Genomic DNA, 65,209 nt, shown 5'->3' on the forward strand with positions numbered 1-65,209 from the left:
CCGAAATATCCGCTGGACTAAATCAATCACAAAATCCAAGAATTAATAATTATTCAGTACAGTTATTGGTTCAGATAAATCTTATTTCAGTTAGCAATAAAAAAGATATTACCTGTAATATAATTGATCCGCAATGTATTCCAAAAAAAGCTAAGATAAGAAGTAAAACAAAAGCCTTTGAGGATAACGACTCCTTTGAATAAAAACTGATTACCCGCGCCGAGAACAACATCGAATTTATTAGGAATAGATATTATTTTATCAAAGATCTTGAATATTCGCACATCAAAAAATCCTTTTGAAGTTAATGCTTGAAAGGCGAGACCTTAAGGAATTTTATGTTAGCTGTCCAAGTAGAAAAATAATTTAATAATCTCGTTTAGTGAATGGAGTCGGACGAGGGTAAAATACGGTCGCCACAATAGCGACCGCATCCGGCAGCATAATAGCAACAGGCAGTTGACGAGATCACTGCTAGTTGGTATATACGACGGCAGACGCGAGACTAATCATAGCCCTGACGCGCGTTATGTCAGATAGCAAATACATACTCGATCCAGCATATATTAACGAGCACAGACAGCGGAAACCTAACAAATTGTATCCCGGACGAATCTAGCAACACATTTATAAATCCTACTTCCCAGTTCTATAAGAAGTGGAATCGGATGTTCTTTCTCAATCTAGATTCCGAGGCTGAACGGAAATCTGCGAGACGTCTATAAGTAGAACGTGGTCCTTTATTTATTGAAGAACTAGTAATGCTCTGTAACGCTTTCGTAATTAAAGGGACAGTTAATCGCTTGGTAATTTACTAGTTAAAATGGCAGATTAAAAAATACGTTTTGTTTTAGTAAAAACGAGCCTTGTATTTCATTATTAGGTACCTAAAACAAGTTTTTTCAAACCGTCTATCAAATGTGAGACTGTAAAAGTTATATCACATCAAAGCGAATTAGCGATAACAAGTAAATAAAATAAATATAGAATTTGGCCCCAAATGACCTACAAATCTAGTCTCTTTCATTTCTAAGCTTTCCATTACAACGGTGGTCGCAGATCCCGCAAGAAATTTCATAATCCTTATATACAAAGCCGCACATATTCGAATGAGAAAGATACGAACGAACCCCAGAGAACATAAGGCACGTTCAACATTCTTGATATGACGGAAGTATGAACTGCAAATTGGACACGTGCCATAATAACTTGCAATTTAAATAATTGCAAAAGTGATACGATTTGTACATTTAAATCACATATGGGATTCCGTGACCTTTTATATTTAAATGCCATAACATGACTAACACTCGTATTCCATATTCCATAACTTTGATCCAGTTTCTCATTTGCTGATCGCCGGACCTCATGTAAATCTCAAGCTTACTTCTGTATAACGTACCATTTGAATTGCAAATGTAAATTAAGGCTTCACTTCCTTTACTCTGTGGCCGATTCAATGCCTCAGACCGACTAATAAATTCTATAGAAGTCATGCAAATTACGACGTACCAGACAACTTTTTGTAATGATAGTAAAGACGTATTTAATATATTACCAATAAGCAGTATTTCCACTTCTGTAAGTACTACAACATCTTTCATTTTCCGTTAGCAAGAAGTGTTCAGCAGTGTGTCCCAATCGTACAGATATCGGCCTAAAAGCCTCTGAGCCCCTGTAAACCTCCGTGCGTAGGTGGAAACAACAACGTTGTATTAAATAAGAACATTGTAACAAAATATCGTATTAATATAATAAATCAAGAATTAATTATTAAAACTGGGGCACAGTTTGTTGTATATAATTATTGAAACAAAATATGAACATCAAATCAGCGTAAAGGTTACAGTTTAAACGGCTATGCAAGGTTAACCTTTGACGCTCTCGTCCTAGCGAGCATTTAACGCCCTCGTATATATTCATACATCGTCCATGCTCTCACAGCCTGTATAGCTTCACGTGTATTCAACATAAAATGCTATCTACTATCTACACTCCTGTTTGCATATAAAACATTTTGCTTTTAAAAATCGTGTAGAATAGATACTATCCTACTTTGCGTACTTTTAATTTTCGCTACTTTAACCAAAATGTTTTGAAACATTTATTTCTATATTTATCATCTACTCTATCGACAGGTATTCAGTACAGTCGTCTTGGGTCGAAATTAAAGTTACGAAATTATTTCAGTGATGAAAACCGTACGCCCTTTAAGACGTCGTAACGATTCCCTCGGTCCAAGCACAATGTCAGCGCAAAGCCAAGGCAAATCGAATCGGAAGCAAGGAGTCGGGTTCCCGTAATAAGACTAGTAATCCGTTCATTTCGAGATTCCCTCAAGCTTTAAGAAGATATATTTTTACAAGTCTGCTGATTAAATAAAGATGTACAAACTCTCTCGGGTCATTGCATTAAGAGTTATTTCAGTGCGTGTTTAGCGACTTCAAAAGAAATAATAACGATCACGAAATAAATCCGAGATGCACCTACGTCATTTCCACTGGTAGTGTTTATAACATGTTAATAGGCAAACCGCAGACTCGACGCTCAACCACTTGATTAATTACCGATTTCAATTTACAAGCGAAATCATGTGACTGTTCGTAGATCGCAGCTGTTCTACATTAACAGATTTCAACAGAATTTGTGAACAAAGCAATCGCGATTCATGAGTTTGTAGCCGTCCTACAATATACAAAATGAATTAATTAGCTGCGTATTTTGAAATGTTTATCTTGAAGGATTTTTTTTAAACTACATTTTTAGAACTCACCACTTGCCTTGAATAATCCTGACCTGACCTAATCCTGATCTGTTACAACTGAACGACAACGTGGCTCACTTTTTGTAAAAAGTTATAATGAAATACTTTCTTACATGAATGCCTAATTTCTTGAGACATATACGTAGGCACATACATGCCTTTAAAGATGATTTTAATGAGACGTATATGTAATTAGTTTTGATACAAGATTATTTAATAAAAGTAACTTCCAACCGTGTACACGTTCATTTTACCCAGTTCCCTTAATGAAGCAGCAGTGTTGCAGTGGCTGCAATGTATAATAATACACGGGTAACATTTAACGGATGCCCGCATGGCACCGACAATAGCTGCGTAGGCAGATCATAGGAGAGCATTATACGCCTGTACGTTCGTTTCGAGTAGGTAGCACATTTAGAATACTAAAACACGTTGCGTATTTGATTGAAGAGGTTGTAATAACAACATTTGTCACTTACCGACTCAGTACAGAAACGTTTATAAATATCATGGAGTCGAAAAAGGTTATAAAGAAACTTATGAAGGTGAATTAGAATGCCAAAATATCAATTAGGATCAAAATAGAATTCAAAGCGTTGAACCCGTTAAAGATAAACTTTCACACATACTTTAGTATACAAAAGTTTCTCCTTCGTTACAAATATACGACTGGTGAAATTTAATGTTTCGATGTTTTGCCAAAAAACATTCCACACTGGAGCATTGAGTATGTATCTGATTTTACAATCTAGGCGAAAATGTTGTAATAAATAATAATGCGCATGAGTTTAATTTTGGCGCATGCGTGTATGCGGTGCGCGGGCGCTCGGGTGCGAACAGTGAGAGATCGCGGTCCACTCGCGCCGCCCGCCTAACCCCGACCAAAACGCGAGCACGACGCATGCGCCCGCGCCGCACTCCACAAACGATAACACACTGCAGTTACTATCTATTCTTTACCAACGTACGTGAGCTATTCCACTACCGTTATAAGTTTAAGTGTGTATGCAAAGTCAGTTATCGTGGGTTTTTAAAACATGTATGTATAAAGTGATATTGGTTTGCCAATTTGTGTTCTTATCTAGTGGAGATTTCATTAGTGTGCCTGCGTAGCAACAAAAATAAAAAGTATTTCTAAAATAAGTAGGTATATTAGACATTTTTAAAAGAATTAATACATATTTATGAGTATAAGAATGATAACATTCTTTATTATTTCTTCTGAAACGTCTTTTGCGTAGGATTGTTTCGTTTTACCATCTGTTGCTGTTTCTTGTCTGCGACTCAGTGAATATAATGTGAGTTTATTTAATAGTTAACGCACATTCATAAGTGAATATTTTTCTCGTCGTTTTCAATTATTTTGCGATAAACTTAAAAATCCAAATTCAATAAAGTAAATACTTCATTTAAGTCTTTTATGAAACAGTTGGAAAGTTTCCGATTCTTATAAAGTCTTTTCAAGTCGACGCTTAACGAAGTACACTTTGCAAAGAAACGTTTTTAATACAATTTGTGAGAAACAGAACAAAGGTGGCAAGAAAGCATTCGAAGTTTTTTTATTGACGGTTGGAGGCCGATAACAAGAGTTTTGCTGAAACAATGAGCAAGGCCTTTCAAGTGAATTCCATTCAGAGTATCAACCTTCGTTTTTAGACAAACAAACTGGATTCTAGATCTTTATGTAGGACGAAGTATCATTAATCCCAAAGGTATGAACAGTTACTATGCATTTGATGTAATAAACTTGGCCTGTAATACATTTATAGAACTCTAAAATCTTCTACGATTCTTATTGGTATTTGGCTAGAAATCTGTTATAGACTCACTATTATGGACACACATACAGACAGAGCATAGTAAACCCCCTTTAAATAACAGGATGACTAATTTCTGGCATCAATAATTTTGACATCATCAACGATTTTTTTTTTTACTAAAACTTGTCACTCGAATGGAAAAAAAGCCTTTATATCTATCCCGAACTACCTCTTGACTGAAAAAAGCCTTCTTTCAATCTACTCTAGGGAACCTCTCTGGTTCCTCATTTCTTGCAGACATTTTCAAAGCAAAGTATTCAGTTGTCTCTTTGTCCCGATATCTCTTAATGGTCTTTCTATTGTAGAGCGCCAGTCTTGAGCTCTACGAGTCCGTAGGTCATTTGTCGTGCGGTATTTAAAAACAAATAGATTGTTGCACTTCGCGAAACCAAACTAAAAAAGTAACTAAATGAATTCATCGTGGCTCCATTTCAGTTGATGATTTGATTTGATTTGATTAGAAGTAAGAGACTTCTATAATGAAATTCCTGAAAATAAATGTCCTAAAATAGATTGAGACGAGAAAACAAGATAATTTTTAACCATTTAGGTAAAAGCATGAATGAGCCAACCGAGTTCATTCATTACCTATCTCTAAGAAGCTTAACTACAATAAACTGAGTAACTTATTGTGTAGAATCTTCAAAGGGAGCTTGGGAGACAAATAATTGACCTCTTACATACCGGTCGCGACACAATTCAACTGGACGTGACCTCAGTTCTGTCCAAGTTCATGCCGAGACCAGACCGCTGAAAGGTTGCACTTAAGCTACTCGTATGCATTTCAGTCATAACACAAAACACATTCACGAATTCAGTATCTCGTGAGCGGGAGAAGTGACATCAATTTCACTGGTCGCTTATATACCACGTCAGTATAGAGCTTTAAGTCCCAAGACATAGTATTCTGAAAAAAAAAGTGCAAAATTATCGCGGTAAATGTACCCAAATACTTTTTGACTTAAAATAGTTTCCAAAATCAGTTCATGATTTGATATCCGTTCAAGATAAATATTTATGATTTGGATGTGAGCCAATATTTTAGATCGGTTATCGATATTTATTTCTAGTCAATATTGGTATTCAATAAAAAATGTATACCCGTTGTAAATATGTATGTAAAGGCGTTGATCTTATTTTTCCCAGATTGGCGTAGGAAGTTTGATAAACATTTATAAGGTAAAAAATAAAATAGAACACAATAATAATAAAAACATTGCACAGATCAATTCAAGCTGAAATAAATGTTATTTGCAAACTAGGGTATTTTTACATCGTAAATCTTCCTTTCAACAATAAACACATTATAATTATGTTAACTGTATAAACGGTCTTTATTTTTGTTTACAGCTACATTTCGCAGCGTTCCAAAACCAGATTAACGTTCCCATAGCATTAAAAGGAATTGCAAATAAAACCTTTCCGGATTTAGACATCCAGTTTTGTGTTAGCGCAGTAAACGAACTGTTACAATCATGAGAATCACAAATCGTATTTCGGGTCAATCGTAGCGGGATTTAAATTGACGGCTTTCATCCGACGTTTATCAAAAATCATATAAATCTGGCACAGGAACTTTTTAGGTCGGCACAGTGACCGTTCGCTTAAAAATAAACGCGTGTCTGACGGCCCCGGCCGGTCGCTGAGATTCGCGACATTTACATCGCGCTGCACTTTCTATTTATGACACTTCACCGGGGCTTTCGATCTCATTAGGCGTAAATATTGACGAACGCATTATAATCGACCACCTGTAATTAAAAGTCTTGTCAAAACCTATAAGTAACATATCATTAGCGTCCTCCATCATTGTGATTCTGAAACGGGAGGAATACGCGTAGCTCTTCACATAATTTCAAGTATATAACACTTAGTATCATGTAATTCGCTATTACTTGACATATTTTACCTGAAGTTGTTTGTTTGCTACAGCTAGGTGTGCGGTCTAACCATGGTAGCGGGCGACGTAACGCGGCGCGCGTCGATCACCGCGCCATCGATGCACCGCCGGCCGTCGGCTAGACGCGGCTCACTCATCAAAGGCTCACAATCTGCTTCACAGGTAAATACAGATGTCTTAAACCGAAAAAAACAAATGAACTCCCGTCTTTGTAAAGTTTCAAGCTAACTCTACCATTTTAAAAGGTAAAGTAGCGACGATTACGACAAGCTTGTGGTATTATTTAGATTTCAGATCGTGACTTTCAAGCAGCTTAATAAAAAGTCTACAGCCATTTGCGTATTTAGTTAACTAACGCGAAGAGTTCATTGACCACTATTACAATGTATTTCGGGATTAGTATAAATATTTTAATAGAAAGTGAACTTAATTTTCTCAAAAATATTTACGTCTTCGTCTTAAGCTGTGTGAATGTCAGTAGAAGTTATTTTTAAAACCATATGACATTTACAAATAGTGATGTATATTTATATTTTGTCTCAAACCCACACTTGGCAATTCGTCGCGTTATAAGACGGGTATTCAAAACAGTTCCTACATGAGTATAATTTTACATGACGACCTTTACCTAGTAAATAAAACTAACATTTATATTGAGTCCATTATTCATACTCGTCGTTTAAATTTAATAACGTTATTATTAGAAAATGTGTATTTTGAAAATCAGCCTCCAAACAGAAACCTCATTCTTTGATTTATTTAACTTACGCAAAAGCGAAAATAAATAATTGAATTACAAAATTAGCTAAAAACAGATCAAACCCAAATAAATACGATGAGTTTCAACTGTTTATATATTCATGTTCGACTAACTGACCATAAAGTTAATTAAAAAATAAACTAATGCCTATACGACCACATTCAATTAGTTTGGATAAAATGAGTTTAAAGCCACATATAATTTACTAACATATGTTCTCCGATGCTTGTAAAATACTACTAGAAGTATCATTTCTATAATCTTTAATGTTATAAAGAACGCTCAAATATATGGTAATGACATTTAATATCGATAAGATGACTTATCGATAATAAACTGACCCATCACATCCATACATTTAAGTGTTTTTCTATTGACTTTAACGATTATGGTGCACTTTAATACTACAAAACGCATGTCTACATATCGTAGCATCAATATATTAAACAAAATGTAAAATATTTGGTTATTTCTTCCTTACCCGAAATTAAATTACCGAAATTGCATCTGAACATAATTACATTTTTTTAATATTATCATCTTCAAATGATTTTAAGATAAAACATACGCACGTAGGTACACATTTATTTACTAAGACGAAATGGAAGTGTCAACGCATTTAAGATTTAGGTTGATAAATCACAGAGCATTTAGTAAGACGATGATATAAGAAACTGCGAGTTGTATTATGTATGAGAGGTTAATGATTACATTAGTCTTCACTTCTGTGTACCGACGACGTACGCCTACGTAATCACATAATTCGATCTAGAAGAATTATTTATCACCACTCCAGCGGAAATGATCTAACGCGCATCCAATGTAATAAAATATTGTAAAGAGTAACATCTCCATTCATTTCCACACATACAATTAAGTACATAAATTCAGAACTGTTTAATGATTTATATCCTGTTGCTACGGTTATATAGTATTTTATCTATTACGGTTTAAGCACCAATCAAAAGGTTATCACCACTTCAACATAGAATAATAAAACACGTATTTAAGAAACTAAAAATTATTGTTACTAATAAATTTCATTATACTACATCACAGGATGCACGCTCACAGCAAAATTGGAATTTAAAACTCCCAAAATGATTAATGCCCGAACAACAGTCCGCAGTTGAAATAAGACTTTCTATTTTCGTCGCAAGAGGAATCATAAACAAAATCTCACAAAGTACGCAAACAAAAATTGTCTTTTTATTGCTTCTGACGCAAAAATATACTGCACGTAAACATCTATAACGATTATATTGAATGACCTTTGGATGGAGTATGGAAAATAATTGCATTTCGTCTAAATTTAACCGACGTGGGTGGCAGCTTTAAATAAATATTTCAGATTTTTCATGCATACTTTTATTCCACTTTATATCGAAAGTGTCTTTTGCTAATCATCGGAACACCACTCACTTCAAAAGACATCATTGCTTTTGATAAAAACTGTTCTGTTTTACAACGTTTTTTGCTACCCTCTTGACATAATTTCTTCCAACATGAAAGGGCCATGGAATTAATAGAAGCATGGGATAATTGTACTTGACCCGCATCAAAATCGGATGTTCATATAGTTGTTTATAATGGAATCTGTTTCGTTCAGAGTTCATGAATGAAGTACCAAAATAACCCGTGGATGACCTTCTATCCGGGAAGAGCAATTATATTTAAGTACCAAGTAAAACCCTTTCCTTGTCTGTTATTAATCGCAATGGACTAATAAAATATAATGTGTTAAAGCTTTCTTTTAAGATTAGAGTTAAATTTGTTATTTTTTTTCGGATGGTTATAGAAAAATTCGTAAATATTTTTTAAGAGAATGAAAATGGAACTTAGACCTAAACCCATTTTTATCAAACGTAATAACAATAAAGGTCAATGTTTATTAACTCTTTTCTTTCAAACGCCTTGACTATTTTTTATGCAATTTTGTATGGAGTTAGCTTACATACTTGATTAACCCATTCTTTTTAGCCGACTTTGGAGGAACGATAACGTATTTGCAAATATAAGCGACAATATACACTCCCGAACTTCATAAATATTTTTTTAAATAAAATAAAAAGATAATCAATCTATTTTCGTTCAAGTGAATTTCAAAACCCTGTAGAACCTATAAATGTCTAAGGTATAAAAGTTCACTGCCCTAAATATCAAGACCTAATAATAGAATGATAATTATTCAACTGTTTTTGACTTACCTCAATAGGTTACTATTTACGTCGTTTGAAATACAATCTTCTTGTTAGTTACAAAACACATTTACTGCCACCCAAGTACTTGAATTTGTTACTCAGGGTGCTTAACTTTAACTAAGAATGTTCTAACTACTTAATCATATTTCACTCCTTTAAATGCTAATCTTAAATCATCTAAAAACGTATTAAATTATTACTAAAAAAAACTACTTAAAAGCTTTTTACAGACTTTAAATAATAAATTAATCGGAAAAGTGCTCAAACATTCTCTTGAACGTGAAAGTAATTCATTTAGAAATATATTAAAAATAATTTCTTTTCTAAATACTAAAGATTTTTCTCTTTGATATAATTAGGGGAATCATCAATTTTAAATCAATATTCAGAAACAAAACAATCTCTTAATTCGAGGCGGCCTTATATAAAGGCGAATAATAATTGTAATTAGCAAGTCTCTCGCGGTGCTTTGTCCTCTGGGGATAAAGTCGAGAAAAGATTTACAAGTTTTTGCAGAAATATTACTTGAGACTTAATATAATTATAATAAGGTCCTGGCCAATTTTTAAGCGTTTGTCGTAGAACAGACATCAGCGCGGGACATTTTATAATTCACCAATGTGTGCATCTACACACACTCCGTGTTTCCATACTCTCATAGTCCGATAGGACTTGGAGATCAGGCAAAGCCTGGCAAAGGACTCATATTTGTCACGATAGAATATGAGATAGGAAATATGAAAGATACTGTGTTGGGAATAATCACATGTGCCACTAATTACGAGTATACATTCTCAGATATTTCTTCTTCTGCCCTATCGCAAGATATTTTAGAATCAGCTACCAGTCTTACTGAAACACCTTATACTATATCTTTAAATAGCCCTACTGCGTATCTCGCCTCCACAATCTTTCCTTTTCATAAGATAGTGGTCAATAAACTCTTACTCGCCAAATAAAGTTAAATTTGACTTTTGATTGGACAATGACAAATATATTTTCTTGATCAGGCTGCCTAACTCGTTTAATGATACTGATGCAGTTGTAAGCACGATCGGCATCGCTGCGAAGATAGCCATATACTCCATGTTCCTTCTCAGCTATGGCATCTCTATAACGTCTTGTTTTTTCAAGTTCCAGTGTAGTAAAATGTTTTTTTGTTGTAGGAGGTACCATGGGATATAATAGATCGTTGCGCGCTCCCCATCGTTCTGTGCCACGCGCTCGCCGTGGTGCTGTCGACACTACTGAACGCCTTGCACCTCAGCTCGGTGTCGGTCTTCACGCTCTTCCTCTGGTTCTCCATCTCCGTCACCGGCTCTCTTTGGTTCTACCATAACTTACAGGTATGTTATCTTTTATGATTATTTGATAACAGTATACTCGAATGTTAGACATTGAAATGAAACTACTTTTACGGATAGGCGTAGGTCGGACCACAAATAATTAATTAAAATATGAAGGTAGAAAGGGCAACATCTTCTGTCAAGACGAACGCCATCTCAGTCTGCCCGTGACCATGATTCCTGCAAAGGTTTCGAAACGTCGGGAACTAAAATCTAAAATTAAACCGCGAAAAAATCCGTAAAAGTAGTTTCATTTCAACAATATACTCAGTATACTGGAGTCCTTTACTATGTAGAGACGCGGTAGTGGCGATTTTAACGGATGTTGGCGGCGCCCATCTTGAAATCAAGGCTACCTTAAGAAAGTATTCTGTTAACCTACAGATTCTAAGAAAACATATCGATACGATTTTTTAATTATTTGGCAAATCTTTTATACACTCATTGAAGATGGTAATCACGATTCAGCAACATTTGAAATGAATGGAACTTTCAGAAACCGAAACTGAAACATTCGTCTGACATTTAGAGACACATCAGATATATGAATTATTGCATATTTCTTGAAAATTAATTTTTAAAAGCATACAATATTTCTAACAAAATACTATTTAAAAAGTGCTGTCAAGAAGTGTCCGCTACATCCAGCTACAAAAACGGTACATAGAAATTTAAAACAATCATAAATTAACACAAGAACGTGCATTGTGTTAACATTGCTCAGTTTTGAGTGCTTGTTTTACAGTACCCATAAAGTATAAATAAATACATTAAAATCACATAAACTTGCGGTTGTCGTTAGTCTACTCATATATGCCAATCTCTCGCCGCCTACTGCTTTTTAGATTTATTTCTCACTCGTTATCTACGTACCTACCCATTACATAAAGAATGTGTTATTTTTAAATCCAGTTTGAGGCAATTGTGTATTGTTGAGAATATTTTAGACTCAACACTACGTGATAGGGTAATCTAAAGAAACGTTAATTCGTCTCTCAAATTATTCATTTGAATGTAGCTCTGAAACATTACTACATACGAGTAATATACACTAATTAATAAGGTAATTCATACAAAGCTATGGCTACTTGTATTGCATTAGGTGGTTGGTTACACATTCTGATGTTGCGAAAATTTAAGAATTACGTGTAACTAGAAAACATCGAATATTGAGCATTTCTCTGTGACACACATGTGATATTTTAATGCAAAACCTTCTTAAGATACAAATTATTAGAATTGTATAGAATAGTCTGACAACTTGTCTGATAATTTCTGTCAAGCCAGCTATAAAACCATAATATACCCCAGAAAGTGGTGAAACATTAAAAAATAACTCAAAAAGTTATTAACTCAGGTATTAAGCTCGAGACATTTTTTTAAAGAAACAACTGGGAAGCTCTACAAGCTCATTTAAAAACAATGAATATTCAAATTGTAGCTCTCAACGTGCACCTATTAAAATGTTCACAATTAACTTTACGCAACATGGTATTTGTTAGTAATAAACAATTGTGTTGTGCTCGTTTCATTGAAACGGAAAAATAAAGTGCTTCGAAGTGTTTCTTTACTTATTGTTGTATTTTAAACAATGTATTCGAGAAAACATGAAGGCACAAAGTTTTGACTTTTTATAAAAGAGAAGTCCCTTAACTTGCATTTGTTTTTCATAACCACGAACACTGGTAAGATTTCTAATTAAAATAAGCGAACAAATTAATTTTCAAATTAGAGACATGGATTATTATTTGCTACAAAACTATTTTGCAATGATTTTTTTAATCTGTTGCTATTTTTAACAATTACTGACGTTGAATCCATCAGCTACCTTGCCAAAAATAGCCTTTTGAATTGTAAAAGAAGCTTAAGTACACATACGACAGTTGCATAACCAAGGGTAACGAACTATTCAGAAACGACTTTCCGTGAGAGTCATAGCAAAACACCCGCATAGGCGAAACCTAAAGAGTTTGTGAAGCACATTCAGAATGGCTACGTGGACCGCCTGCTAAGTTCGATCCGAAGTAAATTAAAATTCATAAAGCATAGGATTAGAGAAATTTTCCCTAAGAAAGTCGTTAACACCCACACCGCGCCTTAGTTGGTATCTTAATCGTCGAACAACTCCCACAAGATAAACATTAAATGCCAAAACAACCTTAATTGGGTACAGATTTCAGGGTGAAGCTCGTGCGTCACTCTCCGGTATCTCGACAAGCAACACAACACGCATTTGTGCATTCTCGGTATTATTAGTCCACGAAATGTGTTCCCACTCGCCGCGACCTATTTCAATTGGAAACGTCTATAACCTTCATTCACCGAATGAATTTCTGATTATATTCTTGAATATATTAATGAAAACTTATTTAAAGCAAAAGTTTGGCTCTGAACAGAATATAATTGATTAAAACTACGAGATCTCAGAACTTTCGCAGTCGCTAACATTTGGAACATGACGATTACTATCGTTTCCGCTCTCGCACTAACTGGCTAAAACCACACCGCTAACGTAGAGATCAACTGTTTGGAGAGTCTATAACTTTAACTAAACTTAGTTTTAGTTTTGGTTTCAAAACTATTAGCTTCAGGTCAGAGCGAGTAGACCCCTGCTTATCTTCCTCATAAATATTCATCTTAGATTTCCATTGATAAATTCAATTTGATCACTAAAAGCTAGTTCTTAAGTAAATTATAGGCATACCTAAACAGAGCAAGATTCGAAGTGCCGCAGATTGGACGTCTTGTCAAGCAAGCTCTTGTATTTTGTCTGTACCTCGGCCAAACGTGGCTAGACTCGCAAATCACTTTCATTCGATTATACTTAGACGGATATTTTATGTTTATTGTTACTTACGACTATAAGTAGAGGGGGAATCCTGATAAAGGAGAGTCGTGGTCTCATAATAAAAATACACATATTGTCTTGGATTTACAAGTACCTAATATAAGAGGGAATGAACATAATGTCACAGTAAAATACATCACGCTTGTTTATATCAAAATTATGATACGAGAGAGCGCGTTTGTTCATTATTATTTTAATTAAAGCGCCTCGTCACCTATAAATATGATGAATCCTATTTATCGTGTGCTAAGAACGGGGCTTAAACACCCACCATTTCCTTTGCCGCCGGTATAAGAGATTTGAGAAGTTATGAAACAACACCGACGTCAGTAGGTGCTTAATAAATTATGATGGTTAAGAAAACTTTAAACCAAGACGCTAAATAAAACGAACAAATATAAGACCAACTGCATACTATCTTGATACTAATCAAGAAAATATACAGTAGTTGTATAACTAGTTAGATTCCAAAACAGAAAAACAACTATTCACAAGAAAAATACAAACTGAATAAAACTACAATAGGTGTATAGTGATCATAAATCTTTTGTTGTAAAGCCGATTTCTTTGGTGTGTGATACCAAGTGAATTAGACTCCAGAATGTTGTGATCAAACACATGAGACAAACATACGCATAATGTGGGAAGTACTGCGGTATCCCAGTCCCATGAGGTTACGCCTTTGCTTCATTTTTACGAATAAACATCTAGGAGATTACCTGAGCCGAACAGAGCATATCGAATCAGGTCGCAGTCTCTCTTGGGGAGGATACAATAACTCAATTACTCGAGAATAAAAGTCAACTGAAATGTTTAACAATAAAGCACTAGTAATTGAAACTTTTGAATCTAAGAGAAAACTATTCATTATAATTGAAAACATTCATTCAAACTGTGCCGTAATTCTAGTGTAAACATCTATTTTAAATGAAAAATATTAAAAACTAAATCCCTAATCAAATTTAAAATTTATTTTACATCTGGACTAAAATCTTAGATGTAACACAGTAAACTAATAAAATCCAATCGCATTAAATGGTTAAATTCAATATATAACATTGTTTTACGGCGTTACGTGTAATTGACGGTGTCAATTGTAATCGGGAGTTTCGTTTACACTTTGAATTTCAATATTGTTTGTTCATTCCCGAAACACACGAACGAATTTGATTTGTTACCTAGCTGTGGCAAGCCGCGGAATTAGAGCACTGTCCCATACAACTCCACGATTAAAAACACGTACATTTTGCACCGTGTTTTATGGCTGTTGCTATAACTAGAAACCCTAAATTTAACATGTGTAGAATTATGTGACTGTGTAAATATAGATTTGGCCATCGTTCCGAATTCACAAACACCTAGTTTTAAGACGTTGTACATGGAGACTAAACAGTGAACATTACATGTCGAACTCTGAAGTATAATGCGAGCTTCACTTGACAGTGTTAATTATTGTGTCACTCAATTTTCTGACCAAAATGTTACGAGTTACGAGTAACACAACAAAAATGTATTAGGGACGTTCACAAAAACATGACGGAAACATATTTTTCTGATTTGGGTTTATTCAATTGGCGTGGTAGTCCTTCGTAATTGAATGAACCCAATTTCGAATGAATGACGAACGTTATAGCTACTTATTTGTCAACGACGAGTTTATTTTTTGTTTACGAAAATATAGTCGGGATTTACTCTAACAAAATAATACGCTAAGGGAAGGGTGATAGTTTAGTTCAGGTAGGTTAGTCTTGTTTGTTTTTAGTTATTGTAATTGTCTAATGGCCTCACACATAAAAGTCAAGGACTTTTACATCGTTGTTAGTCATTTTGTCTGTGTTTTTTAAAGGTTTAAATTAGCGACAGACTTCTAAAAAGGCTTAAAATGAAGCCTCTTTTGAACTCTGTTCATAACTTGTAGCAAATTCTAATGTTATTTTTTACTTTTACTTTATTAGGAAACAAATAATTATACAATGTGTCTTGAAACAAAAAAGTTTCCTCTTTTCAGTTTAAAGTTTTAATTATAATCTTAATTAATTACACCATTTACAAAACTCAATATAAAGTAAAAATAGCCAGTCTTTATTGCATTGTCAAATATTTAATTATTTTAATTTAATTTATTTAATTTATTTTACATTTTCAGAACCTTATTTGTTCAATTTGCACTACGCGCATAACGTTACAACATATACGTGTCTCCGCATAAATTGAAATGAAACTTTTGCATTTTACAATCACCCATGTAAGACGGAAGCTAAGACATGTCATAAAAACAAATATTCACCTTATAAAATAAATATTCTCTGATATTGTGTAATATTACCCCTAAAATGTCAGTGTGAATGTGTCGCATTATAAATTGCCAAGGAGATTGCAACATTTGTACCATTGTGCCAGCCTCCATACTTGCGTCATCAATCCATTCGAAAGTACGATTTAAAATAGGTTAATGTTCGTGTTTTTACTGAATAGACACTACTAAATAAAATATTCATGGTGTTTTCTTACTAACTCCAAATATTTTTATGAGGAAATTTACATTTGGACTTTCGGTTTTATAAACTAAGGAAGAAAGAAAACACCGCCGACCGTTAAGCAATATCTTCTAATTGTACCAACTTTGTATTTTAGTTTAGTATTACACTTGTTAAGGAACTTGAATCATAACTATGATATTAAATTATCAATAGCCTTCTGTAAGGGTGCTTTAAAGAAACAAGTCATAACTAAATTGACCTCAGTCTCTTGTTTAATTTGTGACAGCGCTATTAAAATTATTGAAGTTTATTTAAAACTACGAAACGTAAGTCACTTCGTTTTTAGAATACCATCGACATAGGTTTTATTGTAAGTAGACTATTTCACAGCATTTTTGTCTTGTAGTAATAATTTTAACGGTCTACTATTCCAGGGTTGTGGTCACTGTTTTGTAACTATTTGGCTATTTCAAATACCCAGACTAAACGACATAAAATATAAAAGCGAAATCATGAAAAATTAAAAATAAATAACAATATTGATATTCTCGGTTTTGGTGAATTCTGTAAATTATTTCTTTTTTCGTGACTACTTCGAAATATGATTTTTGTTTGAAGTAATATGAAATAAGCCAAGCTTTTATAAATAGTCCTAAGAGTATAATAGTCCTAGTATAATAGTCCTACGAGTATTAAGAAACATAAAGTAGTGTATGAAAGTATTCCATTTTCTCATTACTGTCACTACCAAATAAATGCAAACACAATAATATATGTGATTGGTGCGTGACTTTGAACAGTGAGAGGACTACAAGATTAAGAATTAACGATCAGGCAACCCTGAAATAGTTAACCTCGAACGTCACTGCGTCACGCATAGGTAGGTACTAACAAATGCCTGAATAAAATATTCACTCAGCTGTTATTATAACGGACATCAATCAAGCTGTCGCCATCTATTTTCGACGAAAACTTAATTTCGTCGCCCGCCCATTATATCAGATATAGCAAAACATTCGTACCGTGATGAGATATAATTATTTCAGGCACAGAAACAATACCACTGTGATTAAAAGGTTCACGCACTCTTTTAAATATTATGTTATGTTTTTCTTGGCCTTTCATTTAGGACGTTTTAATTTGGAGCGAACTTTATCCTTCGTCACCTTGCTTACTGCATTAGCGTAATTAATACCAAGCCCTCGTTTTGTACGGTTACAATTTGTTGTGTAACAGGTAACTGCAGCTGGTAAGGCGGTCCTGGTGACCGGCTGTGACAATGTGTTGGGGAATGCCCTCGCTCGCCGCCTGGACGACCTCGGTTACCACGTGTTTGCCGGGTTCCAGAGCAAAGCTGGCAACATTGACGCCGACATGCTCAAAGAAGACTGCTCAGGAAGATTGCACACACTCCAACTTGATGTCACTTCAGAAACTCAGGTAGCTTATTATCGTAAATAAATAATCATGAATTATATAAATAGAAGCAGAACTAATTATAAGAAGGTATGTAACCTGAAGCACAATGAAGAAATTATTAAGACCCTGTATAAAAATCCTTATGAAATATCGAATCTGGCCTCATAGTCTAAGCCGCTAGTATACAAATACGTAGCTAAAGTCTTTGTAAATTAATTTTGTACGTGTACCGCTCCTAGCAAACCCCAATTTAGGGATGTACTCTGCTCTAAATTAATTCCCGTTGGCAACGAAAAAGAAAATGTTACAATCACGAGGTCGGAATACACCGCCCACGTTTTAACAACATTAAAACGATGTACTGTTCTAATCGTAGTACAAATTTGCTAAATTGGTGCACATTAGTACAAAAAGTCCCTTTGTGCCCCACGCTTCGGCGGCGGCTGATAACGCACGACTTCAGAAGATACCTATTTACGATTCGAGGAACATTTCTAACTTTTATAAGATTAATTGGGTAAATTTTAAAGTAAAACAAACTTCAATTTGTTATCTGGTTTTCGTATTTGGGCTCTGCCTATGTGATGAAAATGTTACTTTTTTTTGATAAATATCAACGTATTTTCATTTGATAAATTTTGTTAAACTGATTGTGTTTTGATAAACTCATGATTTACAAATTATAGAACACATTTTCAGAAAATTTAAGGTTTCGAATCACTGACCTTGCTTGAATAAATACTTAGAATCATACATATAATAAAAAAGTATTATTTCAAAACTACATAGACTAATTTTAATATATTCTCTGGTATATATTACGTAGGAGGCAGGTTTTCAGCAATATTAAAGAAAAATAGTTTTTTTTCTGTTAAGTATTTGTGTTGCTTTATTGTTTCGTAGGATTTTTAGAATTTTTAATACTGATGACAGGTTATGAATTCACAAATTCAACGGCTTAATTTTATCGTCCTTTGATCTACTCATGTATTTATTTACAAAAAAAAAAAACAAAATACCCACACATTTTTTGTTAAATGTCACTTTCAACATTTTGTAATTTTCAGACCTTACAGGTATGAGAATTATATTTTGAATGTTATTTAATATAGAGCCTGTAGGAGATAAGGGCGAGATCTATCGGAGAAAAGTCAGAACTTTTGTGTGACAATAACTTGGTTTCCTTTGATAGATTCTCTCGGCATCACTGTACATCGTAGACCACCTACCAGAGGGCGCGCAAGGACTGTGGGCCATCGTAAACTGCGAATCGTGGTGTGCGCTCGGCGAACTAGAATGGGTGCCTTTCTCCGTCATCAAACGGGCAATGGATGTCAACTTGCTTGGTAAGTAGTTCTACGTGCTACGGGCTACGCGGCGCTACGAGGCTGCTAGCTACCCTTGCGTTGTATTCAATTCTCACTAGATGGCGTTAGTAACGTGATTTGTCAAAATTAAAGTGTTCGGAGACGGTATTGCGTACGTCAATAACAATCAAGGGTATAGAGATGTTTTGTTAGTGATTATGTTCTAATTAAATGTATTCGGGAATGCCAATTTACGTGCGTTTTTGATAATATTAATTGAAATACTATTATGGAGCTTTATTTGCATTATTTCCATTTACTTTAGAACACTATTATTAACTTGATATAGTTGATGATTATAGTAATCAAATTATAGTCAACGTTCTGTATATTTTATTTTAGAAAGCCATTCGCCCTTTAGAAAGTTCATGTTAAATGCGTAAACAATTTTTAATGGGAAACTAATTTAATTCCATAACCGCTTTGGTAATGAAAAAATAATAATATAACACAATAATGGAGAATTTATTATTTGAGATGAAAAAAGGAGATTGCTCGTTAGGGGTAGAAACACGTTTTCGCAGAGTTAATTAAGTCCTGGCATTTATTCTTGGTTGTGTGCTAATTAGAAGACATTTTATGTCTAGGCATCGTCGGATTTCCAAGTACTTTAAAACTTCCAGACACGTGGGTAAATAAGGTTTTATTACTTCGGAAGATAAATAATACGTTGTGTAGGCTGATGCTGTATTGTTTTAGAAGCTTTAATTAAACTTGATATTTGTATAAGGTTTATTAGAATACATCTAAAAATTGAAAAAAATTGGTCTGATTTTATAAAATTATTTTCTCGTCATTTCAATTAAAATTCAAGGCCAAGATCCTCTCCAATTAATTTCCCCTCTCCCGACTAGGTTTTTTATTTATATTTTCTTCTGCCCATAATGGACCACTTATATGCCATTTTTAATTCATTATAATTTAAAAGAAATACTTATTAATGTTTTAATACTCATTCATAATAGGGTAATACTTGAGTAATGATAGTCTGACCTTTATAAAGCAATTAACGGGGTACCCTTGTCCTGAGGTTAGATCCGTTGTCTGACCTTTAGGCTTCTAATTACCTGGTAAGACCAGGCAGGGTAACGAGGTCCGGTTCTTACAGAACTGTTTTCAAACAGAAAAGTACTGCAATAAATATTTCACGACAATTCATTTGCGTCAATTCATTTCGTTTATTATTATTGTTTGGATTATTTTCCCTGAAATAATCCAAAGAGATCCAAGTGACGTATTCTAATGCACAAATATCTATACTTCGTTAATTGGATTCATATCACCGAGGTTGCATCATTCCACAATAATGGACTTCAACTGAGTCTAAATCTAATCGAAAGATAACAACAATGATGGGAGAAAATTCCTAAATATATTGAATTTGCTGCCAGGGGAGGCGCTATTGAGCGATTTGTGATTCGAGAAAAGTTTGGGAGTCAGGAGAAAGATCGCCTATGAGTTGAATGAATTCTCATTACGACAAACTTTGTACCAGTAATAATAGCTATACATACACATATATCTACACTCACAAGCTTACATGAGTAACACAGTACTCACGTATAAATATAACATTGAGTAGGTAGGTGTGTATATGTTTTCACATCCATGGTATGTAGCTGTCTACCAACGTACTTACTAAATTTGTATCTAAGTGATAGATAGTAAGGCTATAAATTCAATAAAAGGTAGATAGATTACATTATCCTCTATCGGGTAAATAAGGTGGGCGAAGAAAACTTCGGAGGATAACTAACGTGAACTATTCTCGCCCTAAATCAAATGAGGAAAGAACATTAGTGAGGTATCCAATTAATTTCGTTTTCCTTAAATTTTACCTACATAATATGTAGATATAATCAACTATACGTCAAAAAATAAAGAGGTCACAGCTGCTTTTGTAAGTTAAACTAACATACAATGTTGAACGAAATTCCATTTCACTGTCTTATCAGTTATTCAATAGTCTCTATTCTCTCAGCATTAAAAAGATTTTCGTTATAATTTCAATATTAATATCATCCCAACCGGATATTAAAAGAGCTCTGTATTAATCTGTCGCTGTTCAATTTTCTTACATATTCTCGTATGTATACCATAACAGATCATCTCTTCCTTCCATATATTTCTATATAAAACAATGTTTTTATAATAACTATCGAAAGAATGAACTAAACGCCCAGAATAATTATCGTAGCGTTTAAAAAGTGCCTGGAAAACGGCCTATTTGACATAAAATCTTTGAATTTTTTGGACTTAATTTTTTACTCCGGTTGGGTCAGGAACTAGTTGAGTAATCCCTATAAATACGCGGCACAACCGTGGCATTATTTAATAATAGACTATTATATAGAACTAATCTATAAACGCACCAGTTTATTTAGACACCTATCTTCTATATTGATGTATATGTGACACAGGTCCAGCCCGGCTGGTGCAGGTGATGCTGCCGCTGGTGCGTCGCGCTCGCGGCCGCGTGGTGCTCGCCTCCTCCATCCTGACGCACGTGGCGGCGCCGGTGCGTGGTGTGCACGCAGCTTCCCTCGCCGCCCTCGACGCTCTCGCCGCTTGTCTTCGTCGTGAACTCAAACCACGAGGAGTTGATGTTGTAAGTTTAACTTTAAATTATAGATCATTTACGTTTCCTACAATCTTTTTCAAAATTTTTATCAAAATCGGGCCAGCATTTTATAGTTTTAAATTGCATTTACTTCGAGTTTAAAGCTACCCTGAAAATTTCAGCCTGCTAGCTTATCGGGAAGTGTCTCAAAATTGAGTTGAAAAATCCAACCGGAACAATACACAAACAAACAAGAAAATAAGTTTATAGGGGGAAAAAATAGAACTTGATCACCTTTTGCTCAGCCTTAAAACAATTAAAGATGTAATAACGAATAAATAATAAAACTGGAATAACAAGTAAGAAAAAAGTGCGGGTTACATGGAGAAAATAACCCTCAAATAATAAAAAACTTCCACATATCTCTTACGAAGGTATTGTTGGTATTTCTTTGTGTTATAAGAGCACTATCGTTCTAATGGTTTGTCAACTTTTTCCAAGAGGTTACAGGCTCGTGTACACAGGTTTATTTATATTCTGTTATGGTTTTAAGCAGCAACACATCTATTTTACATCCCTTTTATTAATAAAAATATAAATGTTAGTACTTAGTCAGTAAAATTGCAAAGCACATTTAAAATACGAAGACCACACAAGTAACCAAGTTATACGAAGACAAATTTCTTTCCTCAAAGTTAATATTTCAAACTAACAATATTAAGTTTGAACGCTAAAGGATTTACATCGAGTCAAACATTGAGTTCCTAATCCTATATTCCTGGCTTCAGAGAAACTCAAAGATAGTTGATACTTTAATAACCCGCTCTGTCTAACTAAACCTCGATATAAATGTTGGCAAACCCGGGATCCACTTTCATCCCTGAACACCGTGCCTAGAAAATAAAACAATTGTCTTGGAAAAGGTTTTGAAAAATAACAAGGGCGTGTGCCTACCCTCTTAAAAATGTCAGCCACGGATCTGTTCGTAGGTCCCTGTTTAGGATTGTTTGCTTATAACTTATTCAACAACCCACTTAATTTATTTAGAAAACCGTTCACCTTGAAATGAAACTACTTTTCACGGAGTTTATTGGGGTACGTTTGAATATTTCACCGTACCTACTTCGCTTGAGGAATGAATAAATCGCAAAAACGAATCCCAATCCAGCGATTCATTTATCTTCCTCATAGCAATTGCATCGTTAATATTTTTCAACCCACTCCAAAAAAGAAGAGGTTCTCAATTCGTCTGTATTCTTTTATATTCTGTCTCTATTTTTCTGTTTTTAAAAACCTCGGACTGGATGAACCAGTTTTGTTAATTTTTTTTCATTTTACTCGAAATAACTATCATTTGGACCCGTAACATTTATCGATTTTGGCACAGAAGCTTTGAAGTCGGTTGTTTGTTTAAGTTTTTCAAATAATATAACATTGTCCTATATTCGTGTACAATAGCAACAATTCATGCTAATTATTACGTTTATGTGTCAAGAGGCAAAGCTCCAGCAAAGATGTTTTAGTAATTCAACTGTGTCAGTATATATCACTGGAACTAGGTGTGTTATAATTCAGATGAGCCCGTAGTGCACTTAAATTAGTTTAATACTCGTTATCCTTCATAACGAGAGTGGGACTAATGAAAATTGGTTTACATTATTCAGAGTACATTCGTATGGTGTGCATGATTCTAAGCAGGAATCTGTATTTACGGTTCTGTATCCTAAAGTAAAAACGGAACCCAATTATATTGATAGCTAGATGGTTGAAATTTTAAACAAATGATGTATTTCTGTTATATCAATAAAAATCGAGGTTAAGGAAACGTTAGTTCGATCATTTTGATGGGTACTTTTTTCTAAATTTGTTATCCTTTGTGCGATTCTGACCCCCACTTGACCTGTTTTTATTTATTTAAGTAAAGTTTTCCGGAATGAGATTTTCCACAAGAATAATTATTGTATTTGTTGGACAGCTTTGAATACTTGGTTTTTGCTACAATTTTAATTATTTTCTCACAAGTGAACTTTCTGCCCCTTGACCGTAGCGTAGAGCAATTTATGATGGTCGTATTTCGTAAATGTATGGATGGCCATTTACCAAACAGCATATAATTGTAAAAAAAAAACTTTTAGTATTATAGTGTCAAAAATAAGGACCTACTTTAACTTACATTATAAAGATTACACTCTATCCTCGATGTACGCGCAATACCAGGAAAGTGGGTCCTTTTATTGTGACAAGCCTGTGTGATACAAGTTACCTTAAACAACCGCTCGCGACAGTTGTGCGGATGACACGAACATACATTGCAGCCGTATTCAAAAGAGACTGCAATTTGTCTGACGTTTCACAGCACTTTAACAAATTGTTTTGTGGTCCTGAAGCTAAGAAAGTTAAAAAGTAGTACAGGTGAAGTAAACTGAGGGCTTTGTTTCAATTTTCACTGTTGTTTAAGATTTAAGAAAATTACTTAAGGTTGACTGGTAGAGAATACCTTGAGGCAACAAATCCGCTTTGTGTAAATAAATAAAGAAAGCTATTTAGACATTATGAAACAAAGTGGTTCGAATTCAATCAAGGATCTTATTTTAATTGAAAAGATTAATAACAAAGGTTTGAAAAAACCTTTTTACTTTCTTTCTCCTTTGTATGGATGTGTACGTACACAAGAATCATGACGTAAGTGCCTACGTCAGCTACCTTTATGAAAGCACCGCTCACACCTACTTAAAAGTTTTTTCAAAAGAGAGCTTCTAAATGCTAGACATTGTGAAATAAACATGAATTACATAAAATACCAAACTTTTATTCAGAAACTTTATTCAATTACATCAAGACTGTTTTATTGTTGCTAGTTCTTGTACAACTAAATAAAATTCGAGAGTTGACGCACTAAAGAAACTTGCTCTTGACGTCAATTGCAATATTTTTATTTCGTCGATTACTGATTCACCACTAGACAGTCTAAAGATATAGTAAGTTCTTAGTAAATGTATGACGTAGCAGACGGTGTTTACTTTTATTAGAAATTCTTTAACATGAGCTTGTAAAATATATTAGATACAAACTCTTTGGTAAGTTCTCTTGTTACTCCGACATGTTTACACAAGGTATGCAATCGCATGATAGTGGAGAATGTAGGTACGTGTTTGTAGAAGATATTAAATAGACCAACCCGTTAAATAAAATCAGATTTTCCAGTATATACCTTCAAATAATAAACAAGGTAAACGTATCTATCTAGTAAAGGTATCTAGCTCTGAAATAATCCAATATTTACTCGTTACACAGTTCTACAGAAACGTATTTAGTATGTTAGATATTCCGTTTGCGCTATCCCAAGTCATTAGTGTTTATTACTACAGCAATACTGGAATCAGATAACATCAATCAAGGTATGTGTTGGTATTGATTACCACTAAACTAATATCTAATTATGCGTAGTTCGATGCCCTTCACATTATGTAACTCACGGACGTATGTGCTAAAGATAATGTATCCGTCATATATACAGATTGTCTGTCAGACGTCGGTACGTAAGCGAACCAATATTGATCGGATGCCAATTAAAACTGGAACGCATGTCCAATACGTACTTGACGATACGCGTGAATTCGGTAAAACAAAACATTAACACTAATGGCTGAACACGTAACACATTTTCATAATAAAATCATGTTCATGAATGTATTATTCTGTAAATGTAGGCTTGTGAATATAGACAATGCTACGTGCTAAAATTACGAAATCAACGAGTTTTCTGATTACACGAAATTGTATTGTAATACTTTAGTACAAAAAATAACAATGTTTCAAACTGTTTAATGATACTCGTTCGTAAAGTTGAACACTGTATGGTTTTGTGACGCAGGTGGTAGTAGCGGCTGGCGAGTACACGACGGGCAGCGCGTGGCTCTCCGAGGAGAAACTTCTGGAACAAGCCCGCGACATGTGGAAGAGGCTTAGCGACGAACAAAAAGGCGCATACGGCGAAGACTACTTCGAAACAGCGCTGCGAAGCCTTGAGAAATACACCAAAAGCGCTGTAAGTACCAAAAACGTGACTACGCTTAATTTCACCATATTTAGATATGGCTTTACTTGTATACTCTCAAACTTGGAGACGACGCCTTAACATTATATTTACAAATTGTTTAAATAAACATCGTATACGGCCCTCCGATCGTTTACATGAGAACGTTTTACGACCGACAATATTTTCCTATTTCCTATATTTCAAAGTCTGTCGAACTAGGTACTAACTTAGGTGTCTCACTCGTTTTAGAGGCGCTGTACTCATTTCACTATAGAATTTCAGTCTATGACGTAAAAGGTTATTTTGATAATAATAAAGTAAAACATTTTTTAGCTATAGTTCACGTACGTTGAATGATCTAAACGAAAAACGACAATATAATTTACTGCAAAGCGTTTTCAAAGAAATGCTTTACCTAATTACAATTACTTTAAGTAGTCAGTAACGATCGAGCAATTTATTTTTATTCGTAATGTTTTCTACAGGACGCTGACCTGACCGCCGTGACACGTGCGCTGAGTGATGGAGTGACACGCACGTTCCCGCTCGCCCGCTACACCCCCGTCTCCCCTCGGGAAAAACTCAAGTCCCTCCTGGCTGAGCACATGCCCCGCTCTCTCTACGAAGGCCTGTACACTGATTAAAAGGAAGCTCAACACACACCACCTAATAAATATCTCGGTTTATGTTTCCTCATAATACTCCGGCCTTTCATACAGCTATCATTTTTAATTTCCCCAGTCAAAGGTCAAACGTGGGGAAAGCGAAGCACGAGTAAAACCGACGGTACTGTTTTTGCACCTACTATGGAAATTAGAATTTGCTTTTTGTTTCGAACTTTAACAAGTTATGATTTGAGCGGCGAATATAACAGTTTTTTAGCAAAGCCTTATTTCAGGTAGGTGCGTTCATTGTTTGAATAAATTGTTAACAAAGGTAAAAGGAAGGCTTAGTAATTAAGATGACATTGCTTTCTAAATTTAGGTCAAAGAAAAAGCTAAATATATAATAGTCAGGTTAAAGAAACTTGCATAGCGCTATCAGCGCGCAATAAACAATAACAATCTACAGAATACGTGGCTAACGTATTCGACGTGTGCCAAATGAAACTCTCGTGCAGTGCTCTTGAGTTACGTAAGCGTATAAGTTAAAGAGAGTTTCTGATCATTTTGCCGAGCTCCAATCCACTTGAACCAGTTTTACTGAGTCTCCTTAAGTCTTCTTGTTCCGCCCCAAGAAATCAAACTAGAAATTTACTAAAATGTATCAGTCACAACTTTTATAACATAACTAGACAGAATCAGCAACTCCTATGATTAAATAAGGAGTATTTTTTAGTCTGTGCCACAGTTATCTTAATGCGACTGTTGGTGACACACTCTAATTAAGACGATTTGCGCAATCTCTGTCTTCAGCTAATCTTTTAGTAAATGAGCCACTTCAGAAGCAAGGTCCAGATAAAATAGTATAGTTCAACACGTATTATGTTACCTTTGTTAAATATAAATAGTTTAATTACCATTGTATTTTTAAACTTGATGAATAGATAAGTGTCTATGTCTTAGCGCTCGGGTCAGCTTGACCCGATTATTTGTTGGCACTCGATCAAATCTGTCAGTCACGTATGTTGCTGATCCATTTTCGCATTTAATGTGTGGTTTTCCATCATCCATTCTAAGATAATGATTAAATAGAACGTTTTAAATATGTACATTATCTAACTCTGAGACTAATCCTGAAACCTTAAGAAATAGGTTTCCGTCTTTCTAATTCAACACTTGTAAGATTTGTATTTAATTTCTTATCTTCTTTAGCGAAGTGAAAACGAGTGAGTTTTTAGATTAGCTTAGTAAATACGATTTATTTTAAGAAAATACGTCTTTTGTAGAAAAAGTAATAATTCGGCATAAACAACGCGCAGTCTAAAGGTATAAGTATAAGCATAGATAAATGTTACTTGTCGTGTACAGTATTTTGAGTAATTGTCCCCATGTGTTTCGTCATCATCATTAGGTCGTATCATCAACTATAATTATCATACTTAAGCCAGCAACTGGTTGGTACAACATAATAGATTCCATTATATCACTTATGTTTGCAATTATTTGCTTTAGGTGTATATTCGTATTTTGTTGAAAACGCAGCTGGGACGTAGAGTGCCATAAATAAATTATAGCTACCTACTGGCTGCATTTTTGAAATGCATTTAAGTGCGGCATGCAGACATAATTCGATACTATTTAGATTAATTTTAGAACTATCGCGTGTGAGATAATTTTATATAATGTGTCTTTTTATGAATTAAAATAATAAACAAATAACTAATGTTTTATTTTAAACCTTGAACACACGAATTCAAATTGAATTGGCAAGAAAAATCTACAACGTTGCATAAGATATTACTTTGTTGAACAATGGCCTCTTACAAAGCAATATCGTTCCGCAATCACAAATACAACAAGTTTATACAGCTCCGAGGTACGAGGTCCATGAAATATGTGACTGAATTCGAATTTACTTCGACGGGTAAATCCATGGTGTTCTACAAAAAAGAACTAGAACTAGCGCTCTCTTCGGCTATGTTATACAGTCGTTGAATGTAGCTGTTGGGTCAGTGGAACTTTCTAGAATTAATTAATCCTTAATTTCAAATTTCTCAGTATCTTATATGGATTATATGAATATTAGAATGTGCTTACAGCTCGTATTCAGACCTCTACAAAACGACTTCGTAGAAACGTAAAGTGCCAATGGAGCTTCGAGATCAAATAATACGGTTTACATCTGTTTCTCACGATGTACTAGTTACATATTCGAATAATGAATAACATATCAACCTGACTACACTTCTGATCTAATATTAGACACAAAACATTTCTCACTTACATTAATAAAAGCCTTAGCTATACGATGAATTGTTTTTCGCACATTTTCTATATGTAATCGATACGACAGAATCAATCATCGACATCATCCGTCACACTACGTCAGAACAATATGGCCAGTTTGCGCTATCGACATTTGCCTTTACAGAAAAATCAACGCTTCGGCAGAATTTATGGACGTATTCTAACAGCTAATTAACTGTGAAGTGAAGAGTGAGTGATCGTACATAAATTAAATCCATTTTTGGTTGCATCTATTTCAAATACAGTTGCTTTAGACAATAATTACTATATGCTTAATATCTTGTATTGCATTATCAAACTAATATGAATTTGGGAGTAGTTATATAACGTTTGGGAGTAGATATATACTCTTCTGTTACTCTCCACGATCAAACAGCTTCGACGTTTGATGAATTGTCGTATGGAGCTGGGTGTCATCCTGCATTAAACAGGTTACCTTTTTTCCATATACCTACAAAGAATGCTAAGTTATTTGCATAGGCGATATCTATACGGGCGAAGCAGAAGAAAGCTAATAAATGTATATAACAACACTAGAAGTCAATAAATGTTTTTCTATGTGCTAAAGAAGAAGGTAAATATCTAAGAAATATACTTACCTCCACAACACCGCGCCCGAACTTCGCATCAAAACATTGAAATAGATGTTTGTCTGTATATTAGCGAAGTTCACATCTACCCGGTATGGGCGAACTTTAGAAGTAACATCATAACACGGAATTGATACAATTTTCCCAAACCTCGGCAGAAGTTGTGGAAAGCGCAGCATCCGCCAACTTATCGCTCCAACGACTCATAGCTTGTTGACCCACTTTTGTAAGCATACTTTAATTATTTAATCGGAACATAAGAAGTCATGTGGGATACCTAATTGGTGTTATTCAAAAATACATACAGTAATGTACTGGTAGGCTGAAAAAAAGTGAAGAGTTATGAAAAAATACTCGGTGAAAATGTTACGGCTAGCTGAGTGCTTGAGGTAACCACGCCAAACCTAATGTGCGCGACGTGTCGCAGGTTTGATCATTTTGATCGTTCGATCACAACACAATGTACCTGGTTTTGATTAATGTGCTTCAATATTCATAATATTTTTTTTCGAAGATAATATCAAGCAACCAGGTCTAAGCAGTCGCTAGTAACCTTATCCTTTTTGTATCGACCAGATAAGGCAGCTGAGCTAAACTATGCTTTAACCCCTTTTCATAGAGCTCTCGATAGCACTCAAAACGTTAACGCTCCGTAGAATACCTTTTTCTCTCCTCTTTTATAAGAGGTACACTTCTAAACGTCTTTTAACGAGCAATAAAAGCGACCCAAGCAGGTAATAAATCGAAATGATCTGTTTTCAAATTAAGAGTACATAATATACATATATTGAGCACGAACCCCTTCAGAAATTGTCTGAACCAACCAAATTATAAGTTGTTGTTCAAATAACATTAAGTATTTTAATAAGTTTACGATACAAAAACCCCAAAATCATTTCACAAAACATACAAAAACAAAGTCTCCCTAAAAAAATCCTGTCACAAAAATATGAGCCATTGTTGGTAATTTTTCAAAATTAATGAACCTTAATTAAATAATTTGTCCCATTTATAAAGGACGCTAATCGGTCGAATACAAACAATAATAACGACCCAAGTTAGATAATCTAGTGTTTAGATAGGCGAAATAAATCGTAAGTTAAAACTTTAATAATCAAATATTTTCTCTCCCAAAGCTATCACGAGCTCGTATAACAAAGATTAATGACGTGATAACGTCCCTCGACTACGTAATTGAAAACTTACTGATCAGCATTAGTTACATTCATTAACAATGTTTCGAGTTACACAGTTTTGTTGCTGTTTACATTAATCTCAATTTAGTTCGTATCGGTTTCCGATGCAATTACTTATGTGGTGGCCGGGCACAAATTGTGCCGCTTTGGTGGCAGGTGTAATGTGCCTGTGGGAACCTGGGGTCAGATGTGCGACCTCGACCTGAATACTGAACTACAAAGGTCATGTGGGCTGCAGCCAAAGGCAAGTACACACAAAAGATGCTTGTAGCTTAACTCTCCACTTTATACTAAAAACTTTTCCCGTTTTCGCAACGGTATTCTATAGCAAGGTTAAACAAACACGAAAACGAAATATTCCGTCATAATGGTAAACAGTGGGTGAAATTCTTAGAATGATCTCCCAAACTGAAAATGTTATTGTTCTTTCTCAACCGAGTAGGTAACAATAATGATAATGATTTTGCTTCACTCGATCAATCTTCTTTAAATTTAACGTAAGATTGACGAGGAACAAGGAAGTTAAGATCAAAGTTCGATTGAGCCAAAATAGCTGTATTCGAATTTAAACAATTTCATTACATCCGGAAAACTCTGGCGTAATTAAACGATTAAATAATCTAACGTACTTATTCTTGTTAACATTGCCAGTAACAAACTACGCAACGGCATCGTTAACAGTCGTTAAACACCCCTAACGTGTTTTCTACACGTGTATAAATTAATGCATTCTAGAGCCACGTAAGACCTTACCTGACCTTTAAAAAGGACATAAAAACAAGGTCAACCAATATCATCCTAAGACCTTCTCTCTTTGCCCTTCAACTTAAATTTGCCGTATAAATCCATCTAACTGTTAGCTTTGATCAATCTCTCGAGTATTATTTAAATGTCTTAAGTGAATTTAAAGTAATGCTTTTAATACGAGGCGTTTAATTAACTTTACAGGGTTTATGAACCGTGGCACACAAAATCGTGTGTTATACTTAGTGAAATGTTTTCATAAAATTTACATAATGTACAGAAGTCGGAGTGAGCACTTTGCTCAGCTGAGAAGCGGCTGTTATCCAGAACGTTTGCGACACACGTGCACGTCAAAGTTTCGAGTTGGAAATTACAACATCCGGACATCGCCGCCATGATGTTCCGTTGATGCAGGTACCGTGTCGACGAGACTTTACATCACGCCGCTGAGACCACCCTCCACCCCCTACCTACAAATAGCTATACGCTGTCATTGAAAAATATGACTCCAGCGAAGTTTTAGTCTGGCTGAATAAAATGTCTCTCTCGTGGATTTACATACATTATAGTTTCATATCGTTTCGTATTGTATTGAGAACTCGTTATGTTGTGTTGGATGGTACCTGTCGTCGATATTTTGTTGATTTATGTGACAAAATAACAAATTTGAAACACAAACTATCTGATATTATGAATGGTCATTGATCTGTATTACTCGGAAATGTTATGACTTTCAAGAATTATTCAAATTTTTCAATGTAAATAAAGGTACCCCGTCAAATATTTAAGAAAACAGTTTTGCAGGTAGGTAGCTCCGTGCATTAGTAATACCAACCAAACAGTCCATTTGGCAAATTGAAATTCTAGGAATTCCGAAGTGACATAACATTTAGGTTAGAGTGAGGTGAGCTCACCATAAAAAATGTAGGCATCCATATTAAATGCCTCCTTGGAATTTTTAATTTAAAAAATAAGAAATTTCCAAGGAAAACTAAAAAGTTTCGCGCATGAAGTTTGCTGTTTCGCATATTTCTGCCGAGATGCCATCCCTGAACCTACTTATTCAACCGTGAAGCACACCGGTGACAACATTTGTGATGTATGTATATTCAATAAATAGGTAACGAAGAAAACGTATGCTTATAAGGAGTTGTTGAATGAATGCTAGTCTTTTATAAATCGATTTGCAAGTAAAAGAGTATTTATATTTTAAATAACGTTTGCGTAAGAAATTTATAATGAGTGAAACCATAACAATACCTGGAAGTGGCGTGAGTTAGAGTGCTTGACTGCGGTCTCATGTGCAATGTTTATTTTAGCATTGCAGATGCGTCGTGTGTTTGGTACTAGCACATCCCAACTCTTTAATAATGCATATGTTAATACAACCCACTTGTTGCTTACTTTGTTCGGAAATAACTACAACAGTTTTACTTTCCACTCAACCACTTACTGCTACGGCGGAAACTAAAAATTTAAACATATTGGCAAAGGTCATAAAACGTGCCTATAAAAACAACTTGTGATTTTCATAATGTTTTTATTTTCCCGGCTTATTCTTGAAGGCCTCAGGGTTCGGTGAAATTGGTCTCGGCCTCGTTCCAATTCTATCAAGCGATTCAGCGTTCGGAAAATCGGGAGTTCGGAAAACCTCAATTACCGCTATTTAACGGGCCAAATAATCTAATGAAAATTTGTTCCCTCGCCGCACCTTTTACGCAGTGTCACCGTGCGGCAAGTAATGTATTCGAAAGGTACCTATTCCAATTTTTAGCCAATAACTGAAATTAATAAACGTAGTTGTTAATAATAAAACGAAATAGTCTCAAAAGAGATGTACCAATTAAACCAATAATTGTATTACCCAACTGTACCAACCCTCTTTGCAAAATCGAGTATCAAATGGTGCCAAAATAAAAAATAAGGGTAAGGTCACCCTTGTAGCCTCGTAGCATTGCGTAGCGTTTTACATAGCAAGCGTAGAACTTAAAACAACTCGTAAAATCGTGACCTAAACAGTATCAAGAACCCATATTATTATATACACACACATCTAAAAAATCATGAGATACAGCATTATATAGCTTTAAACAAAAAACACTTCCAAGTTACTAATTGCAGTTACTAATTGCTTCGACGTTAATGGCAAAAACCAAGGCATTGGCTTAGGTAGGCAACTGAAACATTCCTATTTTTCAAAGCTTCTTATTCATAGATTCCGAACTAAATCTAAAAGAGCTAACCGCGCTCGACTACTTGACCCTCTACATCGCGCTACATTGAGACTAGGCACGTTTAACACCGTTCGGTTTAAGAGCCCCAAGCGAAGAGATAAAGCAGATAGCACTCCAACTTTGAATAAGTGCATAATTTTTAAAATTTTACAGTAAGATGATGTTACTATATTTATGGCACAAAATGTTAACTTAATCAGTTGACTAACTTCCAAATTCTTGTAGGTATATTAATGACAGTCTCAACTATGTTGGGGTCAGCTAAGGGTTGGTAGGCTCTCTCTCTCGTGGGGTGGGGGGTTTCAGCTAAGTACCAGTGATTTACAAGGAGCGACTGCCTATCTGACCTCCTCAAACCAGTTACCTGGGCAACGCGATGCCCCTTGGTTAGACTGGCTGTCAGACTTATCAAGCTTCTGACTACCTGTAACGACTGTCAAAGATGTAGGAATAACAGCCGGGACCCACAATTTAACGAGCCAAGAAGCACCTTCTGTATTATTTAGATTCAACCGCTAACTCTGTAGGTTTTCTGTCAGGTTTTGAGTAGTTCTCATACTAAAACGAAATTTGGTTATCTACCGCAGATGTGCTAAGTATGGATAGGTAGCACTTCATCGTGCACGTGCTCCAAGATTGACATCCGCTCTAAGGACCTTTTACTTTTATAGCGTAGGTGAGCACTGGTGGAAATGAGTTTGACGAAACGGTTTTATCGGTGTGGATAAAACGCTTTCACCTTGAATGCAACATAAGTGGAGTAAACTTGAATCACAATAAAGCATATCACCGGTTTTTGTTGTGACAGCCCATAAGTATTGGCAATGACCTAAGTAGCTAAGTAAAATTATGAGTCCAAAACTGGTGTTATAGAAATGTCTTAGTTTTGAGTTGCTATTAAATAAAGAGAGACCAAAATCAGAAACTACAGATGACCATCGATAGTATAGTTAAGCAGCTGCGGTATCAAGTATATATGTAGTGGTAGAGATAAAGATTGTTACTGGGTTTGTGAACAAGAATTTTTTTTTACTTAGTAATCGATCGTCATACATTGAAAGTACGAAAGTATTAAGCTGTGAGTTGCAAAATGCATTCTAGTACCGAGTTCTAAGGGGGTGAGTTGTGGGGGAGACTATTGATCCTCGCCCGTCGCGCCGCGCTGTGACCGAACGTGACCCCACGACCGCCCTTGTATACCTGGCCCTCGATCTGATCGCTGGTTTGCATTTTTTTATCTATCATAATATCTTGTTTTTTTTTTATTTCAAAACCTCGTCTTAAAAAACAGTCCTTAAATAACTTTATTGTGAATTATATGGCTCATAAATGAAACACAAATATTTATCCGCAAACCAACCAGATCTGTAAGTTATTATGACTGAGGCTAACGTCGTTGTCGTGTATGCCGTACAAACATTTCTATTACACTTCAATCAAATATAATACAATGGTAGATGAAAGTATTTTTAAATGTTTAAAAATGCACTCACTTTTTTATAAAACAAAAACATGAAAATTACAAACAGAGTCCCCTCGACTGTAATTTTCATGAAGGTAGATGATATTTTTACAAAATAATAATAATTTCTACTCATTTAACTTCTTTATAAACTAATATAACATTACCTAAAGTTACACGCCGAATACTTACCTAGCTATCAATATATTTCGCCAGCTACAGACATTGTGGATAGCTAGATATATTCGCGCTGTGGGCGGCAAGCCGGGAGTCATATTCCGAAGCTTGTTGGAGGCAGTCGTCGACATAAATAATAAAAAATATCTAGTAACAGTTAATTTTCGAAAGCAATGGTAATTTCAAATATAAACAAATAAAAGTAAATCAACAAATATTTTTACTGGCAATATTTTTAAACGTCAAATCGACCACTTAACGAACAGCCGAGCCGTGAGCAGCATAGCTAAATTCTTGCTTTGAATCGGAGCAGTTTCGGTTGCTTGAATAAGTAAATACAATATTTTATTTTCATCGAAGTGAGTCTCTCAACAGTGACGAATAAAAATATTATAATATCTACAATGGAACACGATATCAACAAGCCCTACAAAATTTGTGATGTGAATCGAGACAAAAAGAAAGGAATTGTGGCATCGTCTTTAGAAGATCTGCTCACAAAAGTACCAGAAAAGTTAGGTTTACCCTCGGAAAATTTAACAGTAGTCCTGGAATCTGATGGCACTGAAGTCGACGACGAGGAATACTTCTCTACATTAGACCCTGACACTTCTCTTATGATTTTACATGGACTTGAAAAGTGGGCTCCGAATATGCCCAAGTGCCAAGTGTCTTTAGATCAAACTGATGACGTCGCATTGGGAGACAAAGGGCAGGTTGCTAACTTGGTTGGCCGCCTGCAACATAATTTGTGCCATATCTCTCTCCTGGGTGGTCAAGATTTAGAACTCTTGTCAGACATGGACCCTGATAGTCTTGCAGATATTGTGACTGATAGAGACAACAGAATTATTTTGGAGCACATCAAAGAAGCATCTGGGAGGTAAATAAACAAATTCATACTTAATACAAACCAAAAATAATATTCAAATGTTATTACAACAACCAATCTGATTTCAAATATTCAAAAAATAAAAAAAATGATATCAAAAAAAATCCTTTATATTTAAATTTGTGTCTTAAAAATATTTAAAAATTGTCTTTCAGAATATTACTTGAAAAACGACAAGCCCAAGATGCTATGGAACTGTTGAAGCTGTATCATCAAAGCGTAGCCAATGGCACTGAAGACATGTCACCACCAAAGCAAGAGAGAGTTTAGAACACCAAGTTTGCAATGGTAACCAACCATATTTCATTTGTCATGACTTAATTCAGGTTAAATTGAAACAACTTATTAGTCTTATAAATAATTTCGTCTTTTATGTTATACTCTGTAATTATTTTACTATGAACCCACAAATATTTTTAGATATTTTTAGTAACCTTGTATTCAACCTGAATCAAGTGATGATTAAATAATTAAAATCCTCAATTTATTTTTAAGGAATGTTTCACCTCAAAAGTTTACAAAACATGTTTTCTTCTGTGCTTATGACAACATTATATCAGTTATAAATTCTTATAAAAAATTAAGATTTCTAGCATTGTAAATGATCAATCATAATAATTATGTATATAATATTATACCAAATATTGAGGCCTTTTTACAAACATTATGGACTTATTTATTTATTTTTAAGGTGTGTATTATGCTTTTTGTATAAGTCATTGTTCAACTTGGAATAAGAGAATTACAGCACTATTCATTTCATTTTTTTTATTGTATTCTCTGTATTGCAATGTCCTCCATTGTTGTAGTAATAGTGTTGTTATTATAAGAAGTTACAAGGTGTAATAGTAAAAATTAGTGATAATACAACGCTAATCTTATGAATATGAGCTGAAATCAAACAATATGATAATGTTCTTACGAAGCATTGTAAGTAAATATGTTTAGATGTTTATGTATATAGTTAGTCTTAAAAATACTGTAGAAATCAACTGTTAGAAATATTTATGTAATTTGTCTAATTCATATTATTTTGACTGGTAAATTAATAGAGCAATTTCAACTTATACCTTCTGAAATGCTATCAGTCTTGATACCTAGTTGTTAAGATAATACCTTTATAAATATTTGAATACCAAATCTGACAATAGGTATGCTAGTGCTAGGCATATTATATGGTCTTTTAAAATTGTTTTCCATATTTTGTAAACTTTTGAGAGAAGAATTGCCACAAGGTTGATAATCAACATCAATTTAAAAGACTGATAGTTGGTAAATTTATGTTTTTATATAGTTTTACCCCTAGTGTAAGGTTTATTCATTTAATTCCAAATTTGCTCAAAAATTTTACAAGATAATCATTAAGTTTCCCTATCTCATTTCACTATTGAATATTAAGTGAGTAAATATTTAATAATTTGGTTCCCCAGCAAGAAGTAAAGTTGTTGATATTGTGCAGTGATAATGTGACGTTAGTTACTCCCATGGAATTGTTACATCATTTTGTATTGTATTGAAATATAATAATCAAATCATTCCTACATAATGCATTTGGAAAGAATAGACGAAGGGAATTGAGTATGCTATTGATCCTGAGAGTGGTGGTAAACTATAATCCTATTGTAAAAATATACATACAAGTAAATTAATCTTTCTTTCTTAATTTATTTATTCATATTTTACAGTCTTAGTAACTAATATGAATGTTTATGTTAGCATACTGAATTGTGCTATTTAATGTCATATTATGTATTTTATAGTTGTGCACCCATTGAAATTGTTATAGCCGGCAAGTAGGTAAATACCCTGTAATATTGCACATACTAGTCTGATATTATTAAATAACAGGTGATAATACCAGACAGTTTATTAGCAGCAAGTTAGGTCAACTAATAAATAATTGTTTTAAAACTGTCTGATCTTAACCTGATATTGTCCTTCATCTTAATATTTACCAAATACTTGTATACCTAAATAGTGCTTATAACCAAATTCCTTTTACTGTTTGCCTTAAGCCAAGCATATAAAACAGCACATATTGTAACAAACCATATATATATACGGTTAATGTATTTAATGTTAGTAATACTAATGGTCTACCACATATTTGTAATTCTACAAAATAATACATACATTGATATTATTAATCATAGTAAGTAATGCATTTGACAACACCAACTTAGACTTTGTCTTCATTTGTTATATTTTGTATGTTTATAGTTATACAATAACATTAATTACTGTTTTTGATGTCTCAGTCCTGTTTCTGTCAGTTACGTAGATAAAAATTAATTGATCTTAGCTTTGTAGTTTTTGTGTTCTTGATAACAAGCAAGGAAGTTTCGACTAGTGGTTTCTGAGTACTGAAACTATTATGAGCATTGTAATATGTGTTTTTACTTTAGATGTTCTGTGGAATTGGTAGATGTCAACAATAATCCCTAATAGAGGAATTGGAATTTAGTTTTACTGTGCACAAATAAAGACATTGAAAATAATTACACAGATTTATTATTTTTCCAAAAAATAATACATCAAGAAAATTACTCTTAAATAAAAATTAAAAACTTAATTAATTGTGAATAACTTTTTGAAAAATACATTTTACATAAAATGAAATGCACATACATTTAGAGATAAATAATAATTTAGAGAACTACCAAGTTTCTGTTATATCTATCGCATTTTAATCAACAAGAGTCATCAATCAGAGGTAAATTCCTTTCTGAAGCATTTAATTAGGTTTAGATACACATTAATAAACTTAGAGAACAGTGCAGGAGCTTTTCTCACGGAACGGGTTGACTTTCTGACTGGAAAATCCAACAAGTAGACAATCCTCCTGCTCATGTTCATTGATATATTTGACTATGTCTGATACAGCTACAGACACAGGTATGCGTTTTATAGCTGCTTCTCTTCTGAGCTGTTCTGTAACAGCTCGTTGCTGTTGCAATGTTGATACCATCATGTCCATAACGGCAGTGTCTGATAGGCCTATGTTGAAGGTAAATTAAAACTTTGAAAAGAAAAACAGGGCGTAGCCTCGAACCTTAAAAGGTTTAATCTGCAAACAACGATAATTTAACATTAGTATACAACAACACCACAAGAAATAGTTCCACTAATAACGATTTTAACACCCACAGCGAATAAAAACGAGGTAGATTTTGGTGATTTGGATATTTTGTTAGAAATTAGTTCGGCAATAACGCAGCAATTCTTTTTCGTGATTGGTACAGATTACCAAATAATACCAAAGGCAAATAGAGTATTATTTTATCAAACCATGACTGCCACAGACAATTAATACATTAATAGAATAGTATTTTTTAAGAGTTGTACTCTCGCGGTTGTTCTAACGGTTATTTGATAGTTTAATCATTTAATTAAATACTTAATGTTTTTAAGATAACAATTGAATAAATATACTTTTACGATTTCAATAACTATTTACAACTTAAAATTTAACAAGCACTTGTAATACATTATCTTGCGTTTTGTATTCTAACACTACGAGTATTGAGTGTACTACTTTTAATGTAAAGATAAAATTAACTTCTGTTGTCTCAATTAAGTAGGTCTTCTCACACATCTAAACATTTTTAGTTTTAACCCAGCGAGCGTGGCGTAGCGCAAATTTCCCAGTTTTGTGATATAGCCATTTCTTTTAAATATTCTTATTTTCAATGATAGGCCATTGACGTTTTGGTCAAAATCATGAGACATTGCTCAAATCAATATAACGAATTTCTGCTTTTTCTCCAGCAAATATATCAATAACATTATTATCAAAGCCTTTTATAGGCATCAGACTGGATGACTTACGGTAGGTGAAAAATGACAAAATGGCAACACTACTTAAAACTAATTTAATGTTGTGTGGTCCTGCAATTCGCCGTATGTGAAAAATCAAAAGATTTTAAGGTATAATTTGCGCTCAGATGCTGCGTTAATCATTACTTTACATGCAAAACTACAGAATAAATAATTTGATTACATGGTTTTTCAGAAATTCTTTCAAGTTAATTGAACAATAGCAAAAATGGAAGGCGATAGAGGAGACACTTCAAATCCGAAATCATTTTCAGGAATACCAGAGGCTGTTTTTGTGGTATATAAATAACATTTAATCAAGTAAAATAAAATTGCAATAAAGTATTCAAGGTTTACTCGTAATTTACCAAATTTTTCATGAAACTTAATGTAACCAAAAAAAAATTGTGTTCCAAAAACTTAATTTTGTAGAGTACTCCGTTAACTTTTTGCATGTTATTTTTCTTATTTTATTACTAGGTAATTTTATTGTAAGTTATGTACTTACATACCTATGATATTGTTAGATAATTAAAAAGTTAATTTGGTTGTTAAGGTTAGGAATTTAAAACAATTTATTTGTTTTATAGGACAATGTAGACGAATTTATGAACCAGCCTGAAAACTCTGGTGGTGTAGATAAAGTTCTTAGAAATCTTGATGAACAACATGCAAAGTATAAACACATGGAATTGTCACTAGCCACAAAACGCAGACGACTAAGGCAACAAATACCAGACCTTGCCCGATCTTTGGAAATGATTGAGAAGTTAAAAATTCAAAAGGAAGAGGTAGAAACACAGTTTCTACTGAGCGATCAGGTTTTTGTTAAGGTAAGGCATATGTTTTATGTTTTTAACTTTATAATTCAAGAGATTGTAACTAGTAACACTTTTTTCTTTGTTATAAGATTCATAGAACATAATCATTACAATTAATCTGTTTACAGGCAAACATTCCACCAACGGACAATGTTTATTTATGGCTTGGTGCTAATGTTATGTTAGAATACACACTAGATGATGCTGAAAAACTTTTGTCATCCAACATGGCCACTGCAAAGAAGAATTTAGCTTGTGTAGAGCATGATTTAGATTTCTTAAGGTAAATCTAACACAAATATTTCCTTTCCTTAAATTAAAGCTATTTTTTCTGTGATATCTGTCTGAGCACAGTCTTTCTTATTCCAGTAAACATAGTAATAACTTGGGCAAGTACAGACAGGTCCTTTTTCCTCTTATTTCAGGTTTTGTTTGCTTGCATTTGATTTATTAGTTTTTTTGTATAATTGTTTATTCATGCAATTAACACTTTTATTACAGAGATCAGTGGACAACTACTGAAGTAAATATGGCTAGAGTTTACAACTGGGATGTCAAGAGACGCCAGGCTGCTAAAGCATCAAGCTAATAATTATATATGTTTTCATTACTCTTAACCAGCCCAAACACACAAGTTTATAATGCATAATTATTTTCTGAAATATTTTTTCAGAGGAAATAATGAGCTTGGGTTGTCTTCCTGAATTCTAAATGAATGTTTAATGGATTTCCATTGCTCATTCATAGTATCTTACAGAATTTATTGTAACACAAATAATTGTTTATCACAACAAGTTTTCTTTAAAACTGCAGAATTTATCTATTATGAATAGTATTATAATTATACTGTTTTTACTAATTAAAGGAACTTTTGCTTACTTATGTTATTACTTAAAGCATTTAACAGTTCAGTTTTGGTTTATTTATTAGTTTTGATTAACCAAATAGTATGTAAATAAGACCTTTCATATTTTAAAATGTTTACATATTAATAAAACACTGCTTTCAAAAGATTATTTCTTTATTTATACACAAAATAGTAACAGAAAAACCATCAAGGAGAAGAAGCTGTTTACTTCATAAAAGCCTTAAAAATTAACCTGAATCTGATCTTTCTGTGATATGCCTTAGAAGAAGGAATGTGATCAATGTTGCTGATTATGGCAGCTACAGCCAAAAATGTATACACAGCAGTTCAAATATTTTTCTTCCTCTTAGGTTCACTTTTATCTTTATCTTCAAACTGTTATATGAAGCCACAAGGTCATAGGTACGTCCATAAAAAGGCTTTTTCTATAGAGATTGTGATACTTCTTTAAATCTAGGCGCAGAATTGATTGAAGGCACGGCTATACAGCCCTTATTAGATGCCTTCTTCTGCTAATATTGACTAAGTCGACTTTGCACATGAACTTATTAATACGTCAGTACTCTTTCACTGTTATTTTGAAAGGTTTAATGGAACCTGTTATAGTTTAGTGTAATATGAAACTCACTTGGGTTCATTTTATTATTCGACCGCTAAGATACAATGGTTCATCATCACTGCGTTTGAATACAATTAAAATCAAGGAAGTGAATGAAATATTTTAACAATACATAGTACATAAATAATAACCCGCACACATAAAACTTATTTTCAACGAAAAATTAATATTCTTTGCTTATTTTTTTGTTTAGCCATTACTGTCCCTTAGGCTTATTTAAAAGGAAAAAAAACGATAAAGATTATGAACGCATCGTACTTTCTAAAATTTTGACATCTGAATTTGACATTATCATCAATACGTCAATAATCGTGTCGTGTCATTTACTACGTTGATTCATAAATAAATCAATTTAATTGATAACTCAATAAATAAATGCCTACGAAGCATATAGTTTAAGTTTTAAAATATCGGCACAGACATGGCTCCTTCTACAGACTGGGATGAAATAAAAAGATTAGCAGCAGATTTTCAAAAAGCTCAACTAAGTTCTACGGCTCTCAGGTAAATAGCCTTATCTTTTATGATGCGATCGACCAATTTTGTTCGAGACTGGTTATTCTTTTTACTATATCTCCCTCAGTTGACCCTGACCTAACCTATCATAATACTTAAGCCATTTCCCTTGATTACATTTAGACAAACATATGTTTCTCAATTGGATTTATAATGTATCCATAATTTGCTTTACTTATTACATTCCTTTTTTATTTATAGATTATCTGAAAGAAACTGCATTGAGATAGTTACAAAATTAATTGAATTGAAGTTAATTGATGTCATATTTACAACAGATGGTAAAGAGTACCTTACTCCTCAACAGCTTGTTAAAGAAATTAAAGATGAATTGTATGTGCATGGAGGGCGGATCAATACAGTAGACCTTGCTAAAGAGCTCAATGTTGATCTCAGTCAGATCAACAATAGTGTTTCTGAAATTATCAGGGGAAAAGAAGTACAACTTGTGTCTGGCTATTTAATAGCTCATTATTATTTAGAAAAGGTTGCACGAGAAATCAATGAGAAATTGCAACTCCAAGGTCAAATATCTGTTGGGGAACTAACCTTACAATATGATCTACCAGCTGAGTTACTGCAACATAATGTTTTGGAAAAGCATTTAGGCAAAATCATTAATGGAAAACAGGATCCTTCTGAACCCCGGACATTTTACACAGAGGAATTCATCACTAGAACAAAGGCTAAGATTCGTGGAGCATTGATGGGCCTACTTAAGCCTACACCTGTGACTGTTATAGTCAACCATTGTAATTTATCAGACCGCCTGTTCTTGTCATTGTTTGATCAGTTGAATGCTCCTGGTGTACTCACTGGACGTCAAGCTGGAGCACTGTATGTGCCATCATGTTATACCAAATCCCAAAATGATTGGGTGATGAGTTTTTACAAACAAAACAATTACTTAGAATATGATGCTATATCTCGTTTAGGAATTTCTGACCCTAAAGGGTATGTGAAACGAATTTTTACCAATGAGGATTTAACTTTCTTGAGTACCTGTGTGATTGGGTCACAAATTAAGCAACAACTTGAAACTGCATTGGAAGAATGTATTTCTTCTAAAAGTTACTTGGATGTTGTCTCTTTATTGCCATCAGTTTTAACAGACACTGATATTGAGAATGTTCTGGATGGTCTCCTGAAGAAGTCCAAGTCAACAATATTATTTGAAAACACGGGTATGTATCTCTATTCAAATCCTTCTTAAAAATTGACCTTTTAAAAATGTATTACAATATATGTCATTTTAGTTTTCAGTAACCATTACATTGAAAATCTAAAGCAAGCTTGTATGCCTATGACTAAAGAGAAGGCTGAGAAGGTGGTAAAGTCAGGCAAATATCAACAGTTTTATATGGAAAAGCAATTGAACAAAGCTTCTGATTTTGGATCAAGCCATGTTGACCATAAAGCTGAGAGGCGTGAAGAGAGAAGAAGAAAAGCTGCTTCTGGCAAAGGTGGTGGTGGCACCCAGGGCAGAGAAACTAAAACAAAGGCTGTTAAGAAACATGCGAGGTCTAAACAAACTGTTCAGGATTCAGACTCTGATGAAGGACCTAGTAGTGCAACTAAAAAGTCACAAGCCCAATTGGAAATTGTTAGTGTTGATGATGTTGAAAATATCATCAAAGAAACTCTGGAAAATGAAGGCCTGGAAGACCTACTAACTCAAGTAGCAGAATATCTACAAGGGTAAATAAAAATGTTATTTTGTGTATTTTGCTTCAACTACCTTAAATACTATCAAATTAGCTCACTTTATTAGACTAGACTATGTTTTTAATTTGGACTTATTTTCAGGGGACTCAACCAAATTGGTTTGACTATTGCTAAAGAAACAGCTGACAAATTACTCCAAGATGCTAGTCAAAATAGGAAACAAACTCATACATCTGCTCAAGACAAGATAAACATTCTCATAAATGACATTAAATTGTATGAAAAAGGCATTAAGTCTTTGCCATCTGATCAGCAACCGCAATTTGTCAAGTATTTGTTAAAATCATTGGGAGGCGATGTACTAACTGAGTTCTGCAAGTATGCAGCAAATCAATGCAACTTATCTGTACAAGGCGATGTCCTCTCAGTTGAACAAAGAAACAAAATAATTAATGACCTGTCTGACGAGTTCACAAAACCCATAGTGTCACTGAATGGAACACTTTCTGATCAAAACATGGAATCATTCTACCAAGCAGTTGATGTCTGTTTATCAGAATTTGGAATGATTCTAAAGAAAGTTGACAAAAAGAAGGATAAGTAAGTAGCCAAAAATAAACCTCTAACAATTATTATTTACTTAGTTGATTATGATAAAACAAAATCCATTAACGACTATCATGATGTTTTCACATTTGTGACAAGTATAAACTATTTATTTTATATTTTCAGGCTTCTGATTCAAAATCATAGAGAAAAATTAATTTCTGAGTTGGAAAGTTGTGAAGAACCAGCATTAAGTTTACATTTGGCAGTCTTGGCGATTTTTACAATTGTCACCCAAAACATGCTTCATGCATCTGGTAGACAAGTACCAATAGTTATATCGTATTTAAAAACCCAACTCAAGGAAGAGGATTATGAAAGACTCCTCCAATGGCATGGTGAGTGTCATAAGTTGTATAAACTGCACAATAAAAAATATTATTTATTAAAGGAATGGACTATAATTCCTAACTGTTTGTATTTGCAGAATTAGTCACCAAATTCTTGACGTCTTCTGATGAAAATAAGAGCGAGTTTGAAGAAAAACTACTGCAAGAACTCCCTGCATTGAAAGTTATGGTTCAAGAAATAAAAAAATACAAGTAATGATAGAATCATTGGATCGGTTTCATTTCGTATTTTCATACATGTATTGATGGCCATCTTATTGTAATGTTCTGAATACAATTCTATCAAATTAAAAAGCGTAATGCTTATTTAATTTCCTTAATCTATGCACATAATATATCCTTAATATATTGTAGTCTAGTTTGTCGTGCCAGAATTTGGATGGTTTATGAAAATATCCATCAATCATGTTGAAGAAATAAATATTTGCCTCGAAAGACAAATCATTCCTCATCCATGAGGATGAAAGTGATTGTGGAGACAATTCAAATGAGCCCAATTACGATGAGGGCCTATCTCCAGCATCAGTTAAGCCTAATATCATAATAAGCATGTAAACTTTCAGTCTAATCGGTTATCGGAACTTCTTAAACTATTGGACTTTTCTGCATATTCATAATTAAAAAGAACTTAATGTGACGGTAGGAAAATACTGAAAGCAATCTATTCAATTTATTTTTTTGCAGTCAGTGTCCCAGTTTTGTATATTAAAATACTGTTTCGGATGTCTTGTTTTAGGTAACACTTGTTTTAGACAAGCAGAATGATAGCATTACATGTGTGGCTAGCAACACTACATTCATAAAACCCAAAAAATTGCAACACTGTTGTTGTTAACGTCATTGTATTACTGAAACTGTCAAACCTATTCATAACATAATGTCATTGAAATGTCATAACACACGGGTCAGTCAGTCAACGAACGTCTGTTGTTTAGGTTGTAGGATTCAAAACTATATTTTTACGGATATGGATTTTTGATAAGAATTATTAATTAAAGTTAACAAGAATCAATTAGATGTTGACATTTTGTCCACATATTATACAAGAATTATATTTGTGTCGCAGTGGCGAGCTCTTGGTAGACATTAAGCGTAGCACCATGTGCTTGTGAATCAAAATATATTTACAAATCTGTCAATTTATATAACTACAAGATGGAAACAGAGCCTAAGGAAAATTCAGATTTGCTTAGAAAACGAAATAAAATAGAAGCGAATGGCGTCCTCAGTACCGACGAGCCGAAGGGTCCAGCTGATGGGGGCATCAGAGCATACTCGGTCATGATTGCATCGTTCCTGACAAATGGCCTCTTGTTCGGCGTAATAAATTCGTATAGTGTAATCTATACCGTCTTCGAAAAACATCTTAGAGAAGATGGAGTACCTAATGCAGAGAGTCGAGCTGGTAAGTTTCAAAATATGCTTAGTAGTAAGAAACTTGATCAGTCCATACTCATAATATATTTCGTCATCTAAACCACCGTGTCGAATTCCATATCAAATCTGCAATACATGCATAAACTATGTTCATGAACTATGCAATCATTGATCAACAAAAAATAATATGCTTATATTTATTTTTTGTGTCATTATTTTCTCATTTTGTGTTGTAACAATCTTACTTATTGTATGAAAATAGGGTTTTAATTGTGATTGTGTAACTCAATAATAATTAGTGTTTTCTAATTAAGTCAACAATTAAGACTCTTTAAAAAGTAAAAATTTGTATCAACTTTTATTTAGCAAAAAGGGCTACACCTTATTAAATGTAGTGTAGTTGCTCTAAATGTTCCCAAACTAATTATATATTATCTAGAAGTGCCCTTTGATACTCTGTCAATGAAAATTATAATGCACAATATGTTATTATCATAATAGTTATGATTTGATGATGGTTGGAGGATGTAAAGGGTTATCAAGAAATATATGCGTACATTGCTGTGTTATTGTATTTAATGACAACAATACTTGTACAGCATAAAATTAAATTCATTTCAGTTTTATTCATATTGTTTTCTTACAGTTACAAAAGAACATCAGCAATAAAAAAATGGTCTAGTTATTTGAATGTAAACCATATACTATTATATAAATTTAATACCTAAACCTTAAGTATTATAGGGCTTAGCTTTGTTAAATTGTCTAAATTGTGAATTTATTTTTCATCCAAACATTACATTCGTTATTTTACAATATACCTAATGAGTGGCCAATTAATTGATAATTTTTTTTTTAATTATTTTGAGAGTGTGCCTCATATCAGATAATATATGTAATAAAAAATAATTATGGGCACATTCAAAGATTGTGACATAAACAGTTGTTAACAATCAATAAACACATTTTGCATGTGATAAAATATTATCAATGTTTTGTTACATTTAGGTCAAACTGGGAATGGTCCAGTTGAAAGTACAATAACATATGCAAGTCTTGATAATTAACATATAAATTGAAAGCATCCTTATGTTAGTAGAGCCAGTTGTCTGTATTAGGGTTCAATTAGGCGGCGGTCCTTAAAGCCTATTAAATACTTAAATTAATGTTTCATTCTTATTGATTTTGCCGACGATTCGGTTGGTGCAATGGTCTCCATTCGAAATCAAACAATGGTTTTGATTACCTATTAACCAATGCATAATATTTTCTACTTCGCAAATTTTAACTATAGTGGTTTTCTGCTGCGTAAATTGCAGGTGTAGGTATTGCGTAGTTTCGTAGGTATCTACCGTCTCTATCAGCTTGAATTCAACCACAACATACTCAGGTATTTATTTGTTATGAAAATGCTTGTTTCACCTGAAATACGACACTGGGTACCTACTTGATAAATGATACTTAATGGCACAGATTGTCATGTGGCGCCAAGCGGGGCGCACGTGGCGACGCGCCGCTCGTTGGGCGCCCGCGTCGAAGGCCACCACATCATTACGTTCAATTTCATCATGCTTTTAACCGATCGTTATTGCAATAATTTACTTGTTACATTCATCGCCATGGTTATTATCTGTCACTCGCTAGATAGTGACCACAATGTGTGACACGGCCCTTTAATTACGGTCCATATATTTCTTGTTTTTGGAATACCTTTTAAGAATGATGTCTACTATGAATAAGCACACCATAGCATTCTTCTTGAGAGAATTAAACGTGCAAACCATATCTCACACATATAATAAAATTATGCTAATCACCTTTCGCACACAGTTGTACCTTTCGTACTGAAAATTATGTTATCGTCAAGTTATGTCGAAAATGTTTGCTTCATTTAGTATTGCACGCGTACAATTTTAATGAATGCATAGTTGGGAAAAAATGTTTAACATTTGTTAAATTGGTATAAATAGTTGAAAATTAGTGTCTGGAAACTGTTGAAAATGCTGCACATTTGAATAATATGCTCAAGCACTACACGCGTTAAAAGTGGGAAAATCATATAAACGTTTAGCGACCAAAACACATTTAAATATTTGATAAACGATCAAGCGAAATAGTTCCATATCTTCTTAATCATAGACTACAATCAAGTTGTCTCTGTTTCTCTACGTTCATTACATTAATTCTCTACACAACTCTGACACCACAATATTTTGATTCTCTTGAGAAGCTTGATGAAAGTTCTAGCAACTGCGCTTTGTATCAGATCTGTTCTTTAAATAAAATACCTTATTCAATGCTTTTTTTATGTTTTTAAGGGCTTACGCTTGATATCGCCTAGCCCTGAATCAACCTCTTTCAACGCTGTGTATCTAGTTCTTACTGAATAATTTGCTTAGAAGGTGAGTACGATGGCTTAGCATAGATTATACCTTACCAATTAGGCCCCGGCTATAGGGATCCCAGAAGCATTTCGGAGGTTTTAACCGGCAAACCCCTTCGCCTTGCCAAGGGATAAGAAAGTTAATGAGGATTTCAGCAGGTCAAAAAAGGTATCAAACCTATGGTTTCAGAACAGTTAATGTAACCGGAAACTCAAAAAAAGTAAATGAAAAAAATATTTTTATGCTTATCATAAAGCGTACATAGCTTTTTTTAGTCGAAAGTCTTTGTAATAATAAATTATCCATATAATTAATTAGTATTGGAAGCGCATAACAGTCGCGCCTGGTAAAAGAAAGACTCTACATTATCTTAAAATACGGAATACTTACGACTATATTATGTACACTATGTAAATTGTACCGTCATTGTTATAATGTAGACACGCATATTAACTAGACAAAAACTGTATTGTTTTTGATATCATTTATTATGCTTCTCTTAATATCAAAATAAATAAAGAAAAAGACCAAATATTTAATCAGATGGCAGTTTTTCTCAATTAGTCGCAGATTAAACTAGTCATATTTCCTTATACGCATAATTTACCGACGTAAGACTTCAAGCCACAGGTTTATTTTTTTATCGTTAGAAAAAAGTAACAAACACTTGAGTATTGTCGGTTATCGGTGTCAATTAAATGAGAGATAAAAAAATCAAATGTCGACAGGAAAGTACTGTACCCTGTTAACAATTCAGGTGTCCTAATTATAACACACTAGCTGTTGCCCGCGACTTCGTCCCCGTGGGTAGAAGATATAAGTTATAATTTAGGTATACCCGCCCGGTTTTTTTCACATTTTCCATTGTATCTTAGCTCCTATTAGTCGCAGCGTGATGGTTGATAGCCTAAAGCCTTCCTCGATGAATGGTCTATTCAACACAAAAAGAATTTTTCAATTTGGACCAGTAGTTCCTGAGATTAGCGCGTTCAAACAAACAAACAAACAAACTCTTCAGCTTTATATATTAGTATAGATATAGATATTAGTATAGATATGCACGGACTAGGTACCAACTAATAATAAAATTGAGTCTGCATTATGTTCTAGTGCGTAAGCTTTTCATAAATTTCGATAACGTTTTTGCTTCTTTACAGCTTGACCATTGTTTATGAACATAGCTTAGATGTTAGCGTCACTCTAGATTGAAATATAAGTTTCTTTTCTTCTTTTTAAACGACTACATTAAAAGAGGGTTATGTTTATTCAGCTATAAACGACATCCAAGCCGCGGAAAAAGTTTGTTATTTTAATAAACTGCAGAATCATTTTGAAGGCTATATGCATATTTAGTTGTAAGTAAATGAACCAAGAAATACTCAGGTAATGTAAAACTTATACTGAATAAACATGAGACATTGTTAAATAACGGCCGATCGAATAGCCATTATAGTTAATCATGTAATAAATACGTAGCGTCTGTACGGAGCTGTACTGAGATGATAAAGATGATTGTATATGGTCTATAAATAAATGTTAAATATCGATACTTCGGGTCAAAGAGCTATTGCACATCGGAATCTAAAGGTTCATTTTAAAGTCAATGGAACATAATTCCAACATCCCGTGATAATGAAAACTTGCAATAGTAGATATTTAACTAAGAAACTTCTTATGATTGTTCCAAACATTCCTACGTTTAATGAGTATAATTATTTCCCCGTTAAAGGTTATAAGAACTTATTCTTAAATTTGTTTGACTCTTCTTGAACTCTAATTTTAACTCTAGCATAGAATGCCCAATGTTTTTACGTACAAAATTTTGTAGCGCTACAAAATTCAATATTCTGCATTTTTACAATGTATAAACAATTTTAACAATAATGTTAATGTTAAATTTACATTCTTTGTACAAAAGTGAGGCAGACAGAGTGTTGCGTCTCGTGATTTGTACGGCCGTTGGTGAAGTGATGACCCGATTAGATTACGAGACATTGTGTGTCACTTGTCAACTTTAAGAGCTTGTTAAATTTAGATTTTTCGACTTCACACGTTGATTGATGAAATATTTGTAACGTGCACGTTTTTTGTATTAGTATCTATTGAATGAGTCACCTTCATCTTAAATGATGATCTTTGTGAAATTAATTAGAATACTGTAGGTCTCAGGAATTTGTAGAATATTAAATTGATAGCAAGTATATTAAAAGTCTAGTAAGTACTTCGAATTCAAAAGGTTATTTTGACGGTGAACCAACGGGCCAGAATTGCTGGCCATTGTCGACGTATCTCTTTGAAACCGCGTGGGCTGTGATGTTGCTAACAACTGACTTGTTCCTTCATTACGAGATTGGGACGGAAGCTGTTATATGCCCAATAAGTAAAACCTGTAGATAGACACTGAAATTACGGTTTGAACACACTTTACTCGAAAATGACTATTGGTCCTGTAACCACTGAGCTACGTCCTGATTTTCTGAAGGTTTAAAAGTAAAATTAGTTTAACCCAATGTGGCTAATATTATAGTCGTTAGGCGAATAGATAATGCCAAAAAATCGGATGCTTAAATATATTATTTAACAGACGTTTGGTGATTTTTTTGTTGTCGAATTTACAATAAAAAACCCGCAAATTAATTGTGATCGCAATCTAAGTCGAAATAATTGGAGTTCCACATAAGAAGTTGTGTAACATGACATGACACTCAAGTATACTGCGTCCCAGTTTCATGTGATAGGTGAGATCTATTTCGTGGAAATGTGGCTTTGTCCGTTCCTAGATTTCTGATGTGATGTGAATATATGAAGCCTTTGCAAATTGTAGTCAATTGTGTAATCGCGTCAATCAAATAGTTAAAGAAGATCCAACAGAAAAGCTAACAATAGCTACACACAGACCAACAAGTATTTAGTGTAGAGTTATATTTTGCTTGACCTCTTTAATTATTCTTTATATAACTTGATAGGTTTCCATAAAACTAACTGCTAATTGATTGCTAATCTAGCTGTTTTATTATATATCGCTTGTTGCGTAGACTCTTGATCAGCGTGTTTGATTGTTCCTGTGGTTGAACTAGCCATTGTAGAGCTCATACATTGGGTTAATTGCCACATTTATAGAGGTTTCTGATTATAATAATTAAACGAACGAATCACTCACGTTGTCTTCGTAATCGTATAGAATAATCCCGATCGTATAACACCAAATTAATAAAGCTAAAGCTATCATCCTCTTTTTTAAAACTATTTTTTTGTTCGTTGCTTTATTTATATGCCTATTAACATTTATTTTTTTATTTCCAGCTTTGGTGGGGTCGCTATCAATGGGCACTACATTCTTCCTGTCACCTGTATCTGGTGTGCTGGCAGGGATCTTCGGACTTCGTCTGACTGCTGTGATGGGAGGTTTAATAGCCTCCACCGGCTTGCTTATATCCTCATTTGCCGAGTACAATGTCAATGTTCTCTATTTCTCGTATGGTATAATGTACGGGTTAGGAGCATCTTTTGCATATACGCCTTCCTTAGCCATTCTAGGCCATTATTTCAAAAAGCATTTAGGCATGGTGAATGGTATTGTGACTGTAGGAAGTTCTATATTCACGGTAATTATGCCACCACTAATGGAATATATGATTCGTAATCATGGACTCGCTTGGCTCTTCAGGCTTTTGGCCCTATTCACTTTAGGTATAGCATTTTGTGGTTTATTATTTAAACCTATTCCATTGATCATAGTCAAACCTACCAGGGAAGATGATACCTTCAAATCGATGTTAAAAACAATTGTTAATGTAGAAATTTGGAAGATAAAGCAATATAGATATTGGGCATTGTCCATGCCTGTAGCATTATTTGGTTATTTCGTTCCTTATGTCCATATAAAGACATTTATTCAAAGTAATTTTTATAATGTCAATGAAAACTTACCATTGCAATGTATAGCTATCATGTCTGGCGTAGGGAGGTTGACGTTTGGCTTCATAGCCGATAAACCAGGAATAAATAGGATTTTGTTACAGCAGATATCTTTTTACGTTATTGGTTGCCTAACTATAATATTACCCTTCATAAAAATATTTGGGTTAGTGGTATTCATATCTCTTTGTATGGGGTTGTTTGATGGCGCTTTTATCTCGTTAATAGGTCCTATAGCATTTCAGTTATGTGGGCCCTCGTACGCTGCGCAAGCAATTGGTTGTATGCTAGGACTTGCTGCAGCTCCACTGTCTGTAGGCCCTACGGTCGCTGGGTACCTTTACAGTATTCACCAATCTTACACATTGCCCTTCGTCCTCGCTGGTATATCCCCGTTAATTGGAGCAACTCTTATGTTTACAATCCGCCTTAAAAATGTTCCTTCGAGTCATCAATCAGCTAATGCGAATGGCGTTGCCAGACCCCCATCTGCAATTCACGTCGGTAAGTTTCTTGGTAATAAAACTATACCTTTTTTTACTGTAGGCAATACTGAGTTTTTTTTAATGTCTTTGTAATTAGCAAAAAATATATTATAAAAGTTTTCTATTTTGTTGATATGACCAAGTGTCTCATTTTTATTTTGATATGTTTCAGAACAACCTCCAGGCCAGTTACTTAGAAACGGACAAGCAAATCAACAAACAAATTTATAACATAATGTAACGTTCACGATGTGAATAAAAAAAGCAATTGACTGCCATGCCGTCTTAACGATAATAATAAGTGAACAGACTAATAATAGTCTATGGTAAGCTAAAAATCAAACACAAACGCAGCCACCGCGATGCGACGGTTTAATAATTTAGTCGCCAGCAACTTGAGAAGTTGAAGATTTTGTCATGCGTTTGAAGCTTTTTATTTTGTCAAGAAGTTCCACATTTAGTAATACAAAAAGGCATTATAATATTTTTATAGATGTCATTGTAGTATTGGAGTTGAAAAGGAGGGGCAATTTAAAAAATTACCTTCCTAATCGATCATGAGATGGATAATATAATTGTCGTATTTTGTCAATTTTATACACCAAAGTAAAATTAATTGCCGAATCGGCTGTTAATATGTATTGTAGCGTTGACACTGTATGCGCACAATAAGCATTTCCAAACGTTGAAATTTAACACGCTATTATAGACTTATTAGAATACATTATTCAATAATATTAGTCATGTAAGATATACTCTATTTAGATTTTAGTATAAGTTTTACTGTTGAAAAACTATTCAAATGTATGCATTTAAAGTAAATTGAATTGCATAATATACCTACTAATTAAGCTTCCCTTTTATGGTTACCGTTTAAAGTTCCTAGTTTAGTTTAATATAGTTAATTGTATGTTATTTTTTAATTGTTACGTTAGTCATCGAGAGTCTAAGAAGTACGAAGAGAAGTTGTTAATTTAGCTTAGGTATTTAGATTTATGTATGTTTGAGAGCAGCTATTCTTTAATGACGATATCGCCTATTTATTTTATGCGTGCTAAACAAAATAAAGTACATAACTAGACTGATTTGAGCCCTGAAGTTATACATATTATTAATTGACATCAGAACTACGTTAGCGACATTTGACTATAAATTGACCACTTATATTGAATATATTTTATGTTTCTGACCTAAGAAATAAATAAAAAGCCTTTCTATGTATTTAATGCAGATATATTACGAAACAAAGTATTTTGTTAGAAGGGGTAAAATATACCTAATGCTTATTTTATTAAACCAGGGTGAGAAAATGAGTTACATGACGAATACTAAGATGTCTGAAGTCTGAACCTTAGTATAGAATCAGAATCTCGATTATTTATTTATTTATAAGTTGGCTATGTTATTTATTAAATGATTTGATGAAACAAATCCTAATACCTATTGGAAAATTATTCATGAATAATTTTGTGCTGTTGTAAAATGTGGTGTTTTTACGTTACATTTTATTTTTTTTACATTTTACGTTTACATTTTTGTCTTGTTCATTTGACTTAATGGTGTATTTGACTAAAGAAACCTAATTAGTTGATGAAGCGTGTCAGATTTTGAATCATAGCAGTGAGGGCTAGTATCCTTGCTTGCCATTAAAAAGTGAATTGGTAACTTAACTTGGCAACTCTGTATCTACATTTAATATTTAGGCAATAAAAAAATCTAAAGTATTTTATGAATACAATTCAGTTTCTTAAGTCAAATACCCCATTATGAGCTCTTAAAATATCACTGTCGTCTTTGTCTGAATTTATACGCAAGCATGTTTCGACAAAAAATACTTTTCTTTTTTCATTTTATTTACTTTCTATTCCCGTACTCGCAGTGTAGTGTCCATCTTGCATCTATAACGGTACATCATAATGTAAGTTCTCGATTTAATCTAATTTAATTCGATTTTTTTTTCATAACTTTTGTACACACATTATGTATTTTTTTCACTTAAGGTACAATTATAACAGTACTGCAGCTTTATTTCTTATCTTGCAACACCAACAATAAGGTAAAACGTATTGTTGTATTTTTTTTCTATGTTCTGTACGAATGCATTTTAATAAGTTGCAAATTATAAGTGCTAGCTGCGACCCACCGAATTTCAAGTTCTCATTTCTAACGACAAAAAATCTAGCATGCGCACTCTGCTAAAGGATGAAAATGAATGAGGTGTACGCAATAATAAAGTACAATAACTTTTATGAGAGACCTCTACTTGCCAAGTAAGAACCTACTGTAAAACAAAATCGAAAATAAATTGTGAAATTATTTAGAACAACCATTAGGTATCTGAATATATAAAATGACTTAAAAAAACGGTAGGACGCTGCTGTTCCTTTTTTTTTCCAAAATTATCCTTTAAAATATGAAAGTGAGCAGTTCTGCTTTAAAATGCAATAAATTGCTATTTGAATGCTGTAACTGACAGTAATTTTGTAACTAAAAAGTTTTATTTGTAAAGCCATAACATTGTATCGTCATTATAAAAAGCTGTGATATGAAAATCATAATCATTGTTAACTTTTAATAATTGTGTAATATTAGATAGAATATATTTATTTACTTATAACCAACTAAGTACATTTTTGGTGCGACATTTTATGTAATATGACTTACCTTTTATTAAACAACCTTAAAGGTTTTAAAATATTTTATTAAATATATACCTACCTGTCTACTGTTCTCTTAGTAAAATGATAAGTGTATGATATTCACATCATATCTTAATATCCATGTTATTGCCTTCGTTAGAACGAAATTTGTGTAAAAAAGAAATAATAATTTGTTCTTCCTTTATTTAGTGTTTTCTTAAGTCACTCTTCCTCGTCCCAAATTAAAGTTAAAAGAATATTTTAAAAGCTATTTCCTAATGTACTGATCTCCCATTAAAACGTAAAAAAAAAACTAAGTTTTGTAAGCCTTTAAGAGGTAAATGGTAAGGTCTAAAAGGGTTTTTTATTTACAGGACCATCCAACATAGTTAAGTTATCAATATACAAAATATTAATTATAACTTGATTTCGATTTTATCATACAATTTTTAGGTTTAAATATTATAGAACACAACTCTAGAAGAGGACGGATAAGGATATTCCGTAATCCTACTGGCTGTAGTCCGGTAGTCCCCAGGCCCATATATCGTACCCATATACACTGTATACTATTTTTTTTAATATAAGGTACATGAATGATGTAAATGTTGAATACAATGTAATGGTTCCACCAATACATCTCAGGGGAAACGAGATGCCGCCATAAAGTGTTAGTATTATAACTACCACATGCCTAATTTATTTACAACACGTAGATGTACTTTTAATACCTAAGCTAAGTAGGATACTTAGCCAGACGTTATGGAGTAAATTTATAACTGAATTATGGGCAAGACTTGGACAGCGAAGTCCCTGTGGGCGACGGCGACAGACGCTTTAAAATAAAGAGAAATAGGATGTATAGTAGACAAGCTAAACGGGATAATTGCATAAAAAAGGCCTCTGCTTAGCAGTGTCGAATTGTTTAGTGGATAGGTAATGACCTAGAAACATGGGTGCTCTGTAGTTCGACTGAACGAAGCCTGAATCATTATTTCATACTCAGTACAGTTTGAGATACAGAAAACTGCTGATTTCTGGTCTCTTAGAACCATAAATATAGAATGTACTATCGTTATATGCTATGGAATATGTGGTTCAAAGTACTGCGCTTTGAATAGCATTCAGGTATGAATTCTAGACATAATGGTTTTTATCAATTACATTTATAGCGCTGTAACCAACATGCGTGCGGCGATAAGCGCAGATTATTGTTTTTGATATTGAGTGACTGGCAACATCTCGCTCCAAACTCCCAGAAATACGTATTGTAACACTGTGCGATACTGTCAAATAACGTAACGAGTGTTGCTGTCAAACTAAACGCCATTCATCATTGATAAATTGTCATTTAAAAGTCACTACACAAACACGGGTCAGTAAGTCAATGAACGTCAGTCTGTTGTTTAGGGTGTAGAGTTCAGAATAAAATTGCAATTTTACAGCCATATACTTTTGATAAGCGTTATAAAAGTACAAGAAAAGATAACGTAACAGTGTGACCTTATGCTAAACAAGAAAATAGCACAAGATGCTTGTTAATTAAAATATTAGATTACATGGCGGATAAGAAGGTAACTCCTGCGCCTAAGAATTTCGATCCTGAACCGGAGAAGACTCCCCCAGATGGGGGCATCAGGGCCTGGGTGATCGTGGTTGCATCGTTCCTGGTAAATGGCATCCTTTTCGGTGTGATAAATTCGTATAGTGTCATCTATACGGTATTTGAAAAGTATCTTCGAGATCATGGAGTTCCTAACTCAGAGAGCAAAGCTGGTTAGTTATATTAGTCATCTTGACCTATTTCTACATACAGGTAATACGCCCCGCACCGTATCGAAATCTAGTACAGCTACTTAGGTACTTGCATAATCTACATAGGTACAGAAACAAAGCGTCATACGTGAAATACAACTTTTATAACGTGAATCTAAATGATAGTACAAATTACTCAACATTTTTGTTAGATACAGTTCACAGCAAAAGTAGATTACCAAAATCGGAAATTCAATTCTAATAACCTGAGCTATAATCAAAACGATCAATACTCGGGACTAGTTATTTTGAATGCCAAGGCAAATCTCGCAGGTTCGGAATTCATTCGGAATCCCGTCACGCACCAATGCGTGCGTTTATAACTTGCTAACGGCAAAGAAGACCATCGTGAGCACACTAGATATTTGTTCAAAAGTGAATTAAAAGATTAAACTTAAACAAAAGCCAGGTCGTACATCAACCATTCGAAAGGCAGAAGGAGAAGCGTAAGTGTTTAGATAGCGATTTGTGACCGATTTTATGATCTTGTGGTTCATCAAATTATTGTATTACGTTAAATTTATAAATTGCTGTGACGCTGCCGAGAAATGAGGAAAATGAACCTCACGCACGAGATTGTATTATGTTAATAAGCTATTGTAGTATCAGCTCATTATAGGCTTTGCTAGATTTAAATATAATATTGCTAATAATTGTATTTTTTCTGATTTACAGCTTTGGTGGGATCTCTATCCATGGGTTTCACATTTTTCATGTCCATTGCATCTGGGATACTGTCGCGGCTCTTAGGACTTCGCAAGACGGCAGTGTTAGGCGGGGTGATCGCTTGCACCGGTTTGATTATCTCATCATTCAATGAGTACAATTACATCGTTCTCAGTTTTACATACGGTTTGATGTATGGGTCAGGATCGTCCTTGGCTTACACGCCTTCCTTAGCCATTCTAGGTCATTATTTCAAAAAATATTTGGGTTTGGTGAATGGCATTGCAACTGTAGGTAGTTCCGTATTCACCGTTATTATGCCACCACTAATGGAATATATGATTACGCATCATGGACTCAGGTGGCTGTTCAGAGTTTTGGTTCTTTTTAATGTTGTCACATTACTTTGCGGGTTTTTATTTAAACCTTTATTCGGTGAGGAAAAACCAACCACAACGGATCGTTCCTGTAAAACTTTGTTAAGTACTATGGTAAATGTGGATATGTGGAAGATTAGGAAATATAGATTTTGGGCGTTGCCTATGCCCATTTGTTTGTTTGGCTATTTTGTATCATTTGTCCATATAAAAAGGTTTATTGAGATTAATTTTGATGACTCCGTCAGTAAAAATCTACCTTTGCAGTGTATCGCTTTCATGTCTGGTGTAGGAAGGTTATTGTTTGGCTTCCTATCCGATTCACCACGATTAAATAAGATTTATTTACAGCAAATATCATTTTACGTGATTGGTTGCTCAACTATATTTATGCCGTTCATAAAGAAATTTTGGCTATTGGTAGCTACAGCGTTGTTAATTGGCTTGTTTGACGGTTGTTTTATCTCATTGATGGGGCCTATAGCGATAGAGATATGTGGGCCTGCGTATGCCGCGCAAGCTATTGGTTTCATGTTAGGAATTTGTGCACCTATGCTGTCTGTGGGCCCTACATTGGCCGGATACGTTTTCAGTATTACTAAATCCTACACAATCCCTTTTATCTGCGCTGGTATATGCCCGATAGTGGGATCAACTCTAATGTTTTGTATTCATACAAAACCTACCCCGCCCCGAACATCCTGATCTAAAAATGAGGGTAAGTTTAACTGATCAACGATAAATAATATGATTTCAAATGTTTGTAGCTGTACTAATATGAGTAGGTAAAGTTGCAACTGCAACTTTTTAATTTGTTTATTGACCGTTTAAGTATTTTTACCACATATCTTCTAATTTATTAATGATTTCAGAACAACCTCCTGACCAGTTACTTTAAAATGGACAAACAAAACAAATTCACAACTTGAAATCACAAGCCAACAGCAAGCATGGACTCATTACTTGTACAACACATAAAAAACATTTGCCAAATCGTGTGTTGATACATATTACAGCGTTGTCACTGCATGCGCACAATTATATTAAAGAATACAAATATCTGTCTCGGCCCCTTCGCTGTAGGTAAAAATTTTTACTTGTATGTAAAGCCTACTACGCTCACAAATAAAGTGGCTCTCCATTTGTAGAAGAATCGGTTTAGTATATTATGATTCCCCCCGTTTACGGACGTTTTACGTTCCAAACTATACTAGAAGGAAAAGACGAGAGTGATATGAAGATTCGAATGACGTTATTGCGACGCACTCTATTTCGAATTTGTCTGGGGATCGAACTCCAGCGATGATGAAGATTAACTTTATTTTAAATTAATATAAGACATTTTGATTAATAACTTGTGTAAGACGATGTGACTGATAACCTGAATTATATTTTATTTATTGGTACTAAAAAAAAAGTTCGATCCCCAGACAAATTCAAATTCAACACTTCAACAAATTCAACACAAATTCAGATGGGAATATGCTATTCGCAACAATCGGTACGAAGACATTTTTTGACGGTTTCGCCTTCATGTGTTTTTGAACTCTTATTTTTTTTACGAAATAGCGTGTATCGCAATTACGTCATTCGATAAAGCGGTTTTCGACTTAATGTACTTTCGAACTAAGCGTACCACACTAAATATTTTTCGAAATAGCGTGCGTCGCAATAGCGTCATTCGAATCTTCATATCACTCCCGTATCACCTCGGGAAAGACACTAAAGACAGTATTCATTCCGACAATTTTCGTTGTATTACTAATGAGGATAAGCTTCATACAGGTAGATTTTTCCTTATGAGGTCTGAACCCAACATCAATCTGACCTACCATTGGAAAAATTGAGTTATAAATGAACAACACTTTAAATTTACTCTATTCCATATAAAATATAATTGACTTACGTAATAATTATGTCAATACCGACGACGTTGGAATCTGTTCATCTCACAACATTGACAATAAGCTAAAACACATTTTCATGTGCCCATACTATTATGATAGCACTACATTGATAACTTTTTTTCAGTTTTAATTGTCGACATTACATTATCATTGAAAATTATAAAATGATAACCATGGCCTACTGGATTTATCTGGGATTACGTAGGGCTTCTGGCAATCACGTTAAAAGTACCCGAAAAAGACTAAGAAGGTTTGTTACCCCCTGTTGCTGAACCAAGAATAGTATCGTCTTTGTAAAAGCTGTGTTACCATTATTGATAGTGATAGTTATACCGTTAGATAGAATATATTTTTTGAATATTCATAAATTATAGTTGGACTTTTTGATATACCTTCTATTAAAAAAAGGTTAATGGTATTTAAATGTTTTATTAAACTTGCAGCCTTAAGCACGAACGCCTAAGTTCCGCAAGCCTTGCTAAGTTACGCAAAACCATGTATTTTTGTCTCTACATTCCATTTTAACAATGACAAAGTTGGCATGACACATATGCGCGACTTTTTGCTATGCGTCGTTTCAAACTCCTGCGATCCAGTTCAAAGTTGAATGTGTCTTCTAAAAAACGGTGATTTTTTCCATCACGAGATATGAGATAAACTTGGATAATTTCCTAACCAATAATTAAAATTAGCAATCAATATTTTTTTTTATAACTATACCATTCAAACGATGAAGGAAAACATTGTAAGAAAACCTGGATACTTAAATATTGGAATCTGAAATCGTTAACCAGCAGTTAGCTGGCTTTAATCATGCTTAAATCTGTAGGAGAATGTTTGTGCTCTCCAGTGTGACATCAGTACGCACTAGGCCGGTTTTATTACCTTTTTATTAACGGGATAACTTCACGAAAAACACACTACAAAGAGGTCCTTTTATCCAATTAAGCATCGCGCTACCGGTAAGTACCTACGAGGTTTAAAGGTGATTAGTCTTCTCTTGCATATTGGTATACGCTAGCTTCTTTGTAGACCTTGCAGCTCCTGAACGTACCTACTAGTAAGAGTGTCATATCCATTTTACAAGGACTTATACCAATAACCGCAAACAGCGAATCTAATCCTACACGTCTGCGGTCGATGGTGAGAAATTATACAGTTCCGTATGTTTGCTATCTGAAGTGTTAGGAGAAAAACTACTCTTGCATCCGTGGTCGAGTGGCGTACACACCGGTTTCAAGGTGTCGCTAGCTCTGAGGTCCCGGGTTCGATCCCCGGTCCGGTCAATGTAAAAATTCACATTTCCACATTGTCTCGGGTCTGGGTGTTTGTGGTACCTTCGTATCTGAATTCCATAACAATATATTACTTAAAGAATAATTTTATAAGTAGTTCCATGTTCCTTTGTATTTTGTATTTGTATGTTTATTTTGTATTTTGAAACTTTAACCGTGTAATATCTATCGAGCGCTATTCCCGCCGACGAACTGTCACACAGTTTGGTGGGTTTATTATTAAGTGCTTAAGCAACTTACTTTGGGTTCAGAACAATGTATGTATGTTGTCCGCAATTATTAAAAAAAAAAAATTACGGACTTATCTTTCTACATAAATTGTGTTAGTATTGCCCAACTATTTACTTCTACTAATAAATAGAAAAAAAAATTACCTAATGCCAAAGTTGTCGTATAAATTTGCATTTTATTAAGTTGTAAAAACATGTTAAAAACCAAGTAGTTACCATTGACGATACTAGTAATGGTATCTACAATAGGGCCGTTTTCATAGCAAGTCAATTTGTCACGTGCCCTGCTTCTCTGTTTATTAGCATAATAATACAATTTTGCAATTCTTCACGTTATAGTGATCAATAACTTGCCTACAGTAATAAGCAATTTACAAAAGGTTTGGTGGGGTTTTTGTAAATGTTTTTTTTAAATGACTTCCGCACTAAGGAATTTAATCCTTGTTTCGCGGGGGGTTTCACAAACATACAATTCACCTACGCGTATTTATTGGGAGTGGCCGACTGTGGAGTTTCGGATTTCGGTGGAGTCTTTAATCGTAAGCGGTCGCTAATGATTGGGACCACCTCAAAGAACTTAGTACTTAGCCTTCTTTATACGTAATACGAGATAATAACCTAATAGGTTAAAGTTCAAAATAAAACTATATGGTAAAAAGTAATTTTATTTGATACTATAACTTATTTTATATTTAGTAAAACTAAATTCAACATAGACGTAAATTCAAACTACGCTACAAAACCTTTCACGATATGGTATAAAACGATGTCTATGGAAATCGACTCCAACGCCGAGTTATAATACTTGTTGTACATGACATACGTATGCACAGAGGCGGATCTTGAATTTGTGGGGCCCTGGGCTAATACTGCTTAGGGGCCCTACCTAATTACTCAACTAATTGCCATTTTGACAAGAAACTGTTTTCTGTAGTGATGTAGGTATATGTAATGTAATATATGTTAAGTACAGGAAGAAAATAGGAAAACAAAAATTTTATTTATTTATTAAAACATTATTTATTGCAAAATAAATTGACGGGTTATAAATGGTTATGTTAAATAAATTATAAAGCAACCTTTCTGCATTTTTGTGCTGCAAATTCTTTTATTTGGTCATCGCACTGTAGGTCCTTTGTTAAATCGCAATTTATCGAAAGAACTGATAAATGATTTAGTCGATAGTTCGACATTGTTGTCCTGTATTTGTTTTCTATATACGACATCCTGGAGAAAGAACGCTCCGCTTCACAGCTAGTGATCGGCATCGTTAAAAAAATCTTTAAGATAGTATAGCAGTTTGGGAAAACATCAACAAGTTTCTTTTCATAAATTAGCCAAAAAATTTCACTGCAAGAGGTGTAAGACTCTGTCTTAGATTGCAGTAAGTAAGATTTCAACTGAATGCACTCATTCACTAAATGTTCGTCTACGTCATTTGGATAATAATCAATAATATTACGTACACTTTCCATATCTATGTGTTCTTGATTTTTGTCTTGCAAATCCATTAAAAATTTAAATTTTTTGCTATAGGTCTCATAGGCTTGGCTTCTATTATTTAAATCCATAATCATCTTATCCAACGCAACGTTAAGCGTGTCTCTTTTAAATTTTTCTGCGCAGTTCACTGAGACTTTATCTGTAGATTTATCTGAAAATTTCAAAGTAATGCGTCTCTTATTTATGTCACTGTAGTCTGTTCCCACACTAGTACTTAATTTTTTAGCTTTCTTTTCGTATTCCATTAGCTTCTGATCTGATTGTTGCCTTATGTTTTTCACGAACTCTTTTAATGACACAATTAACTTATTGCCTTCACCAATGTCTAAACCAGGGCTCTGTACTTTTTTATTAACTACATTAAATCTCTCCAAAATTTCTTCCCAAAAAACAATCAAAATTGCAGTTTCTAGTTTCGCCAGTTTATTAAATAAATTTCGTGCCTCTTTTCGGAAATCAACTTTTTCATCGTCATTTTCGCCGAAACTATTGAGAATTTTCATAATGCCATCATAATTACTTTTCAAAGCTCTGACAGCATCAAAGTGACAAGACCATCTGGTCTGGCTTAAACTTTTTAACGTAAATTTTAGTTCTGTTTCACGATTTAACAGTTCCCACCTATGGGTCGAAGCAGAGAAGAAAACGTATATTTGTTGCACTATTCCAAAAAAATTTACAATTTCGGTTGCAACCTTCACGGATTCTTGACCAACTAGGTTAAGGGAATGCGCAGCACATGGCACGTAATCCGCGGATTTATTTTTTTCTTTTAGTAGTGCTTGTACACCATTGTAGACTCCGGCCATATTAGCAGCGTTGTCATATGACTGTCCCCTGCAATTATCCAGTAGTAGTCCATTTGTTTCCAAAAAGGCTTGTCGAATATTAAATAAATATAAGCCAGTATGACTACTAATTTTAATGAAAGATACACATCTTTCATACACTTTTCCCCGAAAACAGTATCGTAATACAATAGCAAGTTGGTCATCGTGAGACAGATCTGGGGTTGAATCCATCATAATTGAATAATACTTTGTGTCGTCGTTATTTATTTCAGTTATAATTTGTTTAATTATCTGTTTACCCATAATCTCAATTATTTCCTCATATACTGTTTTTGATAAATATGATATTACAGGGTTTGGTCGCAGCTCTCGTTGTTCAATATGTTCACGTATGAATGGGTCGAATTCTGCCAATAGCTCTAGAGCACCCATAAAATTACCATTATGTGGAGAACCAAATACTTCCTCGGAACCTCTAAGTGCTAAGCCTCTTATACTCAAAAATTTTAGCACTGCAATAACCCGTTTTAGGACATTGTGATAATATTCTGTTTCTTTATTTAATTGCTCCTGAAGCTGCTTGTCTAAAACAGACTTATTTTCTTTTCGTGTCAACCACACTAACATTGAATTCTTATGTTCATTAGAATTTTCGTGATTTTCTAAACAAAATCCTATGTGTTTCCAATCAGAAAATCCGGTTGTGTATTGAGAAGGAGTTTTAGAAAAAAGTTTGCAAGTCAAACAAAAAACAGTACCAACTCTTTTTGAATAACATAACCAAGATCTTTCCAGTAATTGGCCATTTTCCATTTTTCTAGTGAAATACCTATTTGAAAAAGATCTGTTTTGT

General features: G+C 33.9%; 7 protein-coding genes across 10 annotated transcripts; 6 read left to right on the forward strand and 1 right to left on the reverse strand.

The window, feature by feature from the left end:
• The first annotated feature begins 3,590 nt into the window (after positions 1-3,590).
• LOC113497995 (D-beta-hydroxybutyrate dehydrogenase, mitochondrial) lies at positions 3,591-26,494 on the forward strand. Of its 4 annotated transcripts, none has more exons than XM_026877854.1 (8): positions 3,591-3,803; positions 6,517-6,646; positions 10,612-10,791; positions 17,356-17,559; positions 18,731-18,884; positions 21,326-21,513; positions 25,340-25,513; positions 25,990-26,494. In XM_026877854.1, exons 2-8 carry the CDS (start codon positions 6,536-6,538, stop codon positions 26,146-26,148), a joined length of 1,170 nt encoding a protein of 389 aa, XP_026733655.1. In that variant the 5' UTR covers positions 3,591-3,803; positions 6,517-6,535; the 3' UTR covers positions 26,149-26,494. The 4 variants fall into 4 exon arrangements, with proteins under 4 accessions (XP_026733655.1, XP_026733656.1, XP_026733658.1 ...); XM_026877855.1 differs by having other exon boundaries at positions 3,591-3,728; XM_026877857.1 differs by lacking the exon at positions 3,591-3,803 and adding an exon at positions 3,828-3,907.
• Positions 26,495-34,935: 8,441 nt separating this feature from the next.
• LOC113497979 (DNA fragmentation factor subunit alpha) lies at positions 34,936-38,207 on the forward strand. Its single transcript, XM_026877836.1, has 2 exons — positions 34,936-35,699; positions 35,864-38,207. The coding sequence occupies exons 1-2, from the start codon at positions 35,221-35,223 to the stop codon at positions 35,976-35,978; spliced, it is 594 nt and encodes a 197-aa protein (XP_026733637.1). The 5' UTR covers positions 34,936-35,220; the 3' UTR covers positions 35,979-38,207.
• Positions 38,208-38,426: 219 nt separating this feature from the next.
• LOC113497981 (guanine nucleotide-binding protein subunit gamma-1) lies at positions 38,427-38,775 on the reverse strand. Its single transcript, XM_026877838.1, has one exon. The coding sequence runs from the start codon at positions 38,683-38,685 to the stop codon at positions 38,473-38,475; it is 213 nt and encodes a 70-aa protein (XP_026733639.1). The 5' UTR covers positions 38,686-38,775; the 3' UTR covers positions 38,427-38,472.
• Positions 38,776-39,527: 752 nt separating this feature from the next.
• LOC113497980 (prefoldin subunit 3) lies at positions 39,528-41,358 on the forward strand. The gene is made up of 5 exons (XM_026877837.1): positions 39,528-39,635; positions 39,721-39,822; positions 40,115-40,357; positions 40,474-40,628; positions 40,847-41,358. Exons 2-5 carry the CDS (start codon positions 39,754-39,756, stop codon positions 40,932-40,934), a joined length of 555 nt encoding a protein of 184 aa, XP_026733638.1. The 5' UTR covers positions 39,528-39,635; positions 39,721-39,753; the 3' UTR covers positions 40,935-41,358.
• A 768-nt stretch (positions 41,359-42,126) lies between these two features.
• On the forward strand, positions 42,127-45,269 carry LOC113497894 (E3 UFM1-protein ligase 1 homolog). The gene is made up of 6 exons (XM_026877687.1): positions 42,127-42,336; positions 42,550-43,532; positions 43,605-44,046; positions 44,155-44,613; positions 44,746-44,957; positions 45,047-45,269. The coding sequence occupies exons 1-6, from the start codon at positions 42,254-42,256 to the stop codon at positions 45,163-45,165; spliced, it is 2,298 nt and encodes a 765-aa protein (XP_026733488.1). The 5' UTR covers positions 42,127-42,253; the 3' UTR covers positions 45,166-45,269.
• Positions 45,270-45,597: 328 nt separating this feature from the next.
• On the forward strand, positions 45,598-55,977 carry LOC113497895 (monocarboxylate transporter 10-like). The gene is made up of 3 exons (XM_026877689.1): positions 45,598-46,374; positions 52,034-53,152; positions 53,306-55,977. Exons 1-3 carry the CDS (start codon positions 46,125-46,127, stop codon positions 53,362-53,364), a joined length of 1,428 nt encoding a protein of 475 aa, XP_026733490.1. The 5' UTR covers positions 45,598-46,124; the 3' UTR covers positions 53,365-55,977.
• A 1,085-nt stretch (positions 55,978-57,062) lies between these two features.
• On the forward strand, positions 57,063-59,433 carry LOC113497896 (monocarboxylate transporter 10-like). The gene is made up of 2 exons (XM_026877690.1): positions 57,063-57,548; positions 58,263-59,433. Exons 1-2 carry the CDS (start codon positions 57,332-57,334, stop codon positions 59,333-59,335), a joined length of 1,290 nt encoding a protein of 429 aa, XP_026733491.1. The 5' UTR covers positions 57,063-57,331; the 3' UTR covers positions 59,336-59,433.
• Positions 59,434-65,209: the final 5,776 nt, after the last annotated feature.

This window comes from Trichoplusia ni, chromosome 10, assembly GCF_003590095.1.
Source record: "Trichoplusia ni isolate ovarian cell line Hi5 chromosome 10, tn1, whole genome shotgun sequence".
In the NCBI taxonomy this organism is placed as follows: domain Eukaryota; kingdom Metazoa; phylum Arthropoda; class Insecta; order Lepidoptera; family Noctuidae; genus Trichoplusia; species Trichoplusia ni.

Excerpts from the sequence above, each read along its gene's own strand:
- LOC113497980 (XM_026877837.1), top strand. The coding sequence starts at position 39,754 with ATGGAAGGCGATAGAGGAGACACTTCAAATCCGAAATCATTTTCAGGA. Across the intron at positions 40,358-40,473 it reads GCGATCAGGTTTTTGTTAAG|GCAAACATTCCACCAACGGA; the intron begins GTAAGGCATATG and ends ATCTGTTTACAG. Across the intron at positions 40,629-40,846 it reads CATGATTTAGATTTCTTAAG|AGATCAGTGGACAACTACTG; the intron begins GTAAATCTAACA and ends CTTTTATTACAG.
- LOC113497995 (XM_026877854.1), top strand. The coding sequence starts at position 6,536 with ATGGTAGCGGGCGACGTAACGCGGCGCGCGTCGATCACCGCGCCATCG. Across the intron at positions 17,560-18,730 it reads ATGTCACTTCAGAAACTCAG|ATTCTCTCGGCATCACTGTA; the intron begins GTAGCTTATTAT and ends TTCCTTTGATAG. Across the intron at positions 25,514-25,989 it reads AGAAATACACCAAAAGCGCT|GACGCTGACCTGACCGCCGT; the intron begins GTAAGTACCAAA and ends TGTTTTCTACAG.
- LOC113497896 (XM_026877690.1), top strand. The coding sequence starts at position 57,332 with ATGGCGGATAAGAAGGTAACTCCTGCGCCTAAGAATTTCGATCCTGAA. Across the intron at positions 57,549-58,262 it reads TAACTCAGAGAGCAAAGCTG|CTTTGGTGGGATCTCTATCC; the intron begins GTTAGTTATATT and ends TCTGATTTACAG.
- LOC113497981 (XM_026877838.1), bottom strand. The coding sequence starts at position 38,685 with ATGGACATGATGGTATCAACATTGCAACAGCAACGAGCTGTTACAGAA.
- LOC113497894 (XM_026877687.1), top strand. The coding sequence starts at position 42,254 with ATGGCTCCTTCTACAGACTGGGATGAAATAAAAAGATTAGCAGCAGAT. Across the intron at positions 43,533-43,604 it reads AATATTATTTGAAAACACGG|TTTTCAGTAACCATTACATT; the intron begins GTATGTATCTCT and ends ATGTCATTTTAG. Across the intron at positions 44,614-44,745 it reads GTTGACAAAAAGAAGGATAA|GCTTCTGATTCAAAATCATA; the intron begins GTAAGTAGCCAA and ends TTATATTTTCAG.
- LOC113497895 (XM_026877689.1), top strand. The coding sequence starts at position 46,125 with ATGGAAACAGAGCCTAAGGAAAATTCAGATTTGCTTAGAAAACGAAAT. Across the intron at positions 46,375-52,033 it reads TAATGCAGAGAGTCGAGCTG|CTTTGGTGGGGTCGCTATCA; the intron begins GTAAGTTTCAAA and ends TTTTATTTCCAG. Across the intron at positions 53,153-53,305 it reads CCCATCTGCAATTCACGTCG|AACAACCTCCAGGCCAGTTA; the intron begins GTAAGTTTCTTG and ends GATATGTTTCAG.
- LOC113497979 (XM_026877836.1), top strand. The coding sequence starts at position 35,221 with ATGGAACACGATATCAACAAGCCCTACAAAATTTGTGATGTGAATCGA. Across the intron at positions 35,700-35,863 it reads ATCAAAGAAGCATCTGGGAG|AATATTACTTGAAAAACGAC; the intron begins GTAAATAAACAA and ends ATTGTCTTTCAG.